At 45.2% G+C, this 72,089-nt stretch overlaps 5 non-coding genes and 2 pseudogenes across 5 annotated transcripts; 3 read left to right on the forward strand and 4 right to left on the reverse strand.

Moving 5' to 3' along the window:
• Window positions 1–10,619: 10,619 nt before the first annotated feature.
• trnal-aag (transfer RNA leucine (anticodon AAG)) lies at window positions 10,620–10,701 on the reverse strand. Its single transcript has one exon. It is a non-coding gene; the product is annotated as a tRNA-Leu (tRNA).
• A 10,608-nt stretch (window positions 10,702–21,309) lies between these two features.
• trnae-uuc (transfer RNA glutamic acid (anticodon UUC)) lies at window positions 21,310–21,381 on the forward strand. Its single transcript has one exon. It is a non-coding gene; the product is annotated as a tRNA-Glu (tRNA).
• A 2,239-nt stretch (window positions 21,382–23,620) lies between these two features.
• Window positions 23,621–23,693, forward strand: trnaf-gaa (transfer RNA phenylalanine (anticodon GAA)). The gene has a single exon. It is a non-coding gene; the product is annotated as a tRNA-Phe (tRNA).
• A 9,964-nt stretch (window positions 23,694–33,657) lies between these two features.
• On the reverse strand, window positions 33,658–33,776 carry LOC148666719 (5S ribosomal RNA). The gene has a single exon (XR_015937324.1). It is a non-coding gene; the product is annotated as a 5S ribosomal RNA (ribosomal RNA).
• A 537-nt stretch (window positions 33,777–34,313) lies between these two features.
• LOC148666720 (5S ribosomal RNA) lies at window positions 34,314–34,432 on the reverse strand (annotated as a pseudogene).
• Window positions 34,433–34,969: 537 nt separating this feature from the next.
• On the reverse strand, window positions 34,970–35,088 carry LOC148666721 (5S ribosomal RNA; annotated as a pseudogene).
• Window positions 35,089–38,499: 3,411 nt separating this feature from the next.
• LOC148666722 (U1 spliceosomal RNA) lies at window positions 38,500–38,664 on the forward strand. The gene has a single exon (XR_015937579.1). It is a non-coding gene; the product is annotated as a U1 spliceosomal RNA (small nuclear RNA).
• Window positions 38,665–72,089: the final 33,425 nt, after the last annotated feature.

Consider the following 72,089-nt stretch of genomic DNA (forward strand, 5'->3'; position numbering starts at 1 on the left):
ATTTGTTTTATTACTGTGGAAGTATCTACATTCACTTCCTTCTCATCGGCTAACCCCGAGTATACTATCCATAAAGCTATAAACCTTTCTGTAAAATCTGAAACATCCTCACTTCCTTCTGCTGACATGCTGTTACTTTTCTCTAATCAGATTTCGGTGGGTAATGCTCTTTCAAAAATCTCCACACTAATTCCCACCCTTCTCCTAGATTCTCTCTTCTATTTCTTCTTTTGCTGTTTCTTTTTCTGCATATATAACTTCGTTTCGTTTCATTGCTTTTAGCTTTTCCATCAGAGATTTTTGCGTCTCATCTATGATATTCTGTTGAATTCTCAAATATTCCTCTAAATATTGTTTATTTTTATCCAAATGTTCATACACTTTTCTACATTCCTGTTCATCCTAAATTCCGTCTGACATATTTCTTTTAAGTTTCACTTTGGATTAATCAAACTTTTTTTTTTCTTCACACTAAACCATTTTCACGTCTCCCACGTGCCCCGCGGAGCCCCCCAGTCGAGACAAACTGACGAACTATCAAAATTCGGGAACACGGACCAGGTTCCAAATCCTGGCTTTAAACACACAGTTGAATCGAGTTACCATTTTCGGCTCTTCTGCGAGTACAGTTCTAGTTACTACCTTCAGCCGTACTGCAGTCGTGTACCAGGATGCAACACCTGGATTGTTTCGCACGGGCAGGGCGAGATGCTATTCCTTCAGCAATCCCTTTTTTTCTACCCCACCTTCACAAAACAGGCATCTAAAAACACATACACCATTAACTCATTTTTCTGTTGTACTTGCTTCAGAACCACAGCAACATGGAGAGGAAAAGGGACTTTTTAGAAAAGAGGAGTCCTTACCTCTTTTTAGAAGCGGCCGCCTAACTTTTCCTCTCCATGTCCGTGTGGTTTAATTTAGATGGATACTTCTTCATCATTTGGGTCACGTATCCGCCAATCTGCCTCCTCCTTTTTAGAGGACGTTGTAAACCTTTAGGAACAATATAATCTAGCAACAAGGTTATGTAACTGTAATGAGGCTTAAGACAATCAAGAACAAGGCTGGCCTTTCTTCGAAATTCTTTACGGTCATCAGGCAATTTAGGAAAAGTCTTAACTAATGCAAATAATTCACTAGGAGACCAATGTCAATGTTCCTTCTGGACCTGTAAAAGTGCACATTGGCATTTCATGAACAAGTGAAAAGGCTTTGGCTCCTGACCGCTTTCTAGTTTCGGTGGAGACTTTTTCTTTTTAGAAGGCATGGCCATGACTTTAGCTGCAGCTTGCTGTTCTTTAGTTTCAAGACTAGTCTTTTTTGAAGCTTCCCATTATTTCTGTGATTCCTCTTTCCATTACATAAGTTTTCCAATTCACTTTCTTTCCTTTCTTCTCCTTCTCTTCAAAGTTTATCCTTCTTCAGGAAACTTCTTTTTCCTAATTCAACTTTCCTCTGTCCATTCTGATTCACTTACAAAGATCCTTCATAGTTATGGGCCCCTAATTATCATATATAAATTATGTGCAAGTTCCCTTACACCTATTACCCTAGCTTTACAGTTCATGAACATAAATTTTTTTTTTACTCTAACACAGGCTATAATTGTTTCTCTGAATTTGTCGTACATGTACTTTTGCTGGACTGCTCTGTCCCAATTTCGTCTTTGAATTTTAATTTCCCATTTTTACCGATCGGTGCCTTACTTAGAACCTTATCACATCAACTACTCCGCAGAGCAAAAACCACACGTCTGTGTTAAGATAAGTTCTTTATATGAGTCCCAGACTCATCAAACCCGCGTGAGAACACCCCTGTGGCTCGGTTCTCAAACTATTAATTTTAAAGGATCACTTACTGACGTCAGCCAGCTGCCAATTCTCCAGACGCGTCTCTGGAAGGATAAACAGTTTATCCTCCAAGGTTCGTCCAATTTGCTAAAATTGTCCGGGTCCGGATGGAGTTTCAGCAGCCGTTCGCGTTCAGGTTTGTGATCCCGGATGAGCCCCCAAATTGTCATGGAAATATAACTATCAAGGAAGCCACAAGAGAGAGTTCTCACCTGAGTAAGGTCTTAATTTCAATATTGCAATATTGGGAGCCCTGTTGCCACTCTGCAAAGTGCAACCAGAGACTCAATTTGTTAAAAGCAGTACAGGGTTTTTATAAGACGTTGCGCTGTAAAAAAGCTCAGTGCTTTGTCCCTTCAAAAACTTCCCTTTCCCTGAGACAAAACAGATTACATCATAGAGCGAGAGAAGAAGCAATAGATTTGTTATTCAAAGCTAATCAGTTACTTTCAGCTAATTCTAACGACCCAGACAGCATATATTGTTTTGGTACTTTGTCTTCTAAAGTAACCTAAACAGTGTTCTTTGTTGACGCACTGTTTTCTAAAATTCTGCACGTACTGTAGCACAGCAATTACATCCTTGAAATATATTTTCTAAAAGCACCAATATATTTTTTTCTAAACTCTCTACATTTTAAGAATCAATTTACTTATTAGATTTCCACTTCAAACGCTTGCAGAAAATGCCAGCAATTCAAAGCGTGTAGGCAGCATGAACAGACCAATTCTGCAATTTCTTTTATCGCGGGCGGTACTTTCCGAGTCGATGGCTCTGCATTAGAAATGAGAAGTGCTGAACTCTAAACACGTTCTTGCCATTACTGCTACTCCTGCTGCTACTCCTTCGTCCTCGAAAAAAGAAAAGACAGGCATGTTTTGAGTCTCAAAATGATCTTCTGGATCCACAAGAAACATGTACATTTGATTGATTCCGCAGTATTTTGGATGTACTGTACTTATAACTTCCATCGAAGAGAGATTTCATCAGTTGCATGAAATTGAAACTTTCGACTTTTTGTCTGGTATTGAAAATATGTTTAAAAAAAACCATAAACAATTTTCTAACAAACAACTCATGAATTATTGCCAGGATCTATATTTAGCGTTCGGTAGTGATAACACTGCTGATATTGATTGAGTAGAAATCTATGATGTATTGACAGCTTTATCTGAAGCGAGAAGTCCTAGAACGCCATCTATGAAGTTTAAGGATTCATACCAAGAAATGCCTTTTGTTTCCCACCCCAACTGCTGCTTTTGCATTACACATTATGTGAACATTACCAGTTTTGGTAGCTTCTGGGCACGATTTTCCCAAACTGAAACTTATTACAAAATTCTTTAAGATGAACCATGTCCAAAAATTGTAAATCAGGACTAATTTTAATATCAAATGAAATTACTACAGAGGAAAAGGCTTAACTGAAATATGAATAAGACTATGCAAGCCTGAAAAATAGAACAATTAAATTTATAGAACTTATTTTTTTATTTTTTGAGAGATGGGCTCACACACCGGAAGACACTAACGTTTCTCTTCGTTAGAGTATGTGAATAACAGTTTAACCCCATTTGTTTGTAATTGTGATTCTGTTAAAATTAAAAAAAAGCATCTATCAATAGTAAGAAATTATCAAGAAAGTAAGAAATTGTCTTATTTCATAAACTGTAAGACATGAAGACATTTACAGGTTATATCCTTTGCTTTGTCTTTTAACGCAAGCGGTCAGGATCCAAGCCCATGTTCGGACGGTTGTGTTTCTCTTGTAATCATCAAATGTCATTGTTTTGTCCTTCAGTTCTTTCTCGAGTTGTACCATGGATATTTTATACCATCAATACTTTTCATGCTCTTTTGCATTTTCCTTCACATACAGAAAAAAACTCAAGGCGTTCTTGTCACTGTGCTACACAGTACAGGACACGCAGTGAGTAATTCGCACAGCTTTCAGAGGAATCCAGAGGGAGGACTCTTAATGCAAGGAGCTGGTTTTTTTTTCGCATTAATCATTATTAACCAGAAACAGCTGCACAACTGGTTGCATTTGTGATTATGTCACTTCTCTGCTTCAGCAAGGTCAATAAAAGACTCTGAAAGTAGTAGAGAAAAACTGAATTAAAATCATATTAGCAATTCTGAGCGATATCTGCATACAGGCAATCCAATAAGAACGTTGAAATCTTTGAATGTCATCTCTCTATATATTGCGCTGCTTTTTACTTGGAGTAAAACTATTGGATTGAAGGGTTAAAATGTATTGTTGTTATTTGGAGAAATCAATGAACTCGTGATTTTATATGTTTTAAAAGACGGTCATGCGCACAGAAAAAAGACAGTGCTGATTATTTTTCTGGAGACGGAGCACTGATGACCTATCCGAGCCAATTGATAAAGCCCACCCAGTGAATACTCTAGCAGAACGTGGAAGAACGTTCACCATTGTAACCAAGGCAACCACAGGAACAACATCAAGAAGCACAATCAATTCCCCATTTAAATCTTTCCTGTAAGGTATGCCATGTGAAAGCATGAAGTAAATCCCCTGATCTCTTTTGAACATGGACAAGGTATTTCTGATGGAGCGCAATGAGCAAAGATTTAATAAGCTACTCCTGCCGATGAATCAGCTTAAAGAAGTAAAAGCTTCACAAACAAAAGCAGCTCGCTACCACAGCCAATATTAAATGTACTTGGTGGCACATTACCATTTGCACTGGCTCAAAAGTGGTCTCGGCCGACGTTGTTCCCTACGTAAAGCTGAAAGCGCCAAAGAGCATTTCCATTGAGAAAAAAAAATCTTTCTTGATGTTAAACATAGAGAGCCTGCCTTTTAGAAGTTCTCCCTCTAAACACCTTGTGCAGCCTCCCGACAGACTAACAAAAAGCACCTTTTCACCAACTCAATTTATAATACGCCCCTCAAAACTCACAACCGAATAACAATCCATCCGTATATTTGATTTCCAAGATCCATTCAAGGGAACTTGGGTCTTCGCAAGCAAATCATTTCAGGGAAGAAACTCAGTTTAGTCAACTACTGGTGCATTCAGCACACCACTTGTGTTCACTTGTCAGGGTGGCCGAGTGGTCTAATGCGCCAGACTCAAGGACATGTGTCTTTCCAGCTGGCTTGGGTGTTCTGGTCTCCCAATGGATGTGTGGGTTCAAATCCCACTCCTGACAGCTTCTGTTTTTACCTCTCTTGAATTGTTCCAGTGCTAGCTGACAGTGAATGACTGAAATATAAAAGCAGCAGAAGAAAGCAAGCAACTCAGTGCAATTTGTGAGTATTCTGCACTGTTAAAATGCACAGGTTTTCATACTTTTTGGAATTTGTAGCTCAAGAAGTGACTCCTGTTTCATTTTCTATTCACCAACTCGATTTGCATTCCGCCCCTCACACCTAATAGAATAACAAACGGCTTCATGTGCCACAGCATTCCCCTGTAGATTCGGTATGCACTATGAATTAGGCGACCCCGAATGAAATATTTTAGTGTTGGCTCAAATGTGAGGAATTTCATGAACCCTCAAAAAGGAACGCTTGCAGAAAATGCCAGCAATTCAAAGCGTGTAGGCAGCATGAACAGACCAATTCTGCAATTTCTTTTATCGCGGGCGGTACTTTCCGAGTCGATGGCTCTGCATTAGAAATGAGAAGTGCTGAACTCTAAACACGTTCTTGCCATTACTGCTACTCCTGCTGCTACTCCTTCGTCCTCGAAAAAAGAAAAGACAGGCATGTTTTGAGTCTCAAAATGATCTTCTGGATCCACAAGAAACATGTACATTTGATTGATTCCACAGTATTTTGGATGTACTGTACTTATAACTTCCATCGAAGAGAGATTTCATCAGTTGCATGAAATTGAAACTTTCGACTTTTTGTCTGGTATTGAAAATATGTTAAAAAAAACATAAACAATTTTCTAACGAACAACTCATGAATTATTGCCAAGATCTATATTTAGCGTTCAGTAGTGATAACACTGCAGATATTGATTGAGTAGAAATTTATGATGTATTAACAGCTTTATCTGAAGCGAGAAGTCCTAGAACGCCATCTATGAAGTTTTAGGATTCATACCAAGAAATGCCTTTTGTTTCCCACCCCAACTGCTGCTTTGGCATTACACATTATGTGAACATTACCAGTTTTGGTAGCTTCTGGGCACGATTTTCCTAAATTGAAACTTATTACAAAATTCTTGTAAATCAGGACTAATTTTAATATCAAATGAAATTACTACAGAAGAAAAGGCTTAACTGAAATATGAATAAGACTATGCAAGCCTAAAAAGTAGAACAATTCAATTTCTATAACTTATTTTTAATTTTTTTAGAAATTGGCTCAAACACTGGAAGACACTAACGTTTCTCTTTGTTAGAGTATGTGAATAACAGTTTAACCCCAAATGTTTGTAGTTGTGATTCTGTTAAAATTCAATAAATCGTCTATCAACAGTAAGAAATTATAAAGAAAGAAAAAAAAATGTTTTATTACATAAACTATAAGACAATGAAGAGAGTTTACTTCGCTTTTGTTCTTTTGACTTATGCGTTCAGGATCCGAACCCATCTGTGGACGGTTGTGTTTCTTGAAACTCTTGTAATCATCAAAAGTCGTTGTTTTGTGCTTCATTTTTTTCTCGAGTTGTACCATGGATATTTTATATGATCAATACTTTACATGCTCTTTTGCATTTTTCTTCACATACAGAAAAAGTTCAAGTTGTTCATATCACTGTGCTGCACATGTACGCTGGACCACCTGTAACAGTAGAGGACACGCAGTGAGGAATTCGTGCAGCTTTCAGCTCAGTGCGGAGTCCAGAGGGAGGGCTCGCTCGCTGAATGATCTCTCAGGAAATCCCGGGTGAGATTCAAAAGGTAAACCTGGCTCTCTATGAACACGAGCAAAGAGTTCTCACTCAACAGAAGATTGCGATGTGAGTACAGTAATATAAAACACCTGAAGATGCCAGGGATTGAACCCCGGACCTGTGGAGCAGTAAGTGACTTGTAACGCTGACATAAGAAATACTTACATAAAGTGCTTTTACTGACCATATTACAAATCACAGGAAGTAAGGTCTTAAAACATTGGGCAGTAGTGGGATTTAAACCCACGCCCCAGAGAGAGTGGAGCCTAAAATCCAGCATATTAGACAATTCAGCCACACTACCTCTGGCCCCTTCTCCTTTCCTCTCGTTGCTGAGTATAGGTGCCTTCATGCAATTGAGCCAGGTTTGAATCCCAGCCAATACATCTCCAAATCTTTTCAAATGAATCTGTGATCTTGTAGCACATCCTCTGAAACAAGCAATCGAAATTGGAAACGTCTTCTTCAATACTGAAAAGCTCAATTAGGACGAAGCAGTTGTACACAGGACAGCAGTACCGTATATGTTCTTGATTGATTCAGACTTGTTCTCAGTGGTTCTTGCTCACCAAATAACTTAAAAGCTGAGGAAGAACGCTACGAAAAATACTAATCAAAATACAAAATAATAATCATTATTAACCAGAAACAGCAGAAAAACTGGTCACATTTGTGATTATGTCGCTTCTCTGCTTCAGCAAGGTCAATAAAGGACTCTCTGAAAGTAGTAAAACACTAAAGAACTGCAAAACTGAATTCAAAATCATATTAGGAATTCTGAGTGATGCCTGCTGACATGCAATCCAATACGGATGTTGTCTTTAAATAAGAATTCTCTATGTTTCCCTGCCTTTTCCCTGGAGTGAAACTATTGGATTGAAGGAATTCTTATCACAGGTTTACAGGGTGCCGTTGATATTTGGATAAATCTATGAACTCGTGATTTTTATATACTTTAAATATCGGCCATATGCACAGAATAAAATGACAGTACTAATGATTTTTCCTGAGACGAAGCACAGCTTATCTTTCCAAGACAGCTGATAAAGGCAAGCCAGTGGATACTCTAGCAGAACATGGAAAAACGTTCAGCTTTGTAACCAACAAATTCCCCATTTAGATCTGACATGTGAGGTATGCTTTGTGATTGCTTGAAGTGAAACCCACAATCTCTTTGGAACTTAGACAAGTTATTTCTGATGGAGCGCTATGCGGAAAGACTTAATCAGCTCTACCCCTGAGGATGACTCGACTTGAAAATGCAGAACATTAACGTTTCACAGATAAAAGGAGCACAACCGACATTAAAATTGAGGGCGCACTGTGATTTGCACTGACTCAAAAGTGATCTTGGTAGACAAACTTCCCTGCTGAAGGTGGAAACAAGAATTTGTGTTGAGAAAAAGAAACACTTTTTTCTCCCTGCTTTGATGTTAAGCTGATAAAGTAGCTTTTAACACATTGCTCCACTTGGTGGTTGTAACACAAAAACTTCTAGCAGCAGTGGGATTCAAACCCACACCTCCAACGAGACTGGAGCCTTAATCCACTACCTTAGACCACTCAGCCACACAACCCACTATGCCCTGTCTCTTTGTCTCATTACTTTCCCGGAGGAAGCCGGGTGGCTTTTGCTCTTGTCCGACAGTGGCGCTATGACTATGGAACCGACTGCACCTACTTTTCCTGAGATGCTTCCCCTCTCATGGTGAGATCTCGACTTCTTTAACACCTCTGGATACAGTTCTTCTGTGGATCGGTTATGTGGGAGATGGCACTTCGATACTAAGATCGAAAGTGATCTGAAACTACCCAGCTTTCAATCTCTGAGGTAGTTGTCACTAAACTCGGACGTGATGTGCCGTGTGCCATTACTTTTGTTGCGTTCAAGAGTATTCGTTGCGTGAGCTCCTCACTGCATGTCCTGTACTGTACTGTGATTTCATTTAGAGTACATCGACTAGAATGCCTTAAATGTCTATGTAACGAACAGTTCTTTCCGGACCCTATGCGGACGACAGTCCGACGGAGTGGGGAGACACTAGGGAAACGTCATGCAGGAAAACGGGGCTGAAGACAAGGGGGCGTGTCCAAGGTGCGCTGGTGCACGGGGGAGGTGTGGCCGAGGCGAACAATCCGAGAGTAGTCCTTAGGGAAAATCCAAAACGCAAGGGGAAGTCCAAAACCAGGAGATCCATCAGAAGAAGGACTAAAAACCACGAAGGCCGGGTCGGAACCGGCGGACGGGGAACAGGAACGGGAACAGAGGTTAAAACCTTAACGGGACCAGGCGCTTCCTGGTCCCGGACTCGCACGATATGGAAATCAGAGAAGAGCCCGGATGAGCGTCAGTGCCTGGCTTTTAAGGTGGGCTGGGGATAGGGAGCAGGTGCACAGAATAAAGACAAGTGAAAGGGCTGGAGCACCCTTAAGGAGGGGGGACTATAATCGTGACAGTCTATCAGTATGTATATATATAAACGCTAAAGAACATGTAAAGTGATTAACATTTCCTTGATATAGATTTTCTGATTATGTCTTGGCTTCATTTAATGAATTTCCTTAGTGACAGATCATTTCTTTCCGGTATTTTTTTCTGGTGCTGTTATTGATCGCATACAAAACATTATTCTCATAAAGAACATGTCACCTACAAAGTCACTATGAAACTGGTATCAGAAAAAGTTTCTTAATATTTCTTTTGATTAGGATGCAAGTGAATTTGATCATTAACTATGGAACTTCCCACAGTTGAGAAGTGTCCAAGTGGCTGTCAAAGGACAGCACTTTGCTGGCACTGTGAATAGTTGGCTAAAGTGCCTATCTAGTAAACAAGAGATCCTGGGTCCGATTCCCAGCGGTGCATTTCTTCCTGTCTTACTGTACAGAATTTATCCTTGCGGGCAAATCCCATGCCTTTTAATTCAGGTGAATGCAAGTGTTCGTTTCCTTTCTGGAACAACTTGTTTTGAAAGAAATCTATACAGCTTGTGAAAGATGAAACACAAATCGTGCTTATCAGTGAAGAAGAGGTACTCCCAGCAGGCCAGCTAATACCAGCAAAGTTTTTTTTTTCACCCTAACCCAGAGAATGGAGAAAAGCGAGGCGTCTGTGGCTCTGCAGTGTAATCAGTTCGCGAGTTCGGTGGTTAGCTGAAAGATTGGTAAATGGAGCTCGCCCCAGCCCGTCCTTATTCTTTTAAAGAGGATAAAAAATTAACTTCACCGCCATTACTACCAGCTTTAAAAGACTGGCATGGGCACGGAAAAAAACACACTACAGATGACTTTTCTGGAACCGAAGCAGAGATTCCTTTACGAACCAACTGATAAAGCTCAGCCAGTGAATACTGTTAACAGAATGTGAAAGCACGATCAACTTTGTAACTGCAACCACAGGAAAAACAGCAAGAAGCATTCTCCATTCCCCATTTAAATCTGTCGTGCGAGGCATGCTTTTTGCACGCATGAAGTAAATCCCACGATCACTTTTGACCTTGGACAAAGTACTTCCAAAAGAGAGCTATGCACAAAGATTTAACAAGCTCAACCCCCGCCGATGATTCGGTGTGAAGAAGCAGAACATTCAAGTTTCACAGACAGAAGCAGCACGCCAGCACACCCAAAATTAAAACGGAGGGCACACTACTATTTGCATTGACACAAAAGTGATCTGGGCAGACGTCGTTCCCTGCATAACGCAAAAAGTGGCAAAGCGCCTTTGGGTTGAGAGGACGCAAGAAGGTTTTTGTTTTGTGCCTTGATGTCAAGCTGAGAAAGTATCTTTAAACACTTTGCTTAGTTTCTCGAGAGACTGCCAAAAAGTAGTTCCCTCCCTTTCATCTGAAGCCAGCTGAAAGGAGGTCTCAACAGAAGCACCTGGCAGCGGTGGGATTCGCACCCACGCCCCCGAAGAGACTGGAGCCTTAATCCAGCGCCTTAGACTGCTCGGCCACGCTACCCACTGTGTGCTGTCTCTTTGTCTCATTACTTGCCAGAAGGAAGCCGGGTGGGTTTTGCTCGTCGCCCGACTTAGTGGCTTTATGACCGTGGAACCGACTGCACCTGCATTTTCTGAGATGCTTCCGCTCTCATGGCTAGATCTCGACTTCTTTAACACCTCTGGATAAAGGTCTTCTGTGGAGCAGGTTTCAGACCTCTGCGTACAACACCCTTGATGTCATTTTATTTTTACAGCAGCCGCATCCGGAAAGTTGTGTCTTTTACGTTTTATTTGAACAGCAAAACTATATACAATACAAACAAGAGCACATATAACATATCAAGAAAATCGTCAGGGGCACATGCTATAATACAATTACACTTTATGAAAAACGATTACACAAGGTAAATAAAGATAAGGTCCGCACAGCTTGTTCTTACATTTCGAAAGAGTCCGTAAATACCCCTTTACGTCTATTTTGAACTGTTCAAACGTAGGACTCTTCCCAGACCATTTCACTTTATACCACATTCCTAAACGAGGATGCTTCTCCTGTTTTAGAACTATTTTGGGCGGTATGGCTTATACAGCACACCCACAGTATTCTAATGGTGGACTGCAGATCTGTGCTTTAGTTCAGTCGAATTCGAAGGATCCAGCAATCGTACTGGATTTGACTGGGATTCTGAAATGTCTCTTGCAAAAGTATTCGGGTTTGCTTGAACCTTTGATAAAAAAGTGATCTGATCTGAAACTACCCAGCTGACAATCTCTGAGGTAGTTGTCACTAAACTCGGACGTGATGTGGCACACATGTGCCGTGTACCTTTACTTTTGTAAAAAACTGGTATCGGGAAAAGTTTCTTAATATTTCTTTTGATTAGCATGCAAGAAAATGTGATCATTACCTATGGAATTTCCCGCCAGCGTGGAGCTTGAATTCACAATCTTGAGATTCAGTGTTCAAGAGTCACAGAAGAGGTTGGCCTGGTCTTCAATTTGCCAATGATAAGCTCCTCTGTAAAGCAGATTGTTCGGATCGGATATTTGGGACGGCATTCCGATTCTAAGATCATTTGCAGCACACGCATGGTTTCCCCCTTCACCCAAAAAACATAGACGAAGGAAGCTCTATTGTCTTGGGCTGCTGACTCCCGGATTTAAAGCGCGAAGGAAGCTCTCTTGTCTTCTGGGTTCAAATCACCACAGTGCTTTTCTTCCTCTCTTGCCATGCAGAGTTGGTCATTGTGGACAGCAACAGGTGTCTGCCTTAACTTTAATGGAAGTGTTCATTTCTGGAACAACTTTTTTAAAAACAAATTCCACACATATTGCGATAGATAAAATACTAATCTTCCCTCTCAGTGCAGAATAATTAGTGCCAGCTGGCATGAAAACGACAACAATTTTTTTTTGTCTTTAGCATAAAACCTGTGAATATAGAAGAAAAGATGACGAGTGTCAATTTTTATGGCACCGTGAGCTTGTCCTTCAGTCAAACACGTAGGTAATTCAAACACACCCAGATATGCACTTCGAATTAGCTTTGACCTAAATACTATCTACTCCAGATGTGATTGGGCCTCTTTCCACATCCTGATATATGCAGAGAACACAAGCTTTTGGCACGAGTGAATATAAATGTAAACATAAATACTATTCAATATATCGGAATTTTGTTGTATTTAAAAAATATTTTAGCTGGGGATCCTCAAATCAGGAGTGTAGAAAAGAGCACCGTTAAACACCATCGGGAGTGCAGAACGTGATAAAAGTGTTCTTTAAACAAAAAGTGAAAATAGTGAATATGTCTTTCACTTAGATGTTCATTGAAAGCTCAGTAAACGATAAAGCAGAGGCTCGTTTTGTGAATTCTCCTCGCATCAGATTGTCTTGCTTCGACCTTTAAATTGTACACTGTGTAGACCCTTCACTCTCCCTAACTCAATTAAAGAGTCGCAGGCAAAAGTGCCTGTCAGTTTAGTTCAGTGGTAGAGCACTTGCATCTCGTGTATAAGGCCTTGTTTTCTACTGCCACTCTGGATTTCTTTTTAAACGCAACATCTTATCTGTGATTGTCTTTCATGTGACATCCCCCGTGTGTGAATTTCAGCATGACACATAAAATCGTTTGAGATGCTATTTTTAAAACAGACCAAATGAAAGACCTAGTAGCTAAATACAAGTAGAAAACACGTGAATCTAATTGAGAAAATTTGGACCGGAGCGATGTATAGTATTGTAATGGTTGGGGGTTCAGGCGGGCACCCTTGCCATTGCCACTTAAGTCAGCCCCCCACCGTCGGGGACTCAAACCTGCGACCGCCACCATAGCTCAACAGGGACCCAGCCGCTGGAGCTTAAGGACTGTCTCCCTTTAGTTCAACAGGCTGGGTCCCTGTTGAGTGATGCCAGAGGCCTGGGTTTGAGTCCCCGACGGTGGGGGACTGACCTGATGTGGCAGTGGCGAGGATGCCCATGTGAACCCTGGAGCGTTACATTGGTGTCAGCAGTGGGATGGGATAGCCCTTTGCTGAGGTTGGTGAGTTAAGCGGGGGAGAGTGTAACGCATACGGCCACCATTGAGTGTGTAAGAGCCGGCTTACCAGAGCGGTGATGTCACTGCCCTTCAATGTAATAGCAGGGCCACAGCCGCAGGACTGAGGGAGATTGCTCTTTAGCTCAACAGGCTAGGTCCCTGTTGAGTGATGCAGGAGGCCTGGGTTTGAGTTCCTGGTGGTGGGGGGCTGTTGTGAACACCGGAGTGCTACAGTATTACTAATAGCAGCACAAAGCTCACAGTGGTGGCTTTAGGGTATCAGAGCCAGTGGTGCAATGGATAATGTGTTCGACTTTGGCTCAGAAGATTGCAGGTTTGACTCCTCCCTGGCTCGTTAAGCTTTTAAACTACACTTCTCAGCGTACACAACCCTTCTATCGACTGGATGAGTCTCCCGTTACGTCTCCAATTCTTTCCGCACATTCTGCTTGTTTCACCACCGTTACTGTTGGACCACAGCCACAGAATCGAGGAGAGATACGGTTCCGATAAACTGTCTTAAATAATCATGTTTAAAAAGGTGACAAAGTTTATTTTTCTTTAACATAACCTTACATTTGCCTGTTCAGTTCAAGTTATTTTCTGTACCTGCAAATTCCCCAATTTTTCTGCTGTCTCCTGAGACAGACATGTGTCAAATCACAATAAGTAATACAATCTATTCAGTTAACACCCAGATGTAACAGAACACATTTAAGACTTACACCCCCTTTAAATATGTATTTCCTTCATTTCAGTTTTCTTACCTCCCCAGGATACCTGAAAGTTCACTATCCCATATTAAGGACTGTACATGCATTACCGGTAATACAGCTACTAATAAAGATATACATTAATCTTAATTATTAATAAATTACACTTTTATTAATAAAGACATGTATTCATCAAATTCATTGTGAATAGTTGTGGTGTCTAGAAAACAATTTTAGCTACAGTAAATATTTCAAGCGAGTGGTGCGTATGTTCGTTACTTTGTGACTATATTATTTCCACTACATTCAGAACAGTTCAAATGCGATCGACTGTTCCTCTACTGAACTACATAAACCCTGTGAAGAGGAGGTTTAAGTTAGTCTCCTACATCGGTAACATCTAATGGGCAGCATATGTTATTTTAGGTTTGTTGCAATTGAGAACAGGTTTAGTATGGAGCTGCTGACAAATTTCAGCAGCCACGTTCGATGCAATGACCCGTTGTAGGGTCATTGCCAATCAGCTGCAAGAAAAAAAAAACATAATTTGTGCCTTTATTAAAAAAAAAGAAAAACAGAGTAGTAGTTTATGTGGTAATTTCAGGTACAATGTAAGAACTTAAGTTAACTAGTCCCACAGTAATGCGTGGGGTCCTATCAATAGAACAAAAATACTTGTAACCCAAAAACACAATAACCACGATGCGAGAAAGCCTTCCGGGAACCTAGGTAAATCACTGTAGTAGTCTAACGACTACAGAAAATAAAATAAAAAAATACTTAAAGGAACAACTTCAAAACAAAAAGAACATTAAAAACAAATCTGGGAAACAACAAAAACAGAATTTAATGCGAGAGCTTTTTCAAGTCTTCGGTACCCCATCGTGCTCCCTTAGTCCCAGTAGACCTCTCGTCTAAGAAGATATCTCTCATCTATCTGTGTAGAGATCAGCTGGGGGTCCACAGCTGATGGGAATTTAAGTAGTGACCTGCGTCAGCTGCAAAGGAAAAAGTATAGGTTTATACCATGCTGAAAGGAGAAGGAAACACAACGTGGACCCTTCTTCGGGTTCCTTTACCTGTTCCTATGATGTTAATTTAGACTGGATCTCCAGCAAACACCTAACAGGCTACAATCCCGTTAGATAAGGTGTTAAGGACGACCTATAAGTAACAGTATCTAAAGTGGACGGTTGCTTTCGGTAGCTAAAGACAGGCCATACTGCTCCAGGTGAGGCTCGAACTCACAACCTCGGCATGACTCCGCTGTGCACTACTGTATAAGTACCGCGGGCTGACCGATTACGCCACTGGAGACGCGTAGACTACTTTCCCTTCACACACTGACGTTGCACAAACACAGGGTGAAAACGATTTCGGCATGTTTTCCGTCTCTCCGTGGGAGAAAGGGACAGTAAAAGAGCGAGGAAACTACAAGAAAAGAAAATGAAAAAATAGTGCTCACTGCCGAAGAGGGAGGAGAGAGATGGTCAGACACGTAAATCAGCCCGGCGGATTTACACTACAAATTTGTCATTTGTAGTGACATTTATGAGTCTTCATGTGTCTGAAACTGTCCAGTTTGTATTTTCGTTTCACAAATCCAGTAAACTTGAATAAGACAAGAAGGCACACTGCACATCTGCGGAACATCACGTCCGAGTTTACAGTAACACCAGAGATTGAAAGCGAAGTAGTTTTTTATTAAAGTTCAAGGAAACCTGAATATGTTTGCTAGAAGTATTTCAGAATCACAGTGAAATGTAGTACGATTGCTGCACAGATCTGCAGTCTGCAATTAGAATACGGTTTTTGCGTTGTATAAAATATACCATTCAAAACTTTTCTAAAACTGCAGAGATACATTTCGGAATGCGTCTTCCTGTAAAAATAAAATATCTATTTTATTTGACGGGCGCTATAAGCAGAGTCTGAAGCCAGCTCCACAGAAGAACTATATTCTTTACTTCTCCTGCCATTGCAATTTGCCCACAGATTTTTTTTTTCAAAATGTATTAGCCTTGATGGGAAAAAAAATTAAACTGTTTGCGCGGTGGCCAAGTGGTAAGGCATCGGTCTCGTAAACTGAAGAGCGCGGGTTCAAACCCTGTCCGTGCCTGGTTTGCGTACCACGATATACCTTTATCTAAATCGTCAATTGTCTTGCAATGTAGAAATCTCTGTAATAATAAGAAAAGAAAAGTAGTTAATAATCCTTTGACAAAGTAACGGGCATCCTCACTGCTTGTCAGGATGGCTGAGTGGTCTTAGGTGCCAGCCTCAAGAACTCAATCGTGTGTAGTGACAGTTGTTATTCACAACCCGGATTTCTATGGAAGCCCGTTTCCGCCAGGGAGTAAAAAAAAAAAACCCGCTATGGTATCTCAGAATTGCGACTTAGTAACTCAGAATTCCTACTTTATATCTCACATTTGCGACTTCGAAATAGCCCATATTTCAATGTCTGTCCTTTTGTTATTGTAACGGATTCGGGTTCTAGGGCTTGTGCCCTCGCAGCTCCCACCCTTGTTCGTGCCTCACTGCATTGGCTCGAACCCAGGTCTTGCTAGCTGAGCTAAAGAAGACCTTTTTAAGTAAAAAAGGACATACAGTGAGATACCATAGCGCGTTTTTTTTTACTCCCTGACGGAAACGGGCTTCCATAGATTTCCCTTCATGTTCATTAAGATGTTTAATTTGTATGTTGCTTATATAAGAACAGTTTCTTCAAAAGTTCTGTCAATTAACAGTGGAGAGCTAGCCGATGTACGTTTTCATGAAAACTCTCTTTAAGGCGATTACAAGTATTTTGAGCAAATCTGCGTCATATTTTTTTAAAAAAGTTTAACTCAAGATGCAACAGCAGTATAAATGAATTCTTCCGCCCTACATTCCAAGATATGGAATCTTATTTTTCTTGAAGTGTCTGATGTTGGTCGTTATTGGAAATTGCCCGGTGATATCGACTCAGGTACTCAGTTGTTACGTGCTGTAATTCGATACATGCAAAGCATTTATATTCCCTCAAATTATTAATAAGGCCAATAATGTATTAAACATTACATGCCACTTTTTCTCTAGATGATGTTCACGATGGAACAGTGAGAAAGGCATGCCTAGATGTGCTTGAACCAGCACCTTACTATCGTTTTAGTCCCGACCTGACCGCACTGAGCAATGGTACGACAGAGACTCCAACGGGTCGGTTTTCTCCTTTTACAGTTTTTGGGAAAAAAATAATCTGCACTTTTAAGCAAGTATTTTATTTCAAATTTTGCAAAGTGTAAGTTTTTATTGGAAAACGTTGTTTCAGAAAGAAACTGAGTTGATGGGAATAGCCCTGCCAGTAGAATATCGAAATTTTCATCTCAGCTAGTTCTTCTGTGGAACAGGCTTCAGAACTCTACGTACAGTACAACGCCTTTGATGTCATTTTATTTCTACAGCAGACGCATTCGGAATGTTTTTTTTTACTTTTTATTTGAACAACAAAATAAATTCAATATAAACAAGAGCAATTATAACATCAGTAGAATCGTCAAGGGTACATAAAATAATACAATTACACTTTCTGAAAACGATTAAACTAGGTAAATCAAGATAAGGTCCGCACAGCTTTAATGTTCTTACATTTCGAAAGAGTCTGTAATTACCCTTTTTCGTCTATTTTGAACTATTCAAATTTAGGACTCGTACCAGACCATTTCACTCTACGTACAGTATATCTCTTTTCGTAACGAAAATGTATTTCCTGTCTTAGAAATGCTCTGGGCGGTATGTCTTGCACAACGTGGACTGCAGATCTGTGATATTGTCGAATTCGAGGGATCCAGCAATCATACTGGATTTGACTGGGATTCTGAAATGTCTCTTGCAAAGGTATTTGGGTTTGCTTGAACATTTAATAAAAAAGTGATCTGAGACTTCCTAGCTTCCAGTCTATAATCTCACTGTAACTAAACTAGGATGTGATGTTTCGCAGATGTGCAGTGTGCCTTTACGCTTGGCATGTTCAAGACTATTCGTTGCGTGAGCTCCTCACTGCGTGTCCTGTACTGTATTGTGATTTCGTTGAGATTATCTACGAGGAGTACAGCGACTAGAACGCCTTGAACCTTTTTTTCGGTATATAAAAGAAAACGCTAAAGCACATACAAAGTAACTAACATTTCCTATATGTAGGTTTTCTGATTATATCTCTACTTTACTTAAATACCTTAGTGACAGGCGATTCTTTCCGATATTTGTTCAGGCGCGGTTATTGATCCCATACTAAAGATTATTTTTATAAAGAACATGTCACCTGCAAACTGGTATCGAGAAAGTTTTATAATATTACTTTTTATTTAAAAAAGTACATTTATCATAACCTATATGATTTCTTACCAGCGTGGAGCTCGAATTCACAACCCCGAGATTAAGTGTTTGGTACTAGCTGCGCCACAGAAAAAAAATGAAATCTCTTATTTACATTAAATACTGCGGCTCCTGACCTTTTCTTCTCGTCAGAGAAGAGGTCTGGTCTCCAGAACCGGGGAAAAGTTAGCTTGAAGTTCGAAAACGATTTTGGCACGCCTGTAGCGTTTACACGAAACCTCTTAGAATCGCGAGAATACTTGGCTTTGTGTATAAAATACATTGTGAATGCTTTCTCAGCCTTTACTTTTTCGTTTATATGACATTTGTTTGACCAAGCACGAATATTCTTTTGTCCATATCTTCGCAACGGAAGCACAGAACGCCTTCAAACCAAATGCATTTAAAAGACCACGACATGTGGATATTTCCACAGCCTCTACATCAAAGTATCAGTGAGCTAATTATCTTTTTTTAAACCTCCGGTTTTTCATCGATGCGTAATTACGCACTAACTGGAACCCGGGGGACCGCTGTGTGCACAAGTTCACAACGCGAGAAATACTGTTCAATATGGCTTCATGTGAAAAACCCGTATATGACCATAGGCAACAGAATAGCGCAGTCTCCAATTACTCAGACTGTAAGCACGGGAATAAAGCTTTGTCTGAATTCTGAAACCCTTCCTTTACGTTCTGTTTTCATTCGGGTAAGAGTCAACTATATTCACAATACTACTGACAGCAGGAAGATTAAAATATTCTTTACTCAGCAGCTTATTAAAAACAGCTCCCATGATGTTCAAACCGATTTTTTACACAGAACACTGACACAGCTTTGCGTTCTGAATCTCTTTTTCTCGTGTGTTTATTTAATGTGGCACAATGTACTTGGACAGGGTATTCTGTTCACAAACCAATAGCATTTAAACCACAGCACCCACAATGCTGCAAGTAAGTGTTTTACACACTAAGCAGAGAGCGATGTCTTCCTCGTTAGTATAGTGGCAAATATCCCCACCTGTCACGCGGGAGACCAGGGTACATCAGGACATGCATTGAAGTGAAAGCAGGATGCGCTGCGACATCCACTGTGCAGATCCCGCCACACTAAGAGGTGAGTGGGTCTGTTCGATCACAGCGCTAGGCGAATCCCCAAACAGTGTGCGTGGCAACAAACGAAACGGGCCTGTTTCCGCCCGGTTTCGATCCGGGGAAATCGGGCCCAGTAGTGGCGGGATCTGTACAGTGCATGTTGCAGCGCTTCAATGTGCTTCCTGATGTCCTACCCCGAGAACAGAAAGGACAGCGTACACAGCAACAACAGATCAGGTCTCTGCACTGGATCTAAGCTGCCCCCATCTCCTCTGCTCTGCGGCTCCTGCGGAGTGGAGTCCTGCCTGGAGCCGTGTTTGCAGGCGGCGGCTCCCCGCGCTCTGTCTGTGCATCGTGTCCAAGAGCTCCTGGGAGGAAGAGAGAGCCCTCCCACTCGGGGGCTTTTCCACGGTCTGTGTGAGGAGGGGCGGGTGTGTCCAGTAGCTTATCGAGCGGAAACCTGGGGCGGCAGAGAGCTGTGATCGTGCAGACCTTGAGGTGTCACCTCTTTGTCTGCTTTCCCGCCCCCCCTCCGCCCAAGCTCTGCTCCAAAGTAGCCCGGCAACCCCTCACACCTGCACGTGTCACAACCTAAGGTGCGGTCATGAGACACCCATGGGGTGTTGTTCTGTTCTTGCTAATTGTTTCCTGCACGTCGCAGGCAGGAGTCCATGCGAGGAAGATGCGCTGGACAGAGCTCAGAGGGCGCAGCTGGGTGGCTTTCCTTCTGAATGACGTTCCTGCAACACTCTCCCGCTACTCTTGGTGCGCTCATGCCGCAACACAGCAAGGCTGGAGCAGGTGGCTGTGGGCTCTCCGTACTGCCGAAATAGCTCAGTTGCGAGAGCGTTAGACTGAAGATCTAAAGGTCCCTGGTTCGATCCCGGGTTTCGGCATTTTGTTTCATCGCGCCCTTTGTTCCTCTCTCCAGCGCCCCCTGCCTAAAGTGACGCTTCCCTTTCTCAGCCCGAAACGCAAGCGAGACACCAGCAGCGGTCCCTGCAGGTTTCCGTAGTGTAGCGGCTATCACGTTCGCCTAACCCGCGAAATGTTCCCGGTTTGAGACCGAGTGGAAACAGCCTCGTTTTGCACGCTCCTGTACTTCACAGAGGTCTTGAGCGACCGGTCATTTGTTCCCAATGTGTTTCCGGTGCCTTCATGCACTCTTGTACCAAACGCACGTTCCTTCTGTACGCGGAGCCGATCATTTGCAATTGGGCTGTGCCGACAGACCAGGACGAGCTCTGTCGGCTCAAATGCAGCGCAGGACCTGCAAGAACAACAGAAAGATTAGCATCCAGCGGGGGCTTCTTAGTGAGCCCAAGATCTCATCAAGAATCGGCTCCAGCAACAGGGCTGGGCGCATTGTTCCATTCTCCGCCCACTCTCGGTGTAAACAAGTCCCTCCTGGTCTCTGCTTGAAATGCACTTTCCTGCGTTTGCTTTGGTGTAACTGGCTTCCCCTGCATGGGCGAATGTGAAGAAGATCCTTAGTAAGTCATTGAAGAAAACCGAGAAGAGGTCGGAGTGGCCTCTGTCATTCATCAACGATCCAGTCAGGCAGTACTCCTCTGTAAAGCGCCGTTCGTTCACACCGATTGGCTTTTTTTTGCCTTCATTCGTGCAAGTAGTAAAAGCAGACGCCCCTATTCTGCCGTGACCCGGATTCAAACCGGGGTTGTCGCGGCCACAACGCAAAGTACTGACCACTATACGATCACGGCGAGCTACCGATACACACGTGGCAGGGCAGAAAGGGCTGTGCTCTCTTCGTGTGATATAATTCGGAAAAGTCCTGACGTTGCATTTCAACTGAGCCCCAGTATACATCGACCCTTCGACACTCTGAGTGACAACTCTCTTGCTTGTTTTCTCATATTTATGTAGTTTGCTTGCATGATGCCGGGAACAGCAGGGTTGTGTGCTCCCATATGGTCTAGCGGTTAGGATTCCTAGTTTTCACCCAGGCGGCCCGGGTTCGACTCCCGGTATGGGAACGTGTCAGTTTTGCCTCCTGCTTTCCAAAAGATCAGCACCGTGTACGAAGGAGCCGCATTAAAACTACTCGAACGTGCAAAACGTGCGAGAAGAGGGGGCGCTTGTTTCCAGCCGAAACTTCTCGCGTGTGAGACGAGCTGATCATCGCTGCAGGAGGTGGGAGGGTTACTCTGGTAGACAGGACTGACCTTCAGCAATAGGATTTATACTCTCCAAGATGATATTTGCACTTTCTGGAGAGGCGATTTTCTCCACTTCAGTAGCCCGATTTCGTCGATTGCGTGGAGAGGGCTGTAGAATGTGGCGCCGCCTTTCCTGCTCCGTCCATGACAGGCGTGCTGGTCTCTGGAGAGAGAGCACGGTCCATCAGCGCACTCCAATAAAGGCACTGGAAGCAGCTGAATCGCATTGGCGAAGCTCAGCGCTGGGCCGCTGGGCACGTCTTACCACCGTTTCCGAAGTGTAGTGGTTATCACGTTCGCCTCACACGCGAAAAGTCCCCGGTTCGAAAGCGGGCGGAAACAGACTTCGTTTGTCGCCAGGCACAAAAGGGGATTGGGGATTCGCCTAGCGCTGTGATCGAACAGACCCACTCACCTCTTAGTGTGGCGGGATCTGCACAGTGCATGTCGCAGCGCATCCTGCTTTCACTTCAATGTGCGTCCTGATGTACCCCGGTCTCCCGCGTGACAGGTGGGGACAGGTGACAGGTTCTATACTAACGAGGAAGACATCGCTCTCTCTGACCCCCGGCATCGTGTCCCGACCCACCGTGCTGGAAGCCGACGCGTGCTGTGATTCCTTTACGGAGCAGAAATGACAACCGAGGAGCCGAGAGATCATTTCAGCATTTCGCGTCTGAACGGAAAACACAAACGACCAACTCGGAATGACTTGCCTTTGACGCTTATCAAAGCGTTCTTTGTGCATCGAACAGACCCACTCACCTCTTAGTGTGGCGGGATCTGCACAGTGCATGTCGCAGCGCTTCCTGCTTTCACTTCAATGTGCTTCCTGATGTCGAGTCGTGTGCCGTGCAGAGGCTCTGAAAGCGAGAGCAATGAAAAGGTGCACGACGCTGTGAAAGAAAACAGAGAAGTGAAAGGCAGTCCTTTTATTAAGGAGGTGAAAGAAAAGCTACTCCCTGTCGGGGAATCAAACCCCAGTCTCCCGCGTGACAGGCGGGGATACTTGCCACTATACTAACGAGGAAGACATCACACGCACCGACCCCCGGCATCATGTCCCGACCCAGCGTGCTGGAAGCCGACGCGTGCTGTGATCCCTTTACGGAGCAGAAATGACAACCGAGGAGCCGAGAGATCATTTCAGCATTTCGCGTCTGAACGGAAAACACAAACGACCAACTCGGAATGACTTGCTTTGGACGCTTTTCAAAGCGTTCTTTGTGCACGACGGCTGCGCCGCTTAGCAGATACAAATGGGTTGTACAACTTTGAACTAGCAAATGGAAGAGGGCTAAGCCCCCTCTCTTTTAGCCCAGGTTCGATCTGTCTCCTAGAATCACCAGGGCACACGCACACACACACACCCGTGCCGTTGAAGTGCTCTGCTTCATTTCTAAGGGCAACTCAACATTCACTCCTACCCCGAGTGCAGAAAAGACAGCGTCCGCAGCAACAACAGCTCAGGTCTCTGCACAGGAGCTAAACTGCCCCCATCTCCTCTGCTCTGCGGCTCCTGCGGAGTGGAGTCCTGCCTGGAGCCGTGTTTGCAGGCGGCAGCTCCCCGCGCCCTGTCTGTGCGTCGTGTCCAAGAGCTCCTGGGAGGGAGAGAGAGCCCTCCCACTCGGGGGCTTTTCAACGGTCTGTGTGAGGAGGGGCGGGTGTGTCCAGTAGCTTATCGAGCGGAAGCCTGGGGCGGCGGAGAGCTGTGATTGTGCAGACCTTGAGGTGTCACCTCTTTGTCTGCTTTCCCACCCCCCCTCCGCCCAAGCTCTGCTCCAAAGTAGCCCGGCAACCCCTCACACCTGCACGTGTCACAACCTAAGGTGTGGTCATGAGACACCCATGGGGTGTTGTTCTGTTCTTGCTAATTGTTTCCTGCCCGTCGCAGGCAGGAGTCCATGCGAGGAAGATGCGCTGGACAGAGCTCAGAGGGCGCAGCTGGGTGGCTTTCCTTCTGAGTGACGTTCCTGCAACACTCTCCCGCTACTCTTGGTGCGCTCATGCCACAACACAGTAAGGCTGGAGCAGGTGGCTGTGGGCTTTGCGCACAGCCGAAATAGCTCAGTTGGGAGAGCGTTAGACTGAAGATCTAAAGGTCCCTGGTTCGATCCCGGGTTTCGGCATTTTGTTTCATCGCGCCCTTTGTTCCTTTCTCCAGTGCCCCCTGCCTAAAGTGACGCGTCCCTTTCTCAGCCCGAAACGCAAGCGAGACACCAGCAGCGGTCCCTGCAGGTTTCCGTAGTGTAACGGCTATCACGTCCGCCTAACACGCGAAAGGTCCCCGGTTCGAGACCGGGTGGAAACAGCCTCGTTTTGCACGCTCCTGTACTTCACAGAGGTCTTGAGCGACCGGTCATTTGTTCCCAATGTATTTCCGGTGCCTTCGTGCACTCTTGTACCAAACGCACGTTCCTTCTGTACGCGGAGCCGATCATTTGCAATTGGGCTGTGCCGACGAGAATCGCCTGAGATGACGGAGTAAACGTGAGTTCCTGAATTCCTCTGGCCCGGGGAAGACACCGGTGTATGTAATGGGTGGTTTGCTGTAAGCCCAGAATTTGGTCTGGCAGGCGGTCCGCGGCATTGTGTACAGGCGTTCGAAGCTGGTGTAGGCGTCCCACACTGACAGATTGAAGAAACTGAGTCTCTTTAGTCTGACAGGCCGGAGGAACTGAGTCTCTTTAGTCTGAAGGGAGTGAACCCAGGTGCCCTGTGCTGAGCCAGGATCTGGGTGGAGTGGCGATTGCCATGATCTGGCGAGCACAAAGCTTCATCAGCTGCCCTTTGCCACAGGAGGTAAGAGGATGTCCAGTGATGACGTGCTTCCCTGTCCGTCATGGCAGTGAACAGGTCCTGGTTACAGGATCTCTAAAAAAGGAAATAAAGACTGAAATCAGATCCGACCCACCATGCTGCCACGGCGACGGTGCACTGCCCAGTGAAAGTGGCAGCCTGTCCCTGGACTGTGGGTGGAAACTGGAGCACCTGGAGGAAACCCCCACAGACAAGGGAGAGAACATGCAAACTCCACACAGACAGCACCCACACCCCAGGTCCAGAACTGTGAAGCATGCCCGACGATGCGGAAGGGCTTTTACAAATGAGTGTGTAACTCACACTGGTGCCCAGGATGGCCTGCTACCGGAACGCAACCTAATTTTCTTAATGCAGTTTGTTCGAAGCGGTTTGCAGGAGCTGGAGGTGAGGACTGAGCTGGGGTCCAGTGTGCGAGAGTGACTACTGATGTCGTGTGTGTGTGTGTGTGTGTGTGTGTGTGTGTGTGTGTGTGTGTGTGTGTGTGTCTGGATCATTGTGAGCGCCGTCAGGTTTGTGTATTTGTTTAAACAAGAGGACGTGTCTATGCGGGTCTGACTCTGTGTGAGGGTGCAGCTCTAACTGTGCGCACTGGCCTGTCTATCTCTCTACAATGCATGAAGGGCTAAATCTGCCTCCTAGAACCCGACTTTTCAGAAGAAAAGTCTATGAAAAGGCACGGCCTGGCCCTCTTCTCTTGCTCTCGACGTACAACACACTGGGGGATGAAGCTGGTGTCTTCAGCTGTAACCCTAGCTATTTATGCAAACAGCTCTTTTATGAAAAGCAGCTCTAGGCCTAGACAAGAGGAACAGATAAAACAAATCTTGGATTTATGGCTTATTCAAAGCAGACTGAGCGCTGCTATACTCTATGTAGGAGCCAGAGATGAAGAATGAGCTATTTAAGGAAATCAGGAGTGTGAGAGAGGGACTGTGTGTTTTTCCTCCCAAAAGAGAAGGCTTGTGGTTCTTTTGCTTTTCTGCACAGGCTGCCAACGTGAGTACGTGTTGGGTTCTTGGTTTGAATGCTCGAGTTGTCAGGCTGGCGTTTTTTGTTCCTGTTGGAGCCCATAATTGTGAACAAGGCGCTTGAGGACGTCTCTGTGCGGGTGTGCGTTTGTAATGACGTGTGTGTGCCTCTCTGTTTCAGTATAAAAAATGCATTTAAGAAATTCAGCCTTTTCATGTTCCTAATATTCTTTCCTTCTCGACAATAATAACTAAGGTGGCTGCTGGAAGAGGTGTTAATGGGGCCAGCAGGGGGTGCTCACCCTGCGGTCTGTGTGGGTCCTAATGCCCCAGTATAGTGATGGGGACACTGGACTGTAAACTGGCGCCGTCCTTCGGATGAGACGTAAAACCGAGGTCCTGACTCTCTGTGGTCATTAAAAATCCCAGGGTGTTTCTCGAAAAGAGTAGGGGTTTTACCCCAGTGTCCTGGCCAAATTTCCCATTGACCCTTACCAATCATGGCCTCCTAATAACCCCCATTTATGAATTGGCTTCATTACTCTGCTCTCCTCCCCACTGATAGCTGGTGTGTGGGGAGCGTTCTGGCGCACTATGGCTGCCGTCGCATCATCCAGGTGGATGCTGCACATTGGTGGTGGTGGAGGGGAGTCCCCATGTCCTGCAAAGCGTTTTGAGTGGAGTGTCCAGAAAAGCACTATATAAGTGTAAGCAATTATTATTCATTATAATGTAAAAGTCCATTATTTCTCACCCCTCCATTGCAAGGCATACACAACACAAACACCAGGAACAATTATCTCAGAAGCCAGTTAACCTCCCAGAAGAAATAAAAGGTGTTAAAAGTAAGTATCTCCTTTAGGTGAGGACAGACTGGATCAAACAAAAACAATATTTGAAGTGAATTGCAAATGTATTGAGTTGTGATGCAACTGTAACTTGAACCTAACATGACTGGGGCGTGCATTTTTGAAATTGCATTTTCACAGCTGAAATACAAAATGAAGCTGATCGCAGTCCAAACTCAAGGTATTGTTGTAAAACTAAATATTCAACATGTTTCTACCTGTCCCTTTTCAGCTCACTCAGAAGTCCATAGCCTGCAGCCTGGTGCCTCTCTGTCTCTCTCCCTCCACACTGCTGGTCCAGTGGAGGTGCTGTTTGATCCTGCAGGATCTGTCCAGTCTCGTATAGTCTTACTGAGCAGCGCAGGGCTCCCTGGCCCCAGGTACGAACAGTGAGTGTCAGTGCAGAACAGCTCTCTGACACTCCGCTCCCTCACTCCAGCTGATCAGGGCAACTACACAGTGAGGGACCTTAAGGGAAGCAGTATCAGCACTGTGATCGTCACTGTGGGTGGTAAGCAGGTCTACAGTAGGGTCACTAGAGGGCTCTATATTCTTGACAGAGTGTGTTCTTATATCATCCTCTGTCCTGATTGTCTTTTAGCTCACAGAGACACTGTCACCCTGCAGCCTGAAGCCTCTCTGTCTGTCCCTCTGTTCACTGGAGAGCCAGTGGAGGTGCTGTTCGATCCTGCAGGAGGTGGAAACTGGACCTCAGTGTGTTCTGTCCAGAACAGCACAGCCAGCTGTGTCCCCCAGTCCCCCCTCAATCTCAATCTTTCTCTTTGCCCGCTGTCTTTCTGTGCCTTCATCTTTGTCTCTCTCTCTCCTTCCTTTCTGTCTGTCACTCTGTCTGTCCTGCGTTGTCCCAGCTGGGCCTGTCTCCCCGGCTCTCTGCCTTCAGCTCTGTTCGCCGATGTCCCACCAGCCCGTCTCTCTCTCAGCCTGTCTCTTGACTTGCAGGAGGAAGAGGAGGTGGAGACGGCTCCTCCGGCAGGAGAGAGGAAGGAGGTCAGTGCTGGTCCCACCCTGCCTCCTGTCCTGTCTGTGGTGGAGTTTCGCCGTCTTGTCTGTCCCTGGGTCTCAGTGTCTCTCTCTCTTTCAGCCCTGTCTGTCAGTGTCTCTCTCTTCCTCCTCTCTGTCCTCAGTGTGTCTCTCTCCTCCTCCTCTCTGTCCTGTGGTGTCCAGTCAGTGTGTCTCTCTCCTCCTCCTCTCTGTCCTGTGGTGTCCAGTCAGTATGTCTCTCTCCTCCTCCTCTCTGTCCTGTGGTGTCCAGGCAGTGTGTCTCTCTCCTCCTCCTCTCTGTCCTGTGGTGTCCAGGCAGTGTGTCTCTCTACTCCTCCTCCTCTCTGTCCTGTGGTGTCCAGTGGGTCAGTATTAGTGGGCTACACCCAGGCTCACTCACCGCGAGTGTGATCTCAGCAGAGTCTCTGTGCTCTTGGGACACTTGACTCACCTGTCTCCCTCTTCCTCTCCCTGTGCTGTCCCTCTCCTGCCCCCTTTCTCCCTCCTCGGACTCCAGCTGGAGGAGGTCCAATCACCACCTCCTGTGAGACAGAAGAAAAAGAAGGTGGCTAATGCTCTGATCCTCTCTTTACTCTTGTCCAGTGTCCAGTCAGTGTCCATTCAGTGTGTCTGTATGAACCCCTCTCTCTCTCAGTGCAGTGTTCATGTACTGGAGTGTCCAGTCAGTGTATCTGTGTGAACCCCTCTCTCTCAGTGCAGTGTTCATGTACTGGAGTGTCCAGTCAGTGTGTCTGTGTGAACCCCTCTCTCTCTCTCTCTCTCAGTGCAGTGTTCATGTACTGGAGTGTCCAGTCAGTGTGTCTGTGTGAACCCCTCTCTCTCTCTCTCTCTCAGTGCAGTGTTCATGTACTGGAGTGTCCAGTCAGTGTGTCTGTATGAACCCCTCTCTCTCTCAGTGCAGTGTTCATGTACTGGAGTGTCCAGTTGTGTGTCTGTATGAACCCCTCTCTCTCTCTCAGTGCAGTTTTCATGTCCTGGAGTGTCCAGTCCGACTCTTAACGTGACTCTCCTGTCTCTGCTTCAGAAGCGCTGGTGCGTCTTTTTAAACTCCCTGAGCTGCGTGTCGGTGGAGACAGATGATCAGGACGAGACGATGGAGGCGGTAGAGACTGTAGGTCAGGAGAGGAAGAGCGAGGGAGAGGAGGAGCAGGCTGCCGGGAAGGACAAGAAGAAGAAGAGGAGGTGCAGGTGAGCAGACAGGGGGGCGCCACCCGGTCGTGTCTGTGATTCAAGGAAGAGTCTCCTCTTGCTGTTTGATGTCATGGTGACGTCTGTGTCTGTGTCCCTGCAATAACAATATTCTTTCCAGGTTCCTTTCCTGGTTCTGTGCCTGCTAAGATCTAGACTGGACTGGACTGGACCAGAGCTGAGGGACACCAGATGATTGGACTGGAGCCTAGGGACACCAGGCTGCACTGGACCGGAGCTGAGAGACACCAGACTGTGCTGGACCGAAGCTGAGAGACCCCAGACTGCACTGGACCGGAGCTGAGGGACACCAGACTGGACTGGACTGGAGCTGAGGGACACCAGTCTGGACTGAAGCTGAGGGACCCCAGTCTGTGCTGGACCGAAGCTGAGGGACCCCAGACTGTGCTGGACCGAAGCTGAGGGACCCCAGTCTGGACTGCACTGGAGCTGAGGGACACCAGACTGGACTGGAGCTGAGGGGCCCCAGACTGGACTGGACTGGAGCTGGAGGGCCCCAGACTGGACTGGACTGGAGCTGAGGGACACCAGAATGGACTTGACTGAAGCTGAGGGGCCCCATACTGGACTGAAGCTGAGGGGCCCCAGACTGGACTGAAGCTGAGGGGACCCATTCTGTACTGGACAGAATCTGAGGGGTCCCAGACTGGACTGGACTGAAGCTGAGGGACCCCAGACCCCAGTCTGGACTGAAGCTGAGGGACCCCAGTCTGGACTTAAGCTGAGGGACCCCAGAGCCCAGTCTGGACTGAAGCTAAGGGACCCCAGACTGGACTGTGGAAAACTTTCACATTATCTCCACCTGAGTCCTCAGATCGTCTGCATGACCTTGTATCATTAAGTATTATTTTAAGGTCCTGTGATGATCGTAAGATGGAGGGGGGGGTCACTAAATAAACCCTTGACATTAATCTGTATTGTAATTTTTGTTCTTTTGTTAAGCATCAATAAAATTTTTTAAAAAAAAATCTGTTTAGCTTTTGTTTTTTTCCCTCCCCCCCCCCCACCGAAACGAACGAACAGAGTCTGTCCTTCTCTTTCATCCCGGAGAGTTTGTGGTTGACGGATTGAGGCCGAGAGCCCTCGTCGTCGGCGTGCCACCAATTGGCTGGGATATAGCAGGGGGAGCATCGTGTCCAATACTCCTTGAAACGAGACAGATTTCAAGCCACCTCCGTCTGAAGAGAAGGAAGTCGACCACGAAGTCCAGGGTCCTAGGAAGCTCTTTAGCCATCGTTTGCCCAGCAGCCATCTCACCCTGCAGCTCCCAGCTGGCAGCCCCCTCCCCACTGGAGCCCAGCAGGTGGGAGCCTGGTCAGTACCTGGAGGGGAGACTCCTGGGAAAAACTGAGGTTGCTGCTGGGAGAGGTGTTAGTGGGGCCAGCAGGGGGCGCTCTCACCCTGCGGTCTGTGTGGGTCCTGATGCCCCAGTATAGTGACGGGGGACACAGGCGCCGTCCTTTGGATGAGACGTCAAACCGAGGTCCTGACTCTCTGTGCTCATTAACAATCCCGGGGTGTCTCTGGAGAAGAGTAGGGGTGTTACCCCAGTATCCTGGCCTGATTCCCCCCCTGGTCTTGACCCATCATGGCCTCCTAATCACCCCCCTCTCTGAACTGGCTCCATCCCTCTGCTCTCCTCCCCACTGAGAGCTGCTGTGTGCTGAGCGGACTGGAGCATCATCCAGGTGGGGCTGCACACTGGGGGGACTGGAGGGGATCCCCCTGACCTGGGAAGAGTTCTGAGGGGAGGGTCCAGACTTATTAATTATTATTATTATTCGTGCTGCACTGGGCTTCAGTCCTGGCAGTGAGAGGGGGACTCTGTGATCAGTACAGATACTTATGACTGTATAATAATACACGATAGGAATGGAAAACAGGGTAGCGCTGTTATCTCTTCGAAACGTTTTGAACTGCCAGAAGAAGTTTTCACAACCCGGACTCGTGAAGGTACAGGTCTTCTCCCATCGTCCGGAGCAAGGTGTACCGTGTCCTGGTGATTTCTCCCGTTTCGAACGGAGTTTAATGTCGCGTTTCTACTTTATTAGAGAGAGGCACTGAACTTTGGGGAACGTGACATCCACCCAGTATTACTAGTAGGTTGATAAATATAAATGTTCTTTTTCCCCCCGTATGATACCTCGCGAAATATAAGGATGGCCAACTCCTTAAGTCGAAATTTAAACCCTTCTCACGCTACAAGACAGTCCGTCAACATCGCCGCGGCCCGAAGCGCGACCTTCGGTATGACGTTGGCCGAAGGGGGTGGGGTAAGTGCGTCACAGCCGGGGGAAGCCCCTATCACGTGAGAGGGGTGCGGCGGGCGACGAGCCCCCGGGGGCGAAGAGAAGTTGATTTGCGTGGGGTGTGGAAACACTACACGACCGGGCAAGCGAGCCGTTTTTTTTTTGTTTTGTTTTTTCCAGAACATCAGAACAACCGCAGAGCAGAGATGACCATCGATCCACCTCCAGACGTTTCCTTTTTTGTCCTCTTTGGCCTCCAAAAAAAAAAAAAAAACTGGGATCCATCGCCAAATTAAAACGTCAACCACTTATCGGGCTTTCGTGCTGTCCATGATGAAACCGTCATGGTTGTGTAAGCATACGTTACATCACAGACCGGCGGCGCTCGGACGTGAGGAGTGTCGTTACGTTTTTGAAATGGCACGTCAGAGAAGATCTCTGACAAGATCTCCGAAAAACCCAAACCTGTAAGATTCAATTTCAATTCTGTTTTTTTATATAGCGCCTTTCACAACAAGAATGCCCCAAGGCCCCGAACAAAGGAGTTGTTCCACACCCCCACCACCCTCTGTGTACAGTAGAGCCCCCTGTACTGACTGGAGGAGCTCACCCAGCTGTGTCTGGAGAGAAGCCGGGGTATCGGCTTCAACCACAGGGCTGGGCGGCTTGTTCCCCACCCCCTTCTGTGTACAGAAGAGCTTCCTGTCCTGACTCCAGTAGGAAATGTCACCTGGAGGCAACACACCGGCTTCTTTTAACAGATCACCTCGGGAATCGGGAACAACGGAGCTGTGTGCACCCGTCTGTACGGAGGGGTTCAGCGCGGGGGGGCTCCGGGCTCGGGTCTGGACCCGGAGGGGGGGGGGGGGACTGTCTGTGTGGAGTCTGCATGTTCTCCCTGTGTTCTCCGGGTCCAAAGACAGGCTTTTGGGCTAATTGGCTTCTGGGAAAACTGGCCCTGGTGTGTGTGTGTCCTGGGATGGAGTGCTGTCCTGTCCAGGGTGTGTGAGTGAGTGTGTGTGTGTCCTGTGATGGACTGGTGTCCTGTCCAGGGTGTGTGAGTGTGTGTGTCTGTGTGTCCTGTGATGGACAGATGGTACCAAGCCTGGACACCCATGAGACACTGGCTTCCTCAGAAGACTCTCACGGAGGGCACACTGTCCCTAACCCGGGTCCAGAAGAAACTACAGTGATCTATAATTCCTGCGCCTCGGAAGGGTTTATGACGTCTATGTCCGGCGCCCGCGCCCGTGGACCGGCGGTTTGGCGTCGCGCTCCGCAGCTCGAGCTTCGGTGCGAGGCAGGGCGAGAGGGAGTCGATGTGGCCTCGGCGCCATCTTTGCTGGTGAGTCAATTGTGACCGTTGCGGTACAATAAACCATCAATAAACCTTTTCCCACCCCGTCCAGTATTTCTATCGCGGCCCACGTCCCTTACAATCGACAAACTATAAAAAAAACAGTAGCCCTTCGCAACATTACACGCCATTTTTTTTATTTTAAACGTCCGCTAGATACGCAGGTGGCTCGATACCTGTCTTATCCTCTCCGGCGTCTTTATACCGGCAAGTGAATTTTATTTGGGGTCCCTCAGAATTGTGACAGAAATGTCAGTGAACCACAATAAAAAACGAAACTTTTTTTTTAAAGGCGGTGAATGGATTTTTTGAGTAACCGTGTAGCGACTAACGCAAGGAAAAAAAAGTTGTCTTTCCCTACGAAGACGTTTTGGTACAGGACTTTAAATATCAGTTGTGCATAGCGTTTTACAAAAAGTTGATGATGATCTTGGAGATAATTGCAAAGGAAAATTGAGATAACTACCAAAACATTACGTGTGAAACGACTGGACAGAACTTTGAACCCACAAAGAAACAAAGGTATGAAATATTGCCTCGTCATGGGGGGTTGATAATTGTAGTAAGTGTTCCTAATTTTCGTAAAGAAATGTATATTATGGGAGTCACACGTGAGATTTAGTGTATATACGTTTCATATTGTGCATATATACGGGGTTAAAAAGTGGAATGAGTATGATTATAAACTCGTGTGTCCTATAATCAGATAATTTTTGAACAAGCTTTGATTAGACAGGTGAAAAACAACATCAGATCCTTTTTTTTAATATATTCTCACGTCTGAATATCAGCTTCTCCCCTCTGGCCAACATTTCAGGGCTCCCAGGTGTAGATCCCAAATTGAAACAAATATTAATTTGTTACCCAGTTAAACAGTTAATAGAAGTGAGTGACCAGGGTAAATAAAGGTGGGTCAGTGTAAACTGTTTATTCTGGACCAGACTTCGTCATGTGTGATATGTCATGACTTCTTATATTAAGTTTTATCTTTATATTTAGTTCTACATGTGTAATAGATGCGATGTGTGTCCATAAAAAGGTTTCTCCAGGGGAAAATCAAGTTCGTTTTAAAACCGTGTTTCCTTTTTAGGGTACGTTTGCATTCCAAGTGTGGGGTTTTTGCCTTTTTATCATATTTTGGATGTGAATCCGTGGTATTTTTGCTGAGACAAGTTGCCTTTCTTATACGCGGAGGGATCTGCTCGTGAGATGTCCGCTTGGTCCATTTCTGAGCTCAGTATAAGGTGTAGAAAGCATGACTGTCATCATAACCCGCATCTCACCCAGGTGTGGAATAATGTTGTGACTATTGCTTCAGCAATAACATGCTGATTGCATGTTTCTAGATGGGTATAACAGAGATCTCAACTACTGAGGGGCCTTATTAATAAAGTCTCCACAGCCGAAGCGCTGTGTCTCTTTTCAGCTGGCGATAAACCTTTCCTCGATCCTTTGCGGACTTGTAAAACTGTTCCTGATCAGAATAAAAAACGCTCACGCTAATAAACAATCACCCGTGTCTCGCCAAAGCTGACAAATAAACAGACGGACAAGCCGCACTACACGTGTGAACAGGGGAATGAGCGAGTGGGGATAGGGCGCTTCCTGCGCTTAAAAGCTTACAGCACCTGGTATTCCCAGGCGGTCTCCCATCCAAGTACTAACCAGGCCCATCCCTGTTTAGCTTCCGAGATCAGACGAGATCAGGCGTGCTCAAGGGGGTGTGGCCGTAAGCGAGAGCAAGGCTCGCTGGCACCCTTCTTATTGAGAGGACAGCTCCGTCACCTCTTTTACGACGCTGCTTTTTTTCCCTTGCGTTTTTCTCTTCTTCCCACGTTCTCTCTCTTCGCTGCCTTCGTCCCCGCTCTATTTCACTTCAGCCTTTCACTCTTGCTTCCTTCCAATGAGGACGGAGCTGCGGGAGAAAGGGCGCTATAGAGGATCGCTGTGGAGAGCTGCTGCTGTGCTTTGACATCTGAGCTCTGTGGAAAACGATCTCAATACAATTCTGAAAAACGCGACTCTCCGAACGCCAGCCGAACAAGTCTCCACAGCCGAAGCGCTGTGTCTCTTTTCAGCTGGCGATAAACCTTTCCTCGATCCTTTGCGGACTTGTAAAACTGTTCCTGATCAGAATAAAAAACGCTCACACTAATACACAAGCACCCGTGTCTCGCCAAAGCTGACAAATAAACAGACGGACAAGCCGCACTGCACGTGTGAACAGGGGAATGAGCGAGCGAGCGGGGATAGGGCGCCTCCTGCGCTTAAAAGCTTACAGCACCTGGTATTCCCAGGCGGTCTCCCATCCAAGTACTAACCAGGCCCATCCCTGTTTAGCTTCCGAGATCAGACGAGATCAGGCGTGCTCAAGGGGGTGTGGCCATAAGTGAGAGCAAGGCTCGCTGGCACCCTTCTTATTGAGAGGACAGCTCCGTCACCTCTTTTACGACGCTGCTTTTTTTCCCTTGCGTTTTTCTCTTCTTCCCACGTTCTCTCTCTTCACTGCCTTCGTCCCCGCTCTATTTCACTTCAGCCTTTCACTCTTGCTTCCTTCCAATGAGGACGGAGCTGCCGGAGAAAGGGCGCTATAGAGGATCGCTGTGGAGAGCTGCTGCTGTGCTTTGACATCTGAGCTCTGTGGAAAACGATCTCAATACAATTCTGAAAAACGCGACTCTCCGAACGCCAGCCGAACAAGTCTCCACAGCCGAAGCGCTGTGTCTCTTTTCAGCTGGCGATAAACCTTTCCTCGATCCTTTGCGGACTTGTTAAACTGTTCATGATCAGAATAAAAAACGCTCACGCTAATACACAAGCACCCGTGTCTCGCCAAAGCTGACAAATAAACAGACAGACATGCCGCACTGCACGTGTGAACAGGGGAATGAGCGAGCGAGCGGGGATAGGGCGCCTCCTGCGCTTAAAAGCTTACAGCACCTGGTATTCCCAGGCGGTCTCCCATCCAAGTACTAACCAGGCCCATCCCTGTTTAACTTCCGAGATCAGACAAGTTCAGGCGTGCTCAAGGGGGTGTGGCCGTAAGCGAGAGCAAGGCTCGCTGGCACCCTTCTTATTGAGAGGACAGCTCCGTCACCTCTTTTACGACGCTGCTTTTTTTCCCTTGCGTTTTTCTCTTCTTCCCACGTTCTCTCTCTTCACTGCCTTCGTCCCCGCTCTATTTCACTTCAGCCTTTCACTCTTGCTTCCTTCCAATGAGGACGGAGCTGCGGGAGAAAGGGCGCTATAGAGGATCGCTGTGGAGAGCTGCTGCTGTGCTTTGACTTCTGAGCTCTGTGGAAAACGATCTCAATACAATTCTGAAAAACGCGACTCCCCGAACGCCAGCCGAACAAGTCTTGAAGTGGAAATCTAATAAGTAAATTGATTCTTAAAATGTAGAGAGCTTTGCAAAGAAATATATTGGGGCTTTTAGATAATATATTTCAAGGATGTAATTGCTGTGCTACAGTACGTGCAGAATTTTAGAAAACAGTGCGTCAACAAAGTACACTGTTTAGGTTCCTTTAGAAGACAATTTACCAAAACAATATATGCTGTCTGGGTCGTTAGAATTAGCTGTATGTAACTGATAAGCTTTGAATAACATATCTAGTGCTTCTTCTTTTGCTTTTTGATGTAATCTGTTTTCTCTTAGGGAAAGTGGAAGTTTTAGAAGGGACAAAGCGCTGAGCTTTTTTCCAGCACAACGTCTTATGAAAACCCTGTACTGCCTGTAACAAATTGAGTCTCTGGTTGCTCCCAATATTGAAATAAAGACCTTACTCAGGTGAGAACTCTCTCTTGTGGCTTCCTTGATAGTTATATTTCCATGACACCGGTTTTAATGTCTGTAGATTGTATCTTATTTTTATTTTTTGTTTTGTTTCATGTTCATATTATGTGTTTTCACCCAGTTGACTCCAGTTAATAACAGTTCATCCAGTTAATAGCCACTTTTGATGCGCGAAAAACGGGTGATCTTTCTATCTCGTGATCAGCTTAGTATCTTTCTGTAAATTTTTTTCTGCTTAATTAAACGTTTAAAATACATGAATTTCATAAAGACAACACACGTTTCGAACAGAAAAAAATCATATTCTGTTCTCTTCCTGGTATGTATAACAGATCAGCAGGTCTTATTTTCCCAATTGCTTTTTTCCACTGTATTATAATGGCTAGCCAATGTCTTCTCTTAGCTAGGTAATGTTACTTGTGGATGTGCTTCTGCGTTGCGCAGAAGCACATGTATCCATAGAAAGTATATTATACTACTATTTGAGCTACAGTACATAAAAATAATTATATCGTTATTAATTTCTTTAGGTACGTGATTCCATATTATATTCCCTATTAATCAAATTCTAAAAGTATGCTTTTGTTTACTCCGATAACGAGCACATTCACAGAAAATGTTAATATCTTATGACTTTTCACAAAGTATATAAAGTTAAGATGGTCAGAAGGAGCATGTAAAAACCTTTCCGAAACGTGGTAAAATCTTACTACATGTAAGACTTTGATGCTTAAAATGTTTAGGAAGAAAGTGGAATACTGGTGTGTATTTTTTCTTTAAACTACCAATACCAGCCATATACAGTTTACACTATATGTTTATGTTCCTAAATTAATATAGTTTATGGTGGTGTATCGTGGTTGTAGAGGTTTGATGGGTTTACTGAGACAATTATTAATTGTAGCAGTAATCACGAGGTTGTTCGTTGTGGCTTTTAGAAAATCAATCGTCAGAACAACTAACAACGCACACACACGGGTTCAATACACGAGATACATTTATTCAGATAAATTGTGCACCAAACATATACTAGTCTGCCTTGATACGAGCGGCAGACCTTACTGTGAGGGTTATCAATATACAAGGTATATAATCTCGAAGAGATGCCAACACAAAGAGATACACAACAGAGAATATATGTCAATATATATCGTTCGGTTACCAAATCGCTAATCAGTGTTATTACCCACTGTTACTCTAAACTCGGAAGTAAATACATTACTCATGAATTAAATTGATAACAACTTGTGTTGAGGTACAATTGAATTCTCGAGACACAATGTAGAACATGGGGTTTACTTATCCACTGTGTATGGATTTGGAATCTCCCGGCATGAACACCAAACCAGCTGACAGGCTCTGTTGCAGCCTCTGTTCCAGCGGTTGTCCAATGGGCGTTGTCCCGGCGTCCTCTGGCTACCGGCCAACCAGTTGAGGTACAGCTCGGAGTAGGACGGGCGGAGGAATCTGACTGCGGCGCGCAAGGCAGTCGTTGCTCCGAGGAGATCTACCAGCAGTCCAGCTGGCTAGTAGAAAGTCTCTATGCACAGAGTGTGACCGCGATTCCTCACAAGTCACTCTTTTGCCTGGGAAGAAGCTGGTTCGTTCCTGGTCCAGCGCTGCTTCTGAATAACCTATTCAGGTTGTCGATGAGGGTCCAACTGTAGGCTGCCGTTGATCAAGCGGATCATTCACGTTGGTAGAATTCTGAGTACGTATGGGATCCTCGGCCTCGCGCTTAGAACAAAGTCCAAGTCCCTTTGCAGACAACAGCAGTTGTCACGTGATTGTCTCTGAGGATGCGCGAAAATGGCCAAGGAGAGCCCCGATCTGAGCTTGCGCTCCCTTTTTGACCAAGACATAGATGTGTGCTGATTGGTTGAGAGTTTGGCGGGCATTGGAGACCCACGTGGTATTACCACGCCCTGCCAATCACTGATTGGTTGGTCAAGGTGAGATATGAGTCACTTACTCTTGACACTTAGGAATGCAGTCCAGATGTCCATTCGGCACTCCCTAGACAGATAAGCACCAATGGATGACCATTGATCATGATAGCCAGGCTAAGCTAAGTGCATCCCCATCTGGGAGCTGTCCATTATCAAAAGAAAACATCTTAAATCAACCTGCATGAATACTTTCTCTGTGGCTGCACCACAAAGATGGAGGGTGAGATGAGGCCTCATTTAGGACAGAATACCACCGCCTAATTCTGTCTTATTAACAAGCATTGCCGCTACAACGGCATCTCTCCTGTCAAACTTCCTCCTGACGTGTTTGACAGGATCTGGGCCGTGGTGAACAGTGGGAAAGACGCCCTGTGGAGAGTGAGGAACATGGGGCTGTTCAAAGGCATCGAGGTCCCAGTCAAGGCAGCAGGTAGCCTGGCCCTGTTCATCACCCGAGAGAACTATTACCTCAGAGATCTGTGGAGAGAAAGGAGGGAGGAAGCAGAAAATCTGTGGGAAATAGAGAGCATAGGTCAATATTTCAAGAAACTGTGAAAAACATTATCATGTTTAATTAAAGAATGTGATTTACACCAGAAAAAAAGAAATTGTTGCTATGTAACTGGTACCGTGTCAATATGTAATGAGATGTGATTATATATACTGTTTTAAGTATGTATATTAATGTAAAGCTTTCTAATTTGTGATGTCCTGTATTTTTTTGTGAAAAGAAAATAAAGTTCTTAAAAAATCGATTCACCCAGGGCGAGGCTCGGCCATTGCACTTCGGCTGTGCTGACCCCTGCGAATTCCCCAAATGTGGGAATCTCGACTGCATAATTTCTGGTAGTGGGGGACTGCGTTCGCGCTCTCTCCTGATGTGCTTGGTCCAATATCAGATACGGGAGAGTTAGGACACCACGAGCTGCGATAGGATCCCAGTTCGAAAGGAGTCGATGCCACTGCTGGTTCCCGGTTTCTTTTAGTTAGAGGTCCGGAGAAGCATTTCAAGCTGGTTACACTACTCCTTCCGGACATTCATTCCCTTTTCAAAGTCAGTCGTTTTGCTGTTGTCTGCATTATTTAGGCTGATTATCGAGGTTAGCCTTTATTTGGTCATGGGGGCCTCGGTACTGTATGCTAATTCTCAAGACAGTTTCACCCGTTTTCTGATTGCTAGGTTCTGTACCAGTGCAGACATGTCAAACAGTGAATGGCTGTACCTCTATTGTATCTGTGCTCAATGAATGAAATCAGTAATAAATGAATATATGTATAGTTATACGAAAAACAAGTGGTTTATCGACTCATCTTCATTTGCAGATTTAGAGGCAGCTTCGATATTCGGGGGAGGTATAAAACATGATGCTGATCTTTGGAAAGCAGGAGGCAAAACTGACACGTTCTCATACAAGGAGATGAAACCAGGCCACCTGGGTGAAGATCAGGTATCGTAACCGCTAGACCATATGGGAGCATACAGCCATGTTGTGCGTGCGTCATGTAAGCAAACTGTAATTGCTGCCTTCATGACCTGCTTGATGGAGAAAACACACAAGAGAGTTGGCACTCAGAGTGTCGAAGGGTTGATGTATACTAGGGCTCAGTTGAAATGCAGTGTCAGGACTTTTCCGACTAGTGTCACACAAAGAGAGTACATCCTTTCCTACTGGCTGTGTATGTCTCGGTAACTCGCTGTGATCGTATAGTGCTCAGAATTTGTGTTGTGGCCGCAACAACCCCGGTTCGAATCCGCATACTGGCAGAATAGGAGGAGTACTGCCTGACTGGATCGTTGATGAACGACAGAGGCCACTCCGACCTCCTCTTGGTTTTCTTCAATGACTTACTAAGGATCTTCTTCACATTCGCCCATGCAGGGGAAGCCAGTTACACCAAAGCAAACGCAGGAAAGTGCATTTCAAGCAGAGACCAGGAGGGACTTGTTTACACCGAGAGTGGTCGGAGAATGGAACAATGCACCCAGCCCTGTTGCTGGAGCCGATTCTTGATGAGATCTTGGGCTCACTAAGAGGCCCCCGCTGGATGCTAATCTTTCTGTTGTTCTTGCAGGTCCTGCGCTGCTTTTGAGCCGACAGAGCTCGTCCTGGTCTGTCGGCACAGCCCAATTGCAAATGATCGGCTCCATGTACAGAAGGAACGTGCGTTTGGTACAAGAGTGCACGAAGGCACCGGAAATACATTGGGAACAAATGACCGGTCGTTCAAGACCTCTGTGAAGTACAGGAGCGTGCAAAACGAGGCTGCTTCCACCCGGTCTCGAACCGGGGACCTTTCGCGTGTTAGGCAAACGTGATAGCCGCTACACTACGGAAACCTGCAGGGACCACTGCTGGTGTCTTGCTTGTGTTTCGGGCTGAGAAAGGGACGCGTCACTTTAGGCAGGGGGCGCTGGAGAGAGGAACAAAGGGCGCGATGAAACAAAATGCTGAAACCCGGGATCAAACCAGGGACCTGTAGATCTTCAGTCTAACGCTCTCCCAACTGAGCTATTTTGGCGGTGCGGAGAGCCCACAGCCACCTGCTCCAGCCTTCCTGTGTTGCGGCATGAGCGCACCAAGAGTAGCGGGAGAGTGTTGCAGGAACGTCACTCTGAAGGAAAGCCACCCAGGTGCGCCCTCTGAGCTCTGTCCAGCGCATCTTCCTCGCATGGACTCCTGCCTGCGACGGGCAGGAAACAATTAGCAAGAACAGAACGACACCCCATGGGTGTCTCATGACCGCACCTTAGGTTGTGACACGTGCAGGTGTGAGGGGTTGCCGGGCTACTTTGGAGCAGAGCTTGGGCAGAGGGGGGGCGGGAAAGCAGACAAAGAGGTGACACCTCAAGGTCTGCACGATCACAGCTCTCCGCCGCCCCAGGCTTCCGCTCGATAAGCTACTGGACACACCCGCCCCTCCTCACACAGACCGTGGAAAAGCCCCCGAGTGGGAGGGCTCTCTCTTCCTCCCAGGAGCTCTTGGACACGACGCACAGACAGGGCGCGGGGAGCTGCCGCCTGCAAACACGGCTCCAGGCAGGACTCCACTCCGCAGGAGCCGCAGAGCAGAGGAGATGGGGGCAGCTTAGCTCCTGTGCAGAGACCTGAGCTGTTGTTGCTGTGGATGCTGTCTTTTCTGCACTCGGGGTAGGAGTGAATGTTGAGTTGCCCTTAGAAATGAAGCAGAGCACTTCAACGGCACGGGTGTGTGTGTGTGCGTGCGCCCTGGTGATTCTGGGAGACAGATCGAACCTGGGCTAAAAGAGAGGGGGCTTAGCCCTCTTCCATTTGCTAGTTCAAAGTTGTACAACCCATTTGTATCTGCTAGGTGGCGCAGTCGTCGTGCACAAAGAACGCTTTGAAAAGCGTCAAAGGCAAGTCATTCCGAGTTGGTCGTTTGTGTTTTCCGTTCAGACGCGAAATGCTGAAATGATCTCTCGGCTCCTCGGTTGTCATCCCTGACATCCCAACCCCGCCACTCACTGTGTAAAGCAGTGTCGTATGGCCCTGACATCACACCCCCACCACTCTCTACGGAAAGCACTGTCGTATAGCCCTGACACCCACCCCTCCACTCATTGAATAAAGCAGTGTCATCAAGCCCCGACATCCCACCCCCGCCACTCTCTACATAAAGAAGTGTCGTATGGCCCTGATATCCCACCCCCACCACTAACTGCGTAAAGTAGTATCTTCAGGCCCTGACATCCCAATCCCGCAACTCTCTGCGTAAAGAAGTGTCGTATGGACCTGACACCCACCCGTCCACTCTGTGCTTAAAGCAGTGACGTCAAGCCCTGACATTCCACCCCCTTCACTCCCTGCGTAAGGCACTGTCATATGGCCCTGACACCCACCCCTCCACTCTCTGTGTAAAACAGTGTCATATGGCCCTGACATCACACCCCCACCACTCTCTGCGTAAAGCAGTATCGTCGGGCCCTGACATCACACCCCTGCAACTCCCTGCGTAAAGCACTGTCGTATAGCCCTGACACCCACCCCTCCACTCTCTGTGTAAAACAGTGTCGTTTAGCCCTGACATCCCAACCCTGCCACTCTCTGTGTAAAGCAGTATCGTCGGGCCCTGACATCCCACCCCTGTCACTCTCTGCGTAAAGCAGTATCGTCAGGCCCTGACATCCAACCCCCGCCACTCTCTTCGTAAAAGAGTATGGTCAGGCCCTGACATCCCACCCACGCTACTCTGTGCCTAAAGCACTGTCATATGGCCCTGACACTCACCCCTCCACTCTCTACGTTAAGCAGTGTTGTCAGGCCCTGACATCCCACACCCTACACTCTCTGCGTAAAGCACTGTCGTATGGCCCTGACATCCCAGCCTCGCCGCTCACTGCGTTAAGCACTGTCGTATGGCCCTGACACCCACCCCTCCACTCTCTGCATAAAGCAGTGTTGTTAAGCCCTGGCATCCCACACCCTCCACTATCTGCGTTAAGCACTTTCGTATGGCCCCGACATCCCACCCCCGTCAATCTCTGCGTAAAGCAGTATGGTCAGGCCCTGACATGCCAGCCTCGTCGCTCACTGCGTTAAGCACTGTCGTATGGCCCTGACATCCCACCCCTGCCACTCTCTGCGTAAAGATGTGTCGCATGGCCCTGACACCCACCCCTCAACTCTCTGCATAATGCAGTCTCGTGAGGCCCTGACATCCCAACCCCGCCACTCTCTGTATAAAGCACTGTCGTATGGCCCTGACATCACACCCCTCCACTCTTTGCGTTAACCCCTGTTGTATGGCCCTGACACCCACCCCTCCACTCTCTGCATAAAGCAGTGTCGTATGGCCCTGATACCAACCCCTCCACTCTCTGCATTAAGTAGTGCTGTCAGGCTCTGACATCCCAACCCCGCCACTCTCTGCGTAAAGAATTGTCGTATGGCCCTGACACCCACCCCTCCACTCTCTGCATAAAGCAGTGTCCTCAAGCCCTGACATCCCACCCCCGCCACTATCTGTGTAAAGCAGTATCGTCAGGCCCTGACATCCCACCTCTGCCACTCTCTGCGAAAAGAAGTGTCATATGGCCCTGATACCCACCCCTCCATTCTCTGCATAAACCAGTGTCTTCATGCCCTGACATCCCACCCCCGCCACTCTCTGCGTAAAGCAGTATCGTCAGGCCCTGACTTCCCACCCCCGCCACTCTCTGCGTAAAGCAGTATGGTCAGGCCCTGACATCCCACCCCCGCCACTATCTGCGTAAAGCAGTATCGTCAGGCCCTGACACTCACCCCTCCACTCTCTGCATTAAGCAGTGCTGTCAGGCTCTGACATCCCAACCCCGCCACTCTCTGCGTAAAGAAGTATCGTCAGGCCCTTACATCCCACCCCCTCCACTCTCTGAATAAAGAAGTGTCGTATGGCCCTGACACCCACCCCTCCACTCTCTGCATAAAGCAGTGTCCTCAAGCCCTGACATCCCACCCCCGCCACTATCTGTGTAAAGCAGTATCGTCAGGCCCTGACATCCCACCTCTGCCACTCTCTGCGAAAAGAAGTGTCATATGGCCCTGATACCCACCCCTCCATTCTCTGCATAAACCAGTGTCTTCATGCCCTGACATCCCACCCCCGCCACTCTCTGCGTAAAGCAGTATCGTCAGGCCCTGACTTCCCACCCCCGCCACTCTCTGCGTAAAGCAGTATGGTCAGGCCCTGACATCCCACCCCCGCCACTATCTGCGTAAAGCAGTATCGTCAGGCCCTGACACTCACCCCTCCACTCTCTGCATTAAGCAGTGCTGTCAGGCTCTGACATCCCAACCCCGCCACTCTCTGCGTAAGGAATTGTCGTATGGCCCTGACACCCACCCCTCCACACTCTACATTAAGCAGTGCTGTCAGGCTCTGACATCCCAACCCCGCCACTCTATGCCTAAAGAATTGTCGTATGGCCCTGACACCCACCCCTCCATTTTCTACAAAAAGCATTGTCTTCATGCCCTGACATCCCAAACTCACCACTGTCTGCGTAAAGAAATGTCGTATGGCCCTGACACCCACCCCTCAACTCTCTGCATAATGCAGTCTCGTGAGGCCCTGACATCCCAACCCCGCCACTCTCTGTGTAAAGCAGTATCATCTGGCCTTGACATCCCACCCCTGCCACTCTCTGCGTAAAGTAGTATGGTCAGGCTCTGACATCCCACCCACGACACTCTCTGCCTAAAGCACTGTCATATGGCCTTGACACTCACCCCTCCACTCTCTGCGTTAAGCAGTGTTGTCAGGCCCTGACACCCACCCCTCCACTCTCTGCATGAAGCAGTGTATTTATGCCCTGACATCCCACCCCTCCACTCTCTGCATAAACCAGTGTCTTCATGCACTGACATCCCACCCCCGCCAATCTCTGCGTAAAGCAGTATCGTCAGGCCCTGACATCCCACCCCCGCCACTCTCTGAATAAATAAGTGTCGTATAGCCCTGACACCCACCCCTCCACTCTCTGCATTAAGCAGTCTCGTCAGAGCCTGACATCCCACCCCCGCCACTCTCTGCGTAAAGCACTGTCATATGGCCCTGACACTCACCCCTCCACTCTCTGCGTTAAGCACGGTCGTATGGCCCTGACATCCCAGCCTCGTCGCTCACTGCGTTAAGCACTGTCGTATGGCCCTGACACCCACCCCTCCACTCTCTGCGTAAAGCAGTATCGTCAGGCCCTGACATCCCACCCCTGTCACTATCTGCGTAAAGCAGTATCGTCAGGCCCTGACATCCCACCCCTGCCACTCTCTGCGAAAAGAAGTGTCGTATGGCCCTGATACCCACCCTCGCCACTCTCTGCGTTAAGCAGTGCTGTCAGGCCCTGACACCCACCCCTCCACTCTCTGCATAAAGCAGTCTCATCACGCCCTGACATACCACCCCCGCCACCCTATACGTAAAGAAATGTCGTATGGCCCTGATACCAACCCCTCCACTCTCTGCGTTAAGCAGTGCTGTCAGGCTCTGACATCCCACCCCTGCCACTCTGTGCGTTAACCCCTGTCGTATGGCCCTGACACCCACACCTCCATTCTCTACGTAAAGCAGTGTCTTCATGCCCTGACATCCCACCCCTGCCACTATCTGCGTAAAGCAGTATCGTCAGGCCCTGACATCCCCCCCCCTCCACTCTCTGCGTAAAGCACTGTCGTATGGCCCTGACACCCACCCTTTCACTCTCTGCATAAAGATGTCTCATCAGGCCCTGACATCCCACCCCCTCCACTCTCTGCGTAAAGCACTGTCGTATGGCCCTGACATCCAACCCCTTCCACTCTCTGCGTATAGCAGTATCGTCAAGCCCTGACATCCCACCCCCGCCACTATCTGCGTAAAGCAGTATCGTCAGGCCCTGACATCCCACCCCTGCCACTCTCTGTGAAAAGAAGTGTCGTATGGCCCTGATACCCACCCCTCCACTCTCTGGGTTAAGCAGTGCTGTCAGGATCTGACATCCCAAACCCGTGACTCTCTCCGTAAAGAATTGTCGTATGGCCCTGACACCCACCCCTCCATTCTCTGCATAAACCAGTGTCTTTATGCCCTGACATCCCAAACCTGCCTCTCTCTGCGTTAAGCAGTGCTGTCAGGCCCTGACATCCCACCCCCGCCACTCTCTGCGTTAACCCCTGTTGTATGGCCCTGACACCCACCCCTCCACTCTCTGCATAAAGCAGTCTCATCAGGCCCTGACAGCCACCTTCTGCCTAAAGCACTGTCATATGGCCCTGACACCCACCCCTCCACTCTCTGCGTTAAGCAGTGTTGTCAGGCCCTGACATCCCGCCCCCTCCACTCTGCGTAAAGCACTGTCGTATAGCCCTGACATCCCAGCCTCGCCACTCACTGCGTCAAGCACTGTCATATGGCCCTGAGACCCACCCCTCCACTCTCTGCGTTAAGCAGTGTTGTCAGGCCCTGACATTGCACGCCTGCCACTCTCTACGTAAAGAATTGTCGTATGGCCCTGACATCCCACCCCCGCTACTCTCTGCATAAATCAGTGTCAAGTAATAGGTTTATTCCATGCTGAAAAAAAGAAGAAAGAGAACACAACGTTTCGGCCGTGGAGCCTTCTTCAGGTGTGAGAGAGACAGGACAGTAGGCAAAGGTAAAGTAGCGGGAGAACAAAGGCTGGGAGAGAGGAGGAGTGAGAGGCGGGAGCAGGGGACAGAAAGAGAGGCCAATCAAGAGGTTTGAAGTCAGATTGGGTGCAGAGAGGTGTGAAATGAAACTTCCAATGAATGGAGAAAATTTAAAAGAACAGTAGTCTGTCGTTAAGGCAAGGGAGAATGTGTGATCCTAGCTGCAGAATAATTTTAGTTTCGGTGGTCTTTCTGATGTATGAGTTTCTGAAAACTGTCTTTGAGAACACATACAGAGAGATTAGAGTGGTTGTGGCCGTCAGAGGTGAAATGAGAAACAATGGGCTTGGAGAGATCTTTAATCTTCACAGCCCTGACGTGTTCTCTGAAGCGGTCTTCGAGTCTCCTTCCTGTTTCTCCAATGTAGATGGCTGGGCATTTACTGCAAGAGATACAGTAAATAAGGTTGCTGGAGGTACAAGATGCTGTCTGGGTGATCCGGAAATTGTCCTGAGGGGCCTTGAATGAGTGTGGTGGTGGCTGTGTTCTTGCAGGTGATACAGCGAGCTCTGTTGCAAGGGAAAGTGCCTGGTGTGGATAATAATATTAATAATAATAAACTTTATTTTATATAGCGCCTTTAAAGGTGGCTTCTCAAAGAGCTTTACAGGATGACAATAACAATAAATAAGAAGACTACAACAATAAATAAGAAAATTTCACAAGACAGGACACAATTATAATTACAACAATACAACAATAACAATAGAGGAGACCGTGGAAGATGGTATTAAGAAGAGCAGAGGGGTGAAGAATGGAACCAGTTAAGTAAAGGCTTTTCTGAAAAGGAGGGTTTTGAGTCTGGATTTGAAGGAGTTTAGAGAAGGTGACTCTCTAATATCCTTGGGCAAAGAGTTCCAGAGCTTGGGGGCATAGCAGGAGAAGGCCCTGTCGCCCATACAATGTAGACGGGCTTGGGGGACAGTAAGGAGGGCAGAATTTGAAGAGCGGAGGTTGCGAGGTGGGGAGTAGGGCGATAAAAGTTCAGACAGGTATTGAGGTGCCAAGCCATGTAAAGCCTTGTAGGTGAGCATGAGGATTTTAAAGTCTACGGGGAATTTGACCGGAAGCCAGGGCAAGGACTCCAGGATAGGAGTAATGTGAACACTTGCACTAGACGTGGTCAGGATTCTGGCTGCTGAATTTTGGACATACTGCAGCTTGTTCAGAGTATATTTAGATACCCCAGGGAGCAGAGCATTGCAGTAGTCAATTCGAGAGAATACAAATATGTTGATCAGCTTTTCAGCCACAAGCCAGAATCGAATATAACCCCAAGGTTTTTCAATTTTGATTGGAGCTCAAGTACAGAGCCATCTACAGACAGGGTTACATGGTTGTTGAGGGCGGTCAAGGGAGCTGTGAACAAGGAGGTTACGCAGATTAGGTGGTCGGCGATATGAGATGATAGGGCGATCAGAAAAGAGGGCCCCAATGGAGGGATCATCCTGTACGATGGAAAAGTTCTGGTTAATGGTCCTGGGGATAGGAAGTGTGTTAGGGTGGTAAGGAAGCACCAAAGGAATGCAGTTTTTACGGCGGGAGTTCCTGATCAGGTTGATGGTCCGGGGGGTGTTTTTGGCTCGGGCAAGGGCCTTGTCAATCACACTGCTGGGGTATCCTCTGTTGATGAAAAATGAGTACATTTCGAGGGCTTGGTTCTCGAAGTCGATGTCGTCGCTGCATAATCGTCGTAACCTAAGGAATTGTGAAAAAGGAAGAGAGTTTTTAGTGTGGTTGGGGTAAAATTAGCTGTACAGGAGGTAGCTGTGTGAATCCGTGGGTTTGTAATAAACTGAAGTGGACAGTCGGGGGTAGTTGATAGACAAGTGGATGTCTAGAAACGGAAGAGTGGTGGAAGATATGTTAACCGTATATTTGAGGGACGGGTGGAAGTTGGTGAAATGGTGCAGGAAGAACTCAAGCTGATCGTTGGAGCATGTGGCGGCACCGACGCAGTCATCAATATATCGCTTGTAGAGGTCAGGGACATAGCCAGTGTAGGAAGCGAAGAATAGTTCTTCTACCCAGCTGACAAAAATGTTGGCATAGCTGGGTCCCATTCTGGTGCCCATGGCAACTCCACTGACCTGTTGGTAAAAAAGATTATTGAAAGAGAATGCGTTCAGTGTGAGGACCAATTCTGCACGGCGTACCAGGGTGTGGGTGGGTGGATCAAGCACTGTGCGTTTGTCCAGCGTGTGCTTGAGGGCTGTAAGGCCGTCATTATGGGGAATGACGGTGTACAGAGATGTGATGTCCATGGTAAAAATGTAGCATTCGGTACCCTGAAATTGGAAATCATTAAAAAGTTGGAGCGCGTGGTTGGTGTCTTTGATGTATGAGGGAAGATCTTCAACCAGCGGTCTCATGAGGCTGTCGAGAAAGGCTGAGATGTAAGTAGTTGGACAGTTACATGCTGATACGATGGGGCGTCCAGGGGTGTCCGGTTTGTGGATTTTGGGGAGGAGGTATAATTGAGATACCTGTGGATGTTCCATGATGAGCCGGTTCGCCTCCTGGGGGAGCTCGTTACTGCTGATAAAAAGGGAAATGGTGGAAACCACTTCCTTTTGGTAGTCAGTGGTAGGGTCCTGTTGGAGAGGGAGGTAGGCAGAAGTGTCAGTTAGTTGTCTAGAGGCTTCAAAGATATATAGATCCTTACGCCACACCACAACAGCACCTCCTTTGTCCGCTGGTTTGATGACAATATCATCCCTGTTGCGGAGAGACTGGAGCGCCTGATTTTCTCCTTGGGTGAGGTTAGACCTATGTTTACTGGGTATAGGGAGTGCCTTGGGAGCTTGATTAGTGCATTGGTTGATGAAATAATCAACTGGTGGAAAACGGCCAGAGGAGGGAGTCCAACAGCTCTGTTTGGGATTAATGTTGTTAATGACATCAATAACCGGGTTGTTATCAGCTGCCTGTGAAGAGAAATTGTCTGCAAAATGTGCTCTGAGACAGATCCTGCGGTAAAAGCGGTTGAGGTCGACATTGGTCTGGGTGATGTCCAGTTTCCTGGGAACTGGTACAAAACTGAGCCCTTTGCTGAGGAGGGATCGCTCATCCTGTGAAAGGGAAAGGTCAGAAGGTATGGTGACAACAAGGTTAGGGTTGGTGAGGGTGTTCGGGGTGTTGATGGTTTTCTTCTGTAGAAGATGACTGAGTTTTTTTTCCTTCTCTGTAGTGAGAAACTGGTAGAGTTTAGAGTTGAGAGATCTAATGAGGTAAGTTATGAAGGGAAGATGATGTGGAGCTGTCAGCCGTAGAAATTCCTTAGCCTCTTTGATGTTGTTGTCGTAAAGGATAATCTGTTTTGTGAGGGAGAAAATGGTAGAGAGCATTAGTTTCCTAGAAAATTGTTTTAGAAGTCTCTGAGTGTTACTCTGGGTGGTATCAGAGTCAAAAGAAAAGGTATTAAATTTAAGGCGAAATCCTTTAGGGATGATATTATGTCGACGACATCTGTAATGGAATAGAAGGTGGTTAGAAAGCCTGGTCTTGGAACAGATAGCTGTAAAGAGACGGAATGCTGGTTTAGTGAGAGAAGCGGGCAAGTGGCCCAGGGAGGAAGAGAAGGTATGACGAAGAGATCTAGAAAAAGATTTGGAGGAAGGCATAGTGGGTCGCATATATTTTCGTTTTTCTCTTTTTTACATAACACGCTTTCGAGAAATAGACTGTCTTGTAATGAAAGCTGCATTAGAAAATGTGTATCTAAATTAAAATCGGGAATATGTCTTTTGCGTTATTCAGCTTTCTTAGCGCTTGGGTCTCGATTCAGATATTGCAATGAAAGCAACAGGGGAGTAAGTTTTCCTTTCAAATCAAGGGTGATCTGCTCACAAGGAAGTATAAAAAACTTCAGCGTTTACTTTTTGAAGACCGCAAATTGTCGAAACACTGTTGCTTCATAAGCTAATAAGTAACATTTCTGAGCACGCATTGTATTACTAATGCTATTATTAATTAAAAAAAAGCTTAAATTCACATAATGGAATTTGGACGGCTCAAAGTAGTCTATTCCTTGTACAACTTTACTTGCCCGCTGAGTAGAGTTTTAACCAACGGCAGCAGAAGTAGCAGTAATAGCAACAGTGTGGTTAGAGTGTCACAATACACTCTATGAAAGAATTGCGGCTTCAGATCGTTTTGTTCTGTTGAAGCTGCCTACAGGCTCCGATTTGCTGACATTGGCTGTGATCTTTTTCATGAAATTCTTCACATATTTGAAATATTTAATTCGGGTTCGCCTAATACACGGTGCAACCCGTACCTGCAGCAGAATGCTGTGGCACATGAAGCCGTTTTGTTTATCGGTTGTAAGGATTGAGGAGCGTACTACAAATCGAGCAAGCGAAAAGAAAATTAAACAGGAGTCAGGAGTTTTTGGATTGCTAATCCATTGTGCTCTGCTCATCTAGGTTCAAATTCCATTCTTGTCATGGTTAAGGCCTGAGACGTGTGTGTTTTTTCTAAACGGTGTTTGCATTTGTTTCCTCCTTTACTCCTGTAAACTCAGGATTTGTTTTTCCTTGGTGGCAACAATACGCTTCTGCAATACAGTAAATGGTAGACTCTGCTTTCAAATTAGCTGCACCAGGCATTCGAATACAGAAAAACACAGGGATTTAAAATTCAGGAATATGAATGGCCAATTGCTTACAGCTAGGGTTTTTACGTTTTCTTATTTAGCGATTTGTGTATCAATCTTTTAACAATTCATTAAAATGCTAACAATATGTAAAATCAAAACAACAGCACCTTTAAATGCTGGGGAGACAGGTAGTTGTTTTTTTCATCAGATGCCAATCTCTAATGCTGTGTGTGAGAGCTTACGTACCTTTCCTTTTCTCACATTTTCTGACAACTATTCCAAAGGGGCACCCTGTCAGCTCCTAATACTTTTTAAAAGTCTGCCTGCATGTTTGATTATTGTCGTTTTATTTAGAAAAAGTTCAATATTGATCATAACTAAAGAAAATTAGGATCACAAATAAAAAAAGGGCTGAAGATGCGAGTCGCTCTTGAATCAGAGCTGGGCGACACGGGCTTCTGTTCTGATATGATTGTACGAATAGCAGGAGGAATCTCTTCTCTCCTATGGAGCATGAGCTGAATCAGGAGTGAGACATTTCGTATGCTCGTGCATATGTTAACGCATGACCTACATCGTAAAACTAAATTAAAAACTAACATTAAGTTGTCAAAGACATTCATTTATATACAAACAAGAGACACACATAGTAATGATTCTACATTAACTTGTCCTGCACTGATCAGACTAATTGAAATGTATGAAAGCCCGTTTCCGCCAGGGAGTTAAAAAAACGCGCTATGGTATCGCAGAATTCCGGCTAAGTAACTCAGAATTGCGACTTAGTAACTCACAACTCCGACTTTATATCTCACATTTGCAACTTCAAAATAGCCCATATTTCATTGTCTGTCCTTTTGTTATTGTAACGGATTCGGGTTCTAGCCAGCAAGACCTGGGTTTGAGCCAATACGGGGTTTGAGGCACGAAGTAGGGTGGGAGCGGCGAGGGCACAAGCCCTAGAACCCGAATCCGTTACAATAACAAAAGGACAGACAATGAAATATGGGCTATTTCGAAGTCGCAAATGTGAGAGATAAAGTCAAAATTCTGAGTTTTTAGGTCGCAATTCTATGATTCTAAGTCACAATTCTGAGATACCATAGTGCGTTTTTTTTACTCCCTGGCGGAAACGGGCTTCCATAGGTTCTCAGTGCTGCGAAGCAAAAGCAATCTCTGGAAAATCAGACAAATTATTATCAGATCATGTCAAAAGCTGATCAGTATTTCTTTACTGGGAAGCAAAGAAATGCTTGTATTACACATTTTAATATGACATGCAATTACACATGAAAAATAGTAAAATTATTTTCATTGCGGTACGTGTTGATAGAACAGCCCCCTCGATAAAAGAAAGTGTGGACGGACGTGTCGCATGTTCCGTACTCTGTCTGACAGCGAGTTTAACACACTTTCCTCGGAAATTAGAAACTAATTGAACAATAAATTAATCTGAGCAAATTTTACACGTGTGGGTGATTTAATTCTGTCGAAATTGCGTGGAACTCCTCCGCTGAGGTCAGATACACACGGGAAAGTGTTCAGGCGGCTTCACGGAGTCCCGCCTCAGACTGGAAGCAGGTTCTAATTAGACGCTGAGAACAATCCGGGTCTCTGTGTGTAATTGATTGTGTTGATTGAGCGGTAGTGTGACCAGGTGTGCGGTAGCAGGTCCTGCCAGTATAAAAACCTAGTCACCGCGTTCACACTTTATGCTTTCTTGCTTCAACACGGTTTTGTGGTTTATTTATTTTACTCCTGTTGCAATTAAGCGGGACGTTAATTTGGGGATGCGCTCGTTTCTCTTTGTGCTGTGCCTGTGCGCAGGGGCCGGGCTCCCCGCACTGGTCTCCGCCGGGCCGGCTGGCTGGGACTCTCGGGAATTGGCGCTCCAGGCCGACCTCCCGGCTCCTGAAGATGCAGCCCAGTTGTAGGACTTGAACCTGGCAGATGCGCCCTCCGAAGACCTGTCTGCAAGCGAGAACGACTCGCAGTCCTTGGCTCCCGACTTTCGCCACCTTCCCGTGTCCAGAGACGCGTACTCGCCCTACTTCGACAAGGAGAAGATGAAGCCGGCAGCCGCCCCTTACCCGCCTACATCAAGAGCGTCCTGTTTCCTCCCCAGCGAGGGCGGCAGCCGGCTCGCCCGGCCATCGGGGGCACCCGAGCAGTGGCTGTGTGGTGCGACTCCAGCAGGATGTATGTGAGGGTCAGTCGGCTCCTGTTCGGCTTCAGCTGTCGGCCATCGGAGGTGACCTTGGGCAACTGCAGCGTCAGCCGAACCACACGCCATTACTTCTACTTCATCTCTGGGCTTCACGAGTGCGGTACCGAGCGATCGGTAAGTGGGTCTTCATCTACAGGCAATGTATCGATGTGAACTGTAGGGCTAGTGCCTTTCCTGGGAATACCCCTTCCTCTGTGACCTTGCAGGTTGTCCAGGGCCGCCTGGTGTACTCCAACACTCTCCGCTATGCCCCGCCCTCCTCCAGTGCGCCTGTGCATCTCTTCATTCCCTTCTCTGTGCCGGTCAAGTGCTCCTACAACAGGTAGGCAGGGCTCTGCTGCTGCTGGGAAAGTGTCCAGAAGCCCCTCATCTCCTCTGTCCTGCAGGTTCCACTGCTCCTACAAGGTTGGCTATGTCCCCACGTGGGCCAGGAGAAGGACCTTCTTCAAGGACCTGAAAAACAAGCACAGCTTTGTCCTGCTCACCACCAACTGTAAGCTCCTTGAGCGAGTGGCTCCTCCTGCCAGCAGGGGGTGCTGTGTGCAGAGAGAGGTAATGCTGCCTCTCTCTCTCTCCAGCCCACTGGGTCCGGCTCTCTCCTAAGGATGAGTACTTCCTGGGTCAGCCCATGTACTTCCAGGCCACTGCCTACTTTGCCACAGCGGAGCAGAGGCTGTACATCCACTCGTGTTACGTAACCGAGAAACCGGACCAGCACTCGCAGCCCCGTTTCCCTGTGATCGATAACTTGGGGTACGGCCCCTTCTGGAAGGAGAGGTGGGCAGGAGCCCCGAGAGCCTGCAGGGGTTCATCCTTGTCCTTGTCCCCAGGTGCATGGTGGACAGCAAGGCAGATGGCTGCCTGTCCAGGTTTGTCCCCTCCAAGCAGAAGGATGTGCTCTGCTTCACAATTGATGCCTTCCTCTTCCAGAAGAAGCTGTCCAGGAAGGTACTGCTCTCAAAGGCTGCTCAGCCTTCTTGCTCTACTGATCCATGGTCTGCTTTTCCATCCATGATCTAGATGTGAACCAGACTGTGGCAGCTGTAGTGCCTAGAGCTGCCAGCTTGCCTTCACTGATGGCAGAAGGTCCTTCTCTGGCCCTCTATTGACTGAGCTGTACATGCACTGTCATGGCTGTGGCTCCTGCTAAAGCAACACCAGGGACCAAGTCCTGCACCTACAACAGGGAGGCTAAGAGGTACTTCTGCAAGGAACCTGCTGAGGGTGCTCTGGGACATGCCAGGTGGAGGCCTCACCTGTCCTCCTCTCCTCCAGGTGGGAGGAGCTGTATGGTGACCATGAGGTCTGTGCCTGCTGTGAGTCCAGGTGTGCTGGCAGCCGGAATGAAGGTGGGTCTGGTTCTCTATCCCTTGTGGATGCATCTCTGCCCAGGAGACAACCATGCTTGGACAACTGAGGAATGATCCCGTGCTGGACAAAGGGACTGTGTAGATGAGTAGACTGTGGGTCTCTGGGTATAGCAGATCCCTCACTCCTGGGTGTAACTTGTCCACAGGTACCAGGAGCCTGGTGACCAGCAGTCGGGTGGCTGTGGCACCAGTAGAAGCTCCTCTGGATGTGGGAGCTGACTGGACTGAGGATGAGGAGGGAAACCCTCAGAGCTCCAGTGAAGATGCTGAGAGCACCAGTGAGGATGTGGAGGGAGCAGAGGACTTTGGAGATGTTGGCCAGTGGACAGGTAGGGTCTGGCAGGAGGAGCTCCTGTAGGGGTGAGTGTCCTGCAGTTCAGCTGGATTGTTCTCCTTCTTCCTCCCCAGGTGCCTGAATGAAGGCTCCAGCCTGGCCCTTGTGACTCTCCTGCCTCCACTTGCCTTGTAATGGCAACATTTCAATAAAGCTGTGAAAGACCCTTCTGCCTGCCCTTGTTTCTTTATGGTTTACAGGTTTGAATGGGGTGGAAGAATTCAAGGGAAGTGAGACCCATTAATAAATTAAAGTACTGTATTTGTGGGGGTTCCACTTTCTAGAATGCTTCCTGTATTGCTGCCAATGAGGACTGAAAATGGCTGGAGTTATAAAGCATTGTACTGGGGGAAGATGGCCGCACTATTCCTTGGGCAGGTCATTGTGACTTATTTTTTTTTACTGTGGGAGAGACAGAGGTGTTCAATATACTGGAAATCCTCCAGTTTCCGAGAGGGGTAGTGCTTATGGAGTGAGTTGCTACTGTAGTGCCCAGTAAGAGTGAGATCTGATGTCCTATTCTGGGCTGCACAAACTGACTAAGATAAACACAAGGAAGGAATTGTCAACAGGGGCTTGGTGTAAAGTAGGCCTTCCTTCCTTAGCAGAGGAACAATACTGGTGTGTGAATAATGGTACAGTTAGAATCTCAGAGGTCTTACGTTATGGGTGTTGGTTTCACAGCAGTGGTAGTGGACAGTCATAAGTATTAGGAATGAGACTGGAGATCCCAGTACTTCATCCGAAAGAAAGGTGTTCACAACTACCTCTACCAGCAGCACAGATGGTGTAGATTGAGACTGAACGCTTACTACACAAAGCCTCTCCACTGTTTCAGTGTCCCGTGTCATGGATTTCAAGTGAATCCTAGTCTTCCTTTGTGACTACCTATAATTTGCACAAATCATGATGGCCCACTAAGGCTGTCAATTTTTAGCCCTACTGCAGTGCCCTATTAAAGTTTCAAGGACTTGGAATAAACTATTTTATATAATGGTTCCGAAGGTGGCTTCTCAAAGCACTTGACAAAATTACAATTAGAATACACAGGATAAAACAATTCCAATAGATTGAGGAGAAAAGTAGAAGCAGAGGGGTAAAGAATAGAACCAGTTCAGTAAAGGCTCTTCTACAGAAGAAGGTGTTGAGTCTGAATTTGAAGGAGTTTAGGGAAGGTGACTCTGGTATCCTTGGGGAGAGAGTTCCAGAGCTTGGGGGCATAACAGCAGAAGGCCCTGTCACCCATACAGTGTAGACAGGCTTGGGGGACAGTTAGGAGACTAGAATTAGAAGAGCGAAGGTTATGATGTGGGGAGTAGGGTGGTAATAGATCAAACTGCTACTGAGAAGCAACTGAAATGTGATGGCATGTTCTACAATTTATGCAAGACAGGTAATGTTAGGATTTTATGGAACAGTGGTAATGGCAGCACTTTTGAGGATCGTTGGTACAACGGCAATGCTCAAGGATTCATTTCTAATATTGAGGACAATGGGTTATATACCCATCGTTCTTACCAAAGGATCAGAGACCTTTTGCTATATATAAAGACTCCTTTCCACCACTAATTTATACAGGTTTGGTTCATTTGGGCTTTATCAGTTAAACATTTAATATTGTATTTGTCAGTTTGTTGATGCCTATATATCACAGTGATCTGCACACACATCTGACTGAATATGGGCTGCCAAACCTCTCCACCAAACTTATGTATCACGGTAGGTACACAAGAAGTTTCTTTGTAATAACAGGGTTGGTGCCAGTAGTCAGATTGGGTCAATTGCAAGGTAAGAACAGCATCGCATTAACTGGAGATGATCCAGAGATTAGCATGCAGCTCTGTACGCCAGATTACTACCGATTTGCAACGCGCTCGTCTGCTGACTTTAGTCCCCTGCTCAATAATCACAATGTTCCCAATTGCAATGAGCCCAAGGAAACAGCTGCTGCTCTCTAGATGACACTACAGGACAGGACTAAGTACAATTCCTGCAATAGACTAAGCAGTTTAGTGCCAAACTAATGGAACACTGAATCCTATGGGACAGTTCCGAATGTAGTAACAGCTTAATACTGAAATAATATCGTAAACACCTTGTGATCTTAAGAATCTGTCGCTGTTAAAAAGTATTATAATAATAAGCTAAAATTGTACTGCAGCCACAACACAGTGGACCTGCAGCTCCTGTCCTGATCATACAGAAAGATGTCATCACTATGTAGTGTGCTCTCTGAAGGCACCAGTTCTGTAGGGTTTGGGCATTTACTGGGACAATTATTAATTGTAGCAGTAAATCACAAAATGATTCTTTTAATGGCTTTAGAATCCAACCATGCGATATAACTCAAACAATGCACACACACAGGTACTAATACACGAGGATACATTTCTTAATATATGGAATATGCATATAAACCTAACAGATCTTATCGAGAGGGTTATCAGAATACAAAGGGTATATATTCAGTCAGTTACCAAGAGTTACATATATCAAGAGGACATACGTTCAGTATATCATTCATTTAGACCATTTCGTAATTGAACTTGGTTACAACTTCTACATTAGATACTCAAAACAAGTACATAACTCTTAGGAATTAAATTGATATCAACTGTTTGGGATAACAATTGAATTCTCGAGCTGTAATGCATTGAAGTTGAATACTCATCCAATCTCTGGGGATTCAGATCTCCTGCGGGCACAAAGAAACAGTTGCAGGCTGTTGCTGTCCAATCCGCGCTCTCTGGCTCGGTGCCAGGCTGTGCTGTGCGGCTTGTGACGGTTCGCTGCTGATGCTCACTGACCAGCTAGTTAGTGTTGGCTTTAACTAGCAAAGTTTGCACACAGGAAAAAGATGACTGTGAGTCCCAGCAAGTCAGGAAGTGGACCGGTTCGTTCCTGATGAAGAGCTAGTTCTGAATAGTGATTCAGCTGTCCACAGTTCCGACCTGTTCACGAGGCCTGCTTGGGTGGATCCTCTGGTTACTCTCTGGCAACCTCCGCTCTAGACTCTTAGAACAAAGGAAAGTTCTGGCACTCGGACACACTGGCCGTTCCGTGGTTATCCGGGCTGAGTCTCAGGATGGTCAGGAGGCGCGCTGCGAGAATGTCCTGCCCTTGGCAGCCTTTCTGCTCCTGGGCCGTCCCGCCCTGGAATTGTCTCACACTCCTGGAATTCTCCTTTGAATTCCCTTTAGAATAGTCTTGGAGCTCTGTGTTGCCTGTTTTTACCTGGAGGAACTTCAGCTCGTTCATTGGATGAAAGTTTCATGGGCATCAGAGACCCACGTGGGTTACTCGGCCCTACCAGTCCCTGATTGGTTGATCAAGGTGAGATATGAGTCACTTACTCCTGACACTTAGGAATGCAGTCCAGATGTCCATCTGGCATTCCCTAGACAGATAGGCCCCAATGGATGCCCACTGATCATGATAGCTAGGCTTAGCTAAATGCATCCCCATTTGGGAGCTGTCCCCTATCAAAAGAAAACATCTTTAAATCAGCCTGCCTGAATAGCTTGAAGAGAGAGATGGGGCCTCATTTGGGAAAGCACAGCAACACTTAATTCTGTCTTATTAATAAGCATTGCCGCTACAAATAGTAGGAAGAAAGATACAATGTTTTGAAAATGTAATATGTTTTAAAGGATTAAAGGGAAAAGAAATACTTTATATAAACTAATTCAACTGAGCTCCTCTAAACAATATAGCCTGAAGAATTGCCAAAGCACAATGTATCAATTTTGGTGACACTGGGGTAAAAGGATCACAACATTGAAAACCACAAGGCTTATTTTCAACAGCATAATTTGTGCTTGATAAAATTTGACAAAAAAAGGAATATTACACTCACAGAAACCAATATGTACCACTAGGGTAGAATGCAGCATAGAACAGTTGGATAGAAGGTTAATGTAACTCTATAGTGCATCACAGAGGTCAGTCTCTTCCCCCTCATTATGCAGGCTGACTTGTTCACAGTGAACTGTCCTCCAGCGATAGTCAGCTGTAATCACTGACGCAGACATGATGTTAATACTCTGACAGCATCTTGGCTGATTTGGTTAAAGTGTTTTCCTATTAAACAGGAGATTCTGCGTTCAAATCCCACCAGTGTCTTTCTTCCTGTCTTGTCTTACAAAATGTATCACTATGGATGATTACATGCAGCTTGATTTTGTTTAATGCAAGTTTTCATTCCCTTTCTGATGGCTCTCTCTACAGTAATTTTTAAAAGTACTAATCGGGATGGATTACTGTACATATCCTCAGTTAAGGGGAATATATAAGTAGTGACTATCCAAATTGCATTTTTGTGTGAAACGCATTTCAGAAAATCGAAAACCAATTTTCAAAACTCACAATAACAAGACAAAGGCAAAACATAAGTTCACTTGCACTTTATGCATATTTACCACAACCTTGCCTTCTGATCATAAAAAAGTCTTAATTTTAATATAGCAGTTTTAAATGGGACATTCAGAACATGGCATATGAGAATATATGGTTAACCGAGGATGAGCAAAGGATGATCGCACTTTCTGCTTATTGCTATGAACCTACCTCTGGTTATAAAAATGTCTCAAACTTCTGACACTGAGGTGTGAGACACAATGTAACAGGCTCTCATAATCCCGAAATACAAGAAATTTTACTGTAGCGTTTTATAAATTTGACCCTGTGAACATTGCATGTCCCTCCTTCCTCATTACCAAAACATCTCAATGTCCCGACACATGTACATTTGTAATTACAACACTTCACTGTTTCATTTATGAGTTGTGACATTGTGAACATGGCATGTTAAAGTATATAGAAAATCTAGATCAGAACAGGCTAAATGCAATTCCTAGTGATTTATCATTTTCTTACTTTCTAAATTAAAAAAATATTTTTTCAGTGATTAGGACACTTCAGTATGACATAGAATATGCTTCAATGACAGAATAAATAATAATAATAAATAATCATGGAAAAAATACCCAAAGTGGACATTCATAGTTGTGATTATAGGAATGTTAGCTATCGGGTGGGTAGCTGCGTCAGCATGCGTAGGCTGCAAAGGAACAAGTAAAGGACTATTCCTGCTGAAAAGAGAAGAAAAGAATCACAATGTTTCGGCTGTGGAGCCTTCTTCAGGTGTGAGAAAGACAGGGCAGTAAGCAAAGATAATTTTCTTTTTATCTTTGCTGAATGCAGTTTATCGCTGATGACAACATCAAAGACATTAAGGAGTTTTTACGGCTAACAGCTCCACATCAACTTCCTTTCATAACTAACCTCATCAGATCCCTCAACTCCCAACTCTTCCAGTTTCTCACTTCAGAGAAGGATAAAAAACTCAAAATTCTCTACAGAGAAAAACCATCAACATCCTTATCACCTCCACCAATCCTAACCTTGGTGTTACTACACCTCTGACCTTCCCCTTTCACCCCTTTGCATCCTCAGCTAACATATTTTAATAGTAGAACAAAATTACAATAGATTGTACAGTATTTATGTTTAAAATTAAGGTAAATGTGTCAAAATATCGAAGTCCAAATGCACGGTGCTAATGTAACAAAGCTTGCAAGTTCTTAAACAAATCTGCATTGTATTTTTAAAATATTTCAGCAGAGGATGCAACGGGGGTATAAATGACGACTCGACTTTTTCTTGGGTGAATTTGGTTTCCTGGGGAGTTGCGATGTTGGGCATACAGTAATCGGACACTTCCCGGTGATTCAGACACGTGTTAAGCACTCGCATTTCCTGCAAATATTAAAATGGTTAAGGTTTCGCTTAGAAATCCAATCGACCTTTGCGAAGACAATATTACCGGGGTAAAGTTAGCTCGAAGTTCGAAAACGATTTTGGCACGCCTGTAAGCGCTTTCACGAAACCTCTTAGAGTTGCGAGAATGCTTGTTTTGTGTATAAAATACATTGTGGATGCTTTCTCAGCCTTTACTTTTTCGTTTTTATGACATTTTTTTGACCAAGCACGAATATTCTTTTGTCCATATCTTCGCAATGGAAGCACAGAACGCCGTCAAACCAAATGCATTTTAAAGACCACGACTTGTGGATATTTCCACACTCTTTACATCAAACTATCAGTGAGCTAATTATCTTTTTTTAAACCTCCGGTTTTTCATCGATGCGTAATTACGCACGAACTGGAACCCGGGGGACCGCTGTGTGCACACGTTCACAACGCGAGAAATACTGTTCAATACGGCTTCGTGCGAAAAACCCGTATATGACCATAGGAAGCAGAACAGCGCAGTCTCCCATTACCCAGACTGTAAGCACGGGAATAAAGCTTTGTTTGATTTCTGAAACCCTTCCTTTACGCCCTGTTTTCATTCAGGTAAGGGTCAACTATATTGAAAATACTACTGACAGCAGGAAGATTAAAATATTCTTTACTCAGCAGCTTATTAAAAACAGCTCCCATGATGTTCAAACCGATTTTTTACACAGAACACTGACACAGCTTTGCATTCTGAATCTCTTTTTCTCATGCTTTTATTTAATATGGCACAATGCACTGGGATAGGGGTATTCTGTTCACAAACCAATAGCATTTAAACCACAGCACCCACAATGCTGCAAGTGTTTTGCACACTAAGCAGGTCCTCTGACTTTTCCCAGCTTTGTTTTGGGTTGTGGAACCTTTCTTTATATTTTTTAGGATTTTCTGAAGATAACACTACAGGTAATACACTGGGACAGGTGGGTCATCTTCATTGCTCAATAGCATTTCAAATACAGCACCCACACTGCTGAAACCAAGTGTTTTACACACCAGACAGGCCCCCTAACTTTATATAACCTTGCTGTGGCTGTGGCCCCTTTCTTTAATTTTTTATGATTTTTTGAAGATAACACTACAGGTAATACACTGGGATAGGTGGGTCGTCTTCATGGCTCAATAGCATTTCAAATACAGCACCCACACTGCTGTACCCAAGTGTTTTATACACCAGACAGGCCCCCGAACCTCGTACAACCTTGCTGTGGCTGTGGCCCCTTTCTTTATTTTTTTAATAAGAATTTTAGTTTTTCAATATGGCACCATTAGACAGGCGGTACATGGGGATTGGGGGGTGCTATTCATGACTCAATAGCTCTTCAAGCACAACAGCCACAGTGCTGCAACCAGGTGTTTTACACCAGACATTTCCCCTAACCTTATACAACCTCGCTTTGAGTTGTGGAACATTTATTTATTTTTTAATTGTTTTTTTGACTGTAATCAAGTAGGATGTGCTTGTGCTCACTAGGCAGGCCTCCTGACCTTTCACAGTCATGCTTTGTTGTGTGCAACTTTAATTATCTTTTTAGGATTTTTTGAACATGGCAACTTCCACCGAGACGGGTGGGGGGTGTGGGGGTGCTCTTCAATAGCTTTTTCATCTATACACACAAACGGATGTAACCAAGACACTCAGAACCTGTCACGCAGGGGCTGACTGCTGAGGATAGAGATCCAATGCGGTGCCCTTGGTAGGGTTGGCGCGAGACGCAGGCGTAGTCGGAGTAAACAGGCAGGGGCCCGAGTCCGGGAAGGCGTAGTACAGGCGTAGGCACAGAATCGACAGGCGAAGGCGTAGTCGAGGGACTGGCAGGGGTCGGAGTCCGGGAAGGCGTAGAAGTTGCGTCGGTAGGCAGAGGCGTAAATGAAGAGACAGGCTGGGGTCAGGATCCGAGAAAGCGTAAAACAGGCGAAGGTACAAAATCGAGTGGCTAAAGCAGTTGTCGGAAAAGCGGGGTCGAGGTCCAGGGGAGAAGTCATAGTAAGGCAAAGGCGTAGTTAGTAGGCTCTCTCGTGAGCAATGACCGGGGGACAGATGAGGGTTTAAGTAGAGGACTGATTGACATGTGCACGTTTGGTATGGGGAGAGCTCGAGGGAATGCGGGAGCGCTTGCCTGCGTGAGGGAGATTCATGACAGAACCAACAGAATCAACCTGAACTCATAGAAAAACAAGAATGCCCCCGAGACACCTGAATCCCCCTCCTGGACCACTCTGGTATCAACACCCCCAAACCCATCCATACCAGCTTACAAGATTCAGAATCGGTGCAACCCTCCAACCTGGACCAAGAGCAGGATGGGACAAGAACCTGCACCACACTACGTACACAGGTTTGTATTTTTGGCTGAAGATGAAAATGTCTAATGTTTTGGTTCTAGCAAACAATAAAAATAGTTGTTAAAATCCAAACACACATAATGAGATCACTCTCTGTCAGTATGTGTAACATTCTGGGTCTGGGCTCCTCTGTATTTGGGCTAAAGAGAGTTCAACAACATTTATTAAATGCACTGACATCATAATCTGACAAGATCCATTGTTTAGGGGAGACTTGACCACCCACTGTCCCCCTGGTATCGTGAAGCTCATTGTCCTTTAGCTTTCCAAAACCAGAATCACTTGGGACTCCGGGGGGATCGGTGTATGCAAAATATGAATTCCTTATGCAAGAAATTGTATATGGTCAATATAGCGATCATATCTTATCAGCAGATGGTAATCTCCAAGGAACAAGTAATAGGTTTATTACACGCTGAAAAATGATCAAATGATTGATGAACCCAAGTGATTTGAAAGAAATGTTAAACAACTCAAAGCGAGGTTGTATAAGGTTAGGGGAGCTGTCTGGTGTGTAAAACACCTGGTTGCAGCACTGTGAGTGTTGTGCTTGAAGAGCTATTGACTCGTGAAGAGCACGATGTACTATCCCCATGTACCGCCTGTCTAATGGTGCCATATTGAAAAACTCATAAAAAAATAAAGAAAGGGGCCACAACCACAGCAAGGTTGTATAAGGTTCTGGGGGCTGTCTGGTGTGTAAAACACCTGGTTTCAGCAGTGTGGCTGTTGTATTTGAAATGCTATTGAGCCATGAAGATGACCCACCTGTCCCAGTATATTACATGTAGTGTTATCTTCAGAAAATCATAAAAAAATAAAGAAAGGGGCCACAGCCACAGCAAGGTTATATAAAGTTAGGGGGCCTGTCTGGTGTGTAAAACACTTGGTTTCAGCAGTGTGGGTGCTGTATTTGAAATGCTATTGAGCCATGAAGACAACCCACCCATCCCACCTGTAGTGTTATCTTCAGAAAATCATAAAAAAATAAAGGTTCCATAACCCAAAACAAAGCTGGGAATAGTCAGATGACCTGCTTAGTGTGCAAAACACTTACCTGCAGCATTGTGGGTGCTGTGGTTTAAATGCTATTGGTTTGTGAACAGAATACTCCTATCCCAGTGCATTGTGGCACATTAAATAAAAGCAAGAGAAAAAGAGATTCAGAACACAAAGCTGTGTCAGTGTTCTGTGTAAAAAATCGGTTTGAACATCATGGGAGCTGTTTTTAATAAGCTGCTGAGTAAAGAATATTTTAATCTTCCTGCTGTCAGTAGTATTTTCAATATAGTTGACCCTTACCTGAATGAAAACAGGACGTAAAGGAAGGGTTTCAGAAATCAAACAAAGCTTTATTCCCGTGCTTACAGTCTGGGTAATTGGAGACCGCGCTGTTCTGCTTCCTATAGTCATATACGGGCTTTTCGCATGAAGCCGTATTGAACAGTATTTCTCGCTTTGTGAACGTGTGCACACAGCGGTCCCCCGGGTTCCAGTTCGTGTGTAATTACGCATCGATGAAAAACCGGAGGTTTAAAAAAAGATAATTAGCTCACCGATAGATTGATGTAAAGGCTGTGGAAATATCCACAAGTCGTGGTCTTTAAAATGCTTTTGGTTTGAAGGCGTTCTGTGCTTCCATTGCGGAGATATGGACAAAAGCATATTCGTTCTTGGTCAAAAAAATGTCATAAAAACGAAAAAGTAAAGGCTGAGAAATCATCCACAATGTATTTTATACACAAAGCAAGTGTTTTTGTAACTCTAAGAGATTTCGTGAAAGCGCTACAGGCGTGCCAAAATCGTTTCCGAACTTCAAGCTAACTTTACCCCGGTTATGGGGGAATTCAGGTCTTGTGAAATGCCAGCGGTTTAATCAACAACGCGTCTGATTTCGGATCATAAGATTGTAGGTTCGACTTCTACCTGGCTCGTGTAAATTTTATTCAAGCTCCTCAGTAATAGATGTATATTATGTAATGAACCGCACCTGAAAGCAAACGTTGGGTCTGTTTCCTTTGTTTTCCAGCATGAAAAAGCAAATCGTTACAAAAAGCACCTGCTAATGTTTTTTTTTTTCAAATTACATTTTCAGGCTTCAGACACTTTTTAATAAAACAAAAGTGTCCGGAAACTCATTAACTTTCAGGTTTGCTTGAACCTGTATTAAAAAAAGTTATCTGAAACTTCCGGGATTCCATTATCTGATGTACAGTAGCTGTCTCTAAAGTTGGACGTGATGTTAAGCAGATGTGAACTGTGCCTTTTCTCTTAAAAAAAAACAAAGTTCTTTTTTCCCCTTCACTCCAATGCTAGAGACTGTAAGCCTGTGTGAGCTCCACACTGCAGGTCCTGTACTGCTCTATTTTGTTTGATTATCTATGTGGTGTACAGATAGAACTCAACTGCATGGTGTGAATTCCGTGTTCAGGACCAGCAGAACCTGAAAAAGTAACAGCTAAACTCGGCGTGATTTGAACATGCAGCCTTCTGATCTGGAGTCAGACGCGCTACCGTTGCGCCATGAAATCACGGCTGTCCGTCCTTTTGAATTCCCCAAAGGAGACAAATTAGCTTCACAAAAAAAAAATCTCCTGTGAAGAGCGCAGCTCTTCCGGAGAGAGTCTCTTCTTCCCAGACCACATTTTATTCTTCCTGCGCAGCTCTTGTGCAGGTGTTGTTCTCAATTACAGATCCAGAAACACTGATTGTTTTTTCTATTTTTTTAAATTAAGTACCCCAAGGTGCAACGGTAGCACGTCTGACTCTAAATCCCCAAGTTCATTTTCAAAGTATATCGGAGTCAACTGATACTGATCAGGTTCTGCTGCTACTGAACCCGCAGTCTTCACCTTAAAGTTCAATTCCCCAAGCCTTTTGACCTTATATGTCCATCCCTTCTCGTCAAAACTCGTATTTTCACAGGGTACCCTTCAGAAATCGCAGCATAGAATGAAAAAACTCCAGTAGATCTCGGCCGCTGTTGGTGATTTTCCTTTTAAAATAAATGAATCTCTGGAAATTTTACGGAGTGTATCACTTTCACTGAGACCGAGAATTGTTAAACTGTACATGCGTCTTTGTGGCTCAGTTGTTAACCAAAAGGGTGGTGGTTTGAGCCCTTCCAGGGACGCTATGAGCCTTATAATGTACACACCCTCCTCACTTCATTTCTCCACGGCCGGTCTTGTACCGCTAACAAATACAGAGCCCGTAGGAGGCAGTAAGCTCGCATATATAGCTCACTGTGTATATAATGAAGAAGCAGAGGTTAGTTTCTCATCTGCGCGTTACAGAGCCTTTCGCAACTCAAACAGCTAGGGTTTGATCCCTGCACGGGCTATTAGTTGAAAGGCCATTGTAAATGACGTATAAGAGATTTATACTTCATTGATCCCGTGAGGGAAATTAATAAAGCTTATCCAGCTGGCTTTTATGTTTCACACTAAATTGCGATCTTGAAACCAAAATGAAATTGACATTTGTACTGTATGTTTTTTTTAATTACAAAGCAAACAGAGTATTCCCTTAATTCAAAGATCAGATATTGGCCAAAACAAGACAATCAGATGTGGGCTGACTTTGGAACAGGAGCCTCTGCTTCGTCGTTTATTGAGCTTTTGATCAATGTCTGAGTGAATAAGATTCGCTATTTTAACTCTTTGATTAAAGTACACAAAAAGCACCGTCCTTCGAGCCGGAATCGAACCAGTGACCTAAGGAATGCCTACTGACTCCACTACAGGACTCCACTCTACCAACTGAGTTATCGAAGGCATGTCACACAATGCTCCCTGGCACATGCTGCCCAGTGTAGTGAAATGTTCCGGGTGATTTAAATCCCAGTTCGACATCAAGTTTCCAACTCGTTTCCTTAGTCTTCTTTACCTTGAATTTAAGCCACGAACCAGGATTCTACTGTATAAACTTCCGGGGATATTACAAAATGTTTGATTGGGCATCAATCATTCCAGGCGGAAATGTACTCCTTTTTGTTTCTCGAAGGATCATATTAAACATGTCATTAGTATCGAGAGTAGGATCACCATGAAACTCAAAACAAACTGTTTCATTCTGTCTTATTTAGAAAGTAGCGTTTGTGCTACATTAATTATATTTTCATGGAAATATAGAAGTTGTAAATGTTAAAATTTATATTTGAATCGAAATGTGGTTTTGAGTTAAATATAAGCGTGATCATGTAATTAGTTTGTTTGTCATTACTATATATATTGCCATGTTACTAGAATTTGTAACTGAAGTTTACTAGTTGTGTTTTTATGATGAGTAGCCATTTGTTGATTACAATATTGTATATAATGTATAATTTGAACTACATATTTTTCAGGTGTGAATAATTGTATATTTAAAGAATCAATTTCTAAAACAAATCATTGGCTTTATTTACTAGTTTCTACACCTATAAAATATTTATTTGATGTATAATAGACCTTTAACTATATATGTATATTAGTCCTCTAAATTTATCCGTATAATAGAACTCCAACCATTTATGTATAATAAACATATAATCATAGATGTCTAATTGACATATAACGATATACGTATATTAGAATTTCATTCTAGACCAGTTAGGGAGCACATTTATACGTCTAAAGTATGCGTTTAATAGTCGTATATTCTACATCTTTTGTCCACTGGGATGTGCCGATTTTAATTTAACAAAGCTAGATACACATTTTCTAATGCAGCCTTCATTACAAGACAGTTTGTTTTTCGAAAGCGTGTTATGTAAAAAGAGAAAAACGAAAATATATAGATGACAATCTTTCAAAGCTGAAGATTTTACTTTTGAAAAATTGACATTTTATGTATGCAGATGCATTCGCTGGTTTTAGAACTTTGCTGTGCTTCCTGAATCATTTTCAGCGTTATAAAGTGGGTGTAGAGGGAGCGATCTCTTTGTAGAGCAGTTGACAGGCTGGAGATGTTCAGACTACTCTCGTTATTTCTCAAATGCTTACATCATTTTTGCTGGGACGCAACTGTGTACATGGGCTTGGTTTTCGTTTCACTGATTCTCATTGAAGATTTGGGAATTAACGACGAAAGATTCAGTTTGGCAGAAGGTTTGGTTCACAACGATCTTGAAGACACGCCCATGTAAGGCAGCGTGTGATGATTTGTACTATAGAAGACCGAATGCTCAAAGTGACGTCTGCGTTTACAGTTTAGACTTTTCCATCTTGGGCACACTTTTAGAAAGCAAAGATAGAGTAGTTGTGTTGAATCACACTAAGACATCTGTTAGCAGAGTGGTGCAGCAGAACTGTGCTGGGCCCATAACCCAAAGATCGACTGATTGAAACCATCCTTTGCTATGTACATTTTATGCACGATTGATAAGCACACCATCAGTTTAATGAAGTACATTAAAACTGATTTTTCTCTCATGTGTGTGCAAGCTTCACACTTACAGTACTCTTTAATCTTTACCAATAGCAGATGCCCAAATGTATCTTTGGTTGTTCTGAGATCCTTGATAGTTTCCTCAAATCCTTCAAATGAACATCCATATCAAAGCAATTATGTTTAAGTTTATTACAATTAAGGTACATATACAAAATATCAACGCACATTTGTATAATGCTCATTTAATAATGATTGTCAAGGATTGTCAAGTTCTCCAACAAATCTGTGTTCTAATTTTAAAATATTTTTGCTAAGGATACAACGGGTGTATAAATGAATTCTCCTGACAGCCAGTTGAAGATAAAATTCCACACGTGAAAATGGTTTTCTTGGACATTGACAGGTACTTAATTGTTTACTTGTAGTTCCACATGAGTAAAATACATATTTCCTGCAAATTTCAAGAGGGCTTGCGAAGAAACCCGATCAAGTTTTAGCAGAGATTATGGTTACAGCGGAACAGTCTGAAGCTCGTCCCTTAGTGGGTTTGAACCACCAGCCCTTCATTTAATAGCTACACTGAGACACACTCCTGTTGCTTTTTGCCATTAACACATTTATAGTTAAAGAATTATAAAATACTGACATTTTCCTGCCAGCCAGCAGTATTTCTTCTGCACTGACCATGAATAACCAATAACTTTATTTCATCTTTCGCAGTCTGTAATCCACAGAAAAGGAAGTGAATACTTGTATTAAGCTAAATCAAGCTGACGGAGATGCACTGCCGTTGTTTTTCTCCACTTTTCGTTAAAAGGAGAAAAATCACTGACATTTATTTGCTGTATTTCTTCTGTCCTGATTAGCAAGACTTATATTTTATCTTTCAGAAGTTGTATGAATTTCTTGAAGTTCAGAAACAACTTGTTCCACAAAGGAAATGAACACTTGGTTCAAAGTAAATCAAGACGTATGTATCTCTCGCCGCGTGTGCTCTTATCTGTCCATCTCTCTACTTTTCTCTCACTCTGACAGTCTGTGCAGAGTTTCTGAAGGGGATGTAACACCACTTGGCAAAGAGAAAAATTATCAGAGGCAGAATAAAAAAAATCATTATTCTCTTCTCAGTCAGATTCACAGCTCAGAGACAATCGGACAGAAGCTCCATACTTCTTTTTATCCGTCAATCCAGAACCAGAGGACATTCAGACAATCAGTGCTGTTACATGAATAATATCAGACAGAACAGCCTGGACTCAGGTCACATCTCCCCATTTTCTCCTTCCTCACAGACACTTAGAGACAGAGAAGAGCTCCTGGTTCTCCTCTCTGTGAACTGGGCTCAAGACTCACTGATCTGTCAGCTGTGGACTCTGTTCCAGGTCAGAAGCAAGAAGCTTCTATTAACCCTTTCCAGGACCTCCAGCCCTTCAGTATTACTTTCTTTACTGTATGTCAGTCTCCAAACATGTTTTATAAATGTTTTATAACACACGTGAGTGTGGAATTATCTTTTTATGTTATAAACACAAGTAGTGACACTCTGGTCAGTACACTGTATATTGATTATTAGTAGCCGATGGGCCGATGGCCGTGTCTACAGTAGTGACCAGTTGACCAGTCTGTAGCTCTCAGCAGTGGGACTCAGATCACACAGAAGAAGACCTGTCTGTGTGTGATTCCACACCAGCCCAGGGAATCACCAGCTCTCATATGTCTCTTACAGGTGTCTCACAGTCTTATAAATTTACAATTAGATGAATTATTGTAACAGTTATACAGTTAATTTAAATAATCAGACTACCTATGGAACTGAGAGCAGGCTGGAAATAAAACCAGGATACACATTTTAACCTCCAGGATCAGGTTCCTGATCCTCCTGGCTTCTATACTCTGATGATTCGTTTAAAACATTTAAAAGCACTTATTACAGGGACTTGTGCTTGTTCTCTACTGCTCCACACGGGTACGCCTTGTAACACATTAATCTGCGAAGTAAACTATTTTTTTTCCTGTTTTATGAATTTCATTCCTTGGTTTGTCGCTCTCCTTTTACAACTGTTATGATTCGCTTCTTTTCACAGCCCTGTCTGTTCTTTTTTGGGGGGGATGTTATATCTGCAAGAAAAGCCCCCCAGGCTCCAGACAGGAGTCTCCTCCAGCGGAGACGCGCTCTGCTCTGTTAGTAAGAGCGCTGTGATGTCACAGACACCAGCCTGAGCGCCTGGATCAGAGAGCGAGGGCATGCATGGAGTTATTGATCACTTATCTATCGAAAACCAATTAATTCAATTGAAAAACCGTAGAATAAATTATTAACTTCACCGATTGGTGAGTACTGATTCTTTTTCTGTTTTTGATCCTGTTTTAAATATCTAGAAAACAGTCAATAAGGACTGTATCGATCAATTATCGTAGTGCGTTTAGTGTAAAAAATGTTCAAACTGAAATTAAACAATGATTATTCTTATTATTATTTAGGTAACTGTATCCTAGAGCTAAAAATACATATTCCAAGTTGATAAATGTATGTAAGTAACAGTTTACATGTATTTTTTCCCGTGTTTATAAATCATAAGTATGGTAACCACGGGGACAGGCGCCATGTCACTGTGCGCGTCTAGGTGTATCGCGTTCGTCACAAAGAGCGATGTGACGTCATGGGTAGCAACAAATACTAATACTAGTGTATTCATATGAATATTAATGAGAGTACAACTGATTGTTTTAATGCTAGTGTTCATGTGAGTATTAATGATGATAGCGCTACTGATAGTTTTAGTTTTAATGTTCATATTCATGTTAAAATTAATTATAATTATAGTGTTACTGTTAGAGAATTAACAGTAATAGTAGTAGTTTTAATACTACTGTTATTCTCTTTGGGGAATTAAAAGCACTTGTCGCAAGTGACCTCGAGGCACAACAGTAGTGCATAGTAGTAGCTGACTCCAGATCAGAAGGTTGCGTGTTCAAATCACGTCGAGGTCAGCTGATGTGTTTGCAAGTGCTGCTGGTGCTGAACCCGGAATTTACACCATGTAGTCGGGTTTTAGCTGTACACCACCTAGGTAATCCGAACGAAATAACAGAAAAGTACAGAACACCCAGTCAGGAGCTTATGCAGCATTTCATCTTGAACACGACAAGAGAAAAGGCACACTGCACATCCGCGAAACATCACGTCCGACTTTAGAGACAGTGACATCAGAGAATGGAAGTTTCAAACCGCTTTTCTGTTACAGGTTCAAGCAAACCTGAAAGTTAGGGAGTGTTTGGTCACTTTTGTATGAAAAAGTGTCTGAAGCCTGTAATTATAATTTGCCCTTCTTTTAATTGTGGTTGAAATCCACTCCCATGTACCAAGACCTTACAGTATATTCATGTTTACTTAAATGACTAACTATTGGACTATTGGACATTAGTTGGTGTTTTTTTTTTGTAACGATTTGCTATTTCATGCAGGAAAGAAAGGAACCCAGACCCAACGTTTGCTTTCAGGTGGGGTTCATTTACATAACAGACATCTATTTCTGAGGAGCCTGATTTGAATCACACAACCCCGGTAGAAGTCGAATCGACAATCTTATAAACCGAAATCAGACGCGTTACCCATTAAACCACTAGTCCGTCAAGTAAATTAATTGCACCATGGTGAGTTCAGTGCCGCTACTAGTAATACCCCACCCCCATCTTAAATTTCTAAGTGAGAAACGTGTTTTCTACATTTTTTTTTGTTTTAAAAAATCATCACTTTTAAGCAGACAAAGCCTTTATTTGTCGCTTTGAATTTCTAATTGATTTAGAATTCCAAGACAAAAGCGTTTCGTTCCACAGCGGCGTGAAATGATCACGTCTTTCACTCTACTTCTCTCTAGTAGTAAAGCAGATCTTGCTTGGTGAGCATTTGCTCCGGTAAATTAGGTCACGTTTCATGTTAACTCACTTCTTCTAAACACAACATTTCCTGGTGCATGTTTTCTCCATGAAAAAAGACATTTTCCCTTACATGATTTCTCGTTTTGTTTCATCAAAGTGTACAGAAAGAAGAAAGAAAGGAAAAGTGTCGTTAATGAACTCTGTCCCCCT

The sequence above is a fragment of the Lepisosteus platostomus genome, chromosome 5, assembly GCF_059453375.1.
Source record: "Lepisosteus platostomus isolate fLepPlt1 chromosome 5, fLepPlt1.hap1, whole genome shotgun sequence".
NCBI classification, from domain to species: domain Eukaryota; kingdom Metazoa; phylum Chordata; class Actinopteri; order Semionotiformes; family Lepisosteidae; genus Lepisosteus; species Lepisosteus platostomus.